This window comes from Neltuma alba, unplaced genomic scaffold, assembly GCF_004799145.2.
Source record: "Neltuma alba isolate B1F8T4 unplaced genomic scaffold, ASM479914v2 tig00010382_pilon, whole genome shotgun sequence".
NCBI lineage: Eukaryota > Viridiplantae > Streptophyta > Magnoliopsida > Fabales > Fabaceae > Neltuma > Neltuma alba.
Window position 1 is genome coordinate 265,044 of NW_021635286.1, and position 72,089 is coordinate 337,132.

Sequence of the window (72,089 nt, forward strand, 5' to 3'; positions counted from 1 at the left end):
CATAATTTAGCAGCATAGCTTAGTCACATCATGGCATTAATAGCACATACACACATACACATCAAGACATAAGAAAGGTAAGTTTGCTAACTTGTATCCTTAAGCTTTCTTCTTGCTCTTCAACTTGCTCCCTTTTGCTTCCAACCATAGAGGTTTCTTGCTCAACCTTTTCTATTCATCTTCCTCAATATCTCATGACCCTAAATGCATTAACACATCATTTCCATTCATTTATTAGAGTCATGGTAATCAACAACATCAACACTTTATTTTCTTTGAGCTATATTAGCTTCTAACTTTTGAGCTTGATTTCCAACCTTCCCAAAATTAATTCTACATACTATTCCCACATAATTTTACATGTAGAATCCACTTCCAAGCTCAAAATAATCAAAATCAAACTCCTCTCTACTCAACTTGATCTAGCCGAACATAAGGTCTTAGGGCTCAACATTCCACTTGCAATTCTAATGCTTCCAAATTTGTTTTCTCACCTTTACCCCACACAATTTTTCATTTTAAACACATTGGAAGCATCAAAATCATCAAAATCCAATCCTAGCCCTAAGAACCAGTCCTGGCTGAAATATTACTCAAGTTACACAGTCATGATATTCGACCAATTTCAGCATAAAACCACTTGATTCGTGTTCCTTTTAAGGCTTTGAACATTATTCTAACATCAATTTCATCTTCCCCTATTCTTAACAATTTCGTGCAGCATGTCCCCCTAGAGTTTGAAGCTCCCAAAAATCATTAAAATCCATAACCAAGCTCAAGAACAACAAGGATAGTGAAAACTACATCAAAAACCATGAACATACCTTGTTATTGAGCTTGATCTTGCATAGGACCACTTGGCATTTCTTTCTCCCTCTTCTTTCTCTCTCTAGAAACCATTTTCCCAGAGCTTTCCCAAGGTTTCCATGAGGTTGGACGAAAATGAGGGAGGGGAGGGGGTATTTATAGAAAACAAGACTAAATCTGGGCCGTTGATCTTAAAAATGTGTGGCTTGATCTGTATCGTCCATTTTCTCTTTTAATCTTATGGTGACAAGTGTCCTATGACATCATGCCTACAACATCTTGATGACATCATGCTTACATCATCAATCCACATGCTTTTAATCTAACCGTACATGTGTCTTGCGTCTGACCGTACGCGTGTCTTGCATCCAGCCGTACACGTAATACCTTCTTTTTCCATTTAACCGTACACTTGTCTCTTCCATATTCCTTCATCATTAAGACATTAAAATAGAGAGGAAATTAATGTAAAATTCGTGCAAAATACCACCCTTAGGCATTTTCCCACCTATCTTGCCATTTTGCACCGTTTATGGTACTTTTTCGGGACCACTAGGACATTTTCTAGCACCATTTTCTCACCTCAAATAAATCCACATAGCATTATATAACATGCCCAAAGAGGGAGTGATGCTCTTCCCTTGTTCTTCCATTAAAATAATTAATCATATTTATTTCGGAGTGAACTTGACTGAATTCTTTCTACCGGTCTACGAGTCCGAGAATCTGTCTCCAGATACCAATACTATTTATTCATCATAGGAAATTCCTTTAATTTTTTTAAGTCAAAAGTCAACCTCTAGACCTTTGACTTTAACTTTCCCCAGATAATGTATAAATAGGCTTTAAATTCCATTAAAGCCAACCTCTTCGGTTTCTGAGGACGGAATTATTTTTAAAACCTGTGATAATTCCTGAAGTGTTTTCTCTCATTTTCTTCCAATTATCTGAGGCCTCCCTATACTTTAATAATTCATTTTTAATAATATCCAAAATCAGTCAAAACCCTGGGAATTTCACAAATTCCTTCCAGGGGCATTTTCGTCATTTTCAGCCTCATATAGGCCTCTGAACTTTATTCTTATTTTTCTAGAATTTTTCTAAAGTGTTCAGGCCTTAACCTACCATTTCTCATTTTTTGGGATTTTTCTGGATTTTCAGGCATAATTTCTATTTTTGCCCTTACCAGCCCAAAACTTTGTAAAATTACAATTTTACTCCTGGTTTGGCTTAACCTCAAAATTCACCTCATTGAGGCCTCCAACATAACTATTGGCCTACATTCATTTCTATTTATCATTCCTAGGCCTCGAGACTTCACTAGAGTCTCTAACTTTCTCTTTTCTCAGTCCTAGAAAACTTTCCCTTTGCGATTTAATCCCTAGGAATCCCTCTGTCCTTCCAGGGAATCTCTAAGACCTCTGCCAAAAAAGGTCTGGTAGCCTGCCCAATTCAAGCTAATTTCACTACTTCTAGGCCCAAAGCTCAGGATGTGACAAATTGGGCCATAAACTGAATGCCATTTAATTTCAGAGATTTTACATGAATGACAATGAAATTCTTTCATTGCCTCAGATTTCAGAGTTGCTTCGCCAAAAATCTCACAATTTTGCATAATCCTTATAAGAATGAAATTCTCTCATTATCTCAAATATGATGTGGCTCAACAAAAAATCTCACAACTTTACATAAGGCTTCTAGAGTGGTGAATAGCTTTGGGTAATTCCACCAATTAGGCCATAAACTGAATGCCATCTTATTTCAAAGATTTCACGTAGCTAAGAATCAAATTCTCTCATTGCCTCTGAATATGGAATGGCTTCACCAAAAATCTCACGATTTGTCATAAGGCTTCTAGAGTAGTGAATGGCTTTGGGTAATTCCACAAATTAGGCCATGAACTGAAACCCATTTTATTTAAGAGATTTCTCACGGATGAGAATAAAATTATCTTATTGCCATGGAATTGGGCATCGCTTCACAAAAAAACTCACGATTACACATAAGGATTACAGAATGGTGAATTGCTTTTGAAAATTCCACCAATTGGGCCATCAATTAATGTCATTCTGTTTAAGAGATTTCGCGTGCATGGGAATGAAATTCTCCCATTGCCTCTGGATAAGGCGTGGTGATAAGTCTCATTATTTGCATATATTTCCAGTCCTAAACTTATGCTTTTGCCAATTATAATTGCATATTTTGGGTATAATTAGCTTTCATTGTGTAAAAGAGTTGGTAAAAGGAATTGTGAGGTTTTATAGTGTTTTTGCATGTTTTTATATGATTTTATATGTATGTACTTTTGATCCCTGTTTGGTGTGAATTTCAGGGAGTTCCACTAGCATTTTCACCATTCTGTCTGAGGCACCACGGCATGTCACCTCATGCGCCGCGGCGGATTTGCCAAAGGACTCTCTGGGATAGGCGCCACGGCGGATGTTCAAAGGAGCCATATCGGATTCAGTTTAATGGGAAGTTCAGAGTCATTAATCCAAACGACACCGTATTGGTAAGGTACCGCGGCGGATAAGTGAAGGCGCCGCAGCGGATAATACATATCAGCAATTTAAACCAGAAACGCTCGAATGGAGCTGGAGGAGGAAGTGGATGAGCCAGATCTTGGAGCTCCATCCTGAAAGGCGCGGATCCTAACCAGATTTAGTGCGTTAAATTACAAAGGAGGATGATTCATTCAGGAGGGATCGATCTTCTTCTTCTTCTTGAGAGAACTTCTCCGTCTCATCCATTTCTTCATCTCACCATCATCTCATCTTCTTCCTTCGAGTGTCTGCCATGGCTGAATCTGGATTAGAGCTCGGTGGAGCCTTCTTCTCTTCCATGCGCAGCTAATCTTCCACCTTCCTAAGAGGTGCAATCGGACCGGAGCCTTTATGCTGACAGGGGAGTCTATCTACGTCTCTGATTCATAATTGATATACGATTGTATTTTAATTGTGATTCTTGACTAGATTAGGATTGTTCTCTTTAGGATATATTGTAAACGGATTGGTCTTGTTATGAATCTGACAGTGTATTCCTTGATACAGAGTAGATTTGATTGCATTGTTGAATCTAGTTTGATTCGGTTTTGTAGTTGAGTTGATTAATACATGATAGCTATCGGTTGATGTTACCTTGAGAATTTTCAGTTCATTCATTTATAATCTGATGCTCGCATTCTTCTGACCACAATCGACTCCATTCCTTATCAGGCTAGGAAGGTTAGGTTGCCACTCTTAGGAAGATTTCATCTCTGTATTTTTGATCAAACCTCTGTCTATGCCATCTACATCTTCAATAACCAGAAAATCAACATAAAAAGTAGAATAAATAGTTAAATCAATTAGATATAATCAGATCACTTCCACTATTAATAATTTGGGAAGGCATTTAATTAACAAAAATCCTGAACAACAAGCCTCCTTGTGAATTGACCTAGGGTTGAGCCACTGCACTTCTAAGCTTAATTCTAGTATTTTTGAGAGCCCCTAACGGCAAGGCTTCATCAAATGGTGCCGTTGCCGGGGAGGCACAGTTGCTTAAGGTTTTAGTTGGTTAAGTGTCAGTTTAACTTGTTTTACAGTGTTTAATGTGTCTTGAATTCTAGCCTTTAGATTGTCCTACTTCTGATTCTTGTGATTACATTTTATAGTTTTTTATATTTTTGATTTGTGAGTACTCTTGTCCCAAAAATTCATCTGGATCATGTTTTAATCTTTGTATTTTAGTGTTCTTGTATTTCTGCATGTGATTCAGAGTGTTTTTTACTAGTTTTTGAGCTTTCTGTCCAAAGCGCCACAGCATATTTCACAATCCGCCACAGCACATTGTCCATTCTTGCGTTTTGTAGCTCTCTGTCTCAGAGGCCGCAGTGCCTGAGTCTATCTCATGTTTTCTTGATTAATTTTGTTTGTTTTGATTGGTTTTAGTACTTTTTGTTTAATTGAGTGATGGATTACAGTTGGAAGGATGAAAGATTTAATTCCTATTATTCTAAACCTAATGATGATTTTCCATATTATGCCCCAATGTATAGGAATTCTCAAGAGGAATATAGGTGTGCACCGAGCTATTCTTATTTGCAGCATGGAAATTTGTACCCAGCATCTCAAAGACCATTGTGTTGCTATTGCAATTCACCCTGGCATAATAGATGGAAATGTCCTAGTAAGAATCTTCATGGAAATCATGATTGGATGAATCAGCCCTACTATGAGTCAAGTCATCAAAATTCTAGATTGAGGGAGGAAGTTCATCAAACCCCTATTCAAGCTCATTTGCAGGATATTGAGTCACCGAAGAAAGATAAATTGGCCCAATTATTTGAAAGGTTGGAAGCCATTGCTGCTAGAATAGATGCTAATATAGAAGGATTATCATCTAATGTGTCTTATGGAAATGACAAGTCAGCAAGATATGAAGACTACTCCCCAGTTAATTTTGAGAATGCTCCTTCTTAGAGTCAAGCCAACTTTGAGGCTACCACATATTATGGAAGCACTATGACTCTATGCTCAAAGACTACCTCCAGTGCATCCACACAAGCTAAGGTGGTAGAAAAAGTTAGGTTTCAAGCTCCTAAAGAATCTTCCCTTCCTATAGCCTCCCAACAACCTGATGAACCAATTTGTGAGCTTCACACCAGTGGAATTAAATCTCTTCTTTCAATTCAAAACCATGGTGATCACATACATGCTTTGAGGGAAGCAAGTAATCAATTGGAGGTGAGACATGAAAGAGTACTCAATGATGCTATGAAGTATAGGAAATTAAAAGAGAAATTAGAAGAGTTGAATGAAATTGCTGAATTGTCAAACAGACTCATAATGCATATATTTTGGGAGAAATCAAATGGTGAAGAGGGTGAACCATGGTTTAAAGCTTAATATTTGGATGATGAGCAAGAAATTCAAGCTACTGTTACAACTGTAACTAAATCAGAAAGTGAGACATCCTCTCAAGAATCCGAAGGTACTTTAGAACAAGAACTGAGTAGTCTAGCATCTCAGAGTGGAGACTTTGATACTCCATCACTGCAATGCTGTGATAACTTTGGTGAAGATTTTGGAAGTGAAATACACCCGTGAAGTGATACACATGTTACATCACAAATTGACAATGTGGGTAATCATAGTGCTTTAATTACTGCTACTGATTGTGATAAGCTTGAGACTGAAGTAGCTAAGGAAGAAATTCCTAAGCAGTCAAAGAGGATCAAGATATTTGGCTTTAAAACGAGGAGAAGAAGGCATAGACTTAAGAGGTTAAAGCAAAAGCCGCTGCATGTCATGCCAACAATCCAAGAAATTGAAGAGGAAGAGCAAACCCTATCTCTTAAGGTTACTCCTGTTTCTATTCCTTATTCTTGTGAAACTATGGTTGATGATATTCCTTGTGTTATTGATATTAATGAAAATACTTTAGAGCCTAATGTAACTGAACCCAATCCTCTTGAGCATGAAGATGATGTTTCTCTTGTTTCTTGTCAAGCTTTGAATGAAAATATTTCAAGTTACTTGTGTGTTGGACAGTATGACAAGCATGAATATGTTGAGAGTGGTGAACCTTCTTTGAGCCTGAATTTAGGAAATCAATGTCATGATGTTAATGAACATGTTGATTGTTCGATTCCTATTTCTTCTGGTGTGGAAGTGGATAATATTGATCTGTGTAGTGCTAATGAAGGTTTTGATTCCCTGATTGATGGACTTTCATTTGTACAAGAGTCATTGAATAAATTGGAATTTTCTAATAAAATTGAATTTGATGATGAATTCACCCCGATCTCTTCTTTCCACCCTCCTTCTTGTTTTTGTGCATGTGAAGGTGACGTGTCATGCCTCATTTGTAAGGAAATTGATTGCTGGCTTTCCATTTCACATGACTTTGATTCTTCATTTAATTCAATTAATGACTTTAATGCACATGTTACACTTGACAAAAGTCTTGAGGAAGGTATTTTACTTGATGTGGCAGGCATAGAGGATTTGGAAGGAGCTGAACCATGCATTGCAGCTGTGAAGGAAGATGAAATGCAAAATGAAATTGAAACAATATTGCTGAAAAATGTTAAAAATATAGAGGAGATTGACAGCATTGCTATCACTACTATTGATCCCTCTAATTCTGCATTTTCTGATTCTTTCCATGATGATTTAATAAGAGAGGATATTGACCACATCACTACTACTACTGCTATTTACTCCTTTAATTTTGCATTCTCTGATGATTTTCAAGATGATTTGATAAAAGATGATGGTAATTTTGATTTGTCTAGGATACTCGATCATAGGAAAGTGAAAGGGGAACTTGAGAAATAATCTTGATCTATCAAAATTTCCTTTTGCTTCCTCTAATGTCTATGATTGTTTGCATGAGCTTAAATATCCATAAATTCTACATTGTATTGTTTCTATACTCAGTATTAGAAATCCAATTCAATGGCTCTTACATCCCACATTGTCATGTGATCTTCCACCTGATATTGAGGGTTTGGAAATTCATAGTCCTAAATTGTATGATAATAAGCATACCACATTTAGACTTATGTATGACTCTAATTTTGAAATGGATCACCATGGATGTGCACATGTTTTTGACAACATAGGCACTAACAGAGGATTTGTACAGAACCAGATTTTCATTGTTATATATGCTCATTGTTTTTCACTTGAGATACTCTCATGTGATTTAGCACCAGATTTATGTCTTTTTGGTCATGAACATATAGCAAATTCTCATCTTTGTGCATCCTCTTATGCAAGTACCTATTCAGTGAATTTCATTGATTGTTTTGATAAGTCTAATCATGCTTCTTTGTTGAAGGAACCATATATTATGAATCCTATGCCTATTGACCCAGAACTACCACCTAAGGTACTGGAGATGAAAAATATCTTGGAAACTCATATGTTCATCATTAGAGATACTACCTTCTTATTCAAGAGCTTGAAGCACTTTAAACTACACGGTTGTGCCTTTCCTTCCTTTACTATCTTGAATTGCTTGTTACATCATATGTTGGACTACTTGTTTAGAATAAGTGTGGGGGAGGGGACTAACCCAGTAGAAAAAAAATAGTAGTGGACTGTTCAGAATAAGCTCTCTCTGTCTTGGTAATGCCATTTCTTGTCTCTCGCTCCAGTTTTGATCTACCTTGTTGATATCTTTAGTCTGTTTGCATTGAGGGCAATGCAAGAATTAAGTATGGGGGAGTGATTGCTATGTATGTCTTTTGTAAAACCTTAGTTTTCAAAAACTTTTTAAAGGTTTAAGCTTGTTTCAAGGGTTTAATGTTGCATCTATGATTAATTTTGATTTGGAAATTGATATCATGAAGTGAAATTTTCTAATGCATTGAGATTAAGCATGATGTGTTCTTTAGTCTAAGTGAATAAATAGGGAAGACAAAGCCTAGTTGGAAAGATTCTTTAGGCCTTTATATTTATTTCTGGTGTGTGCATTCACTTATTTCTTATGCTCTCTAGAACTTGTCTTAATTCTTAATCAAGAGCACATGTAACATTTGTATCTTTTGAACATGATTGAGGCATCCATTCAAATTAACTACTTAGACCAAATGGCCAACCCTTACATGATTTACCCTTTGCTACCCATTTGAGCCTTTTAGTTGAATTTTTCATTCATTTCACTCTCATTTATAAAACCCCTTTCCTACAAGGATGCATATTTCATTTCATTAATTCCTTTTAGAATTTACTAGTATTATGATGGATTCAATTGATGGATTGATATGAGGAAGTGCATACTTGAGCATGGGTGCAAAAAAAAGAAAAGAAAAAGAAACAAAGAAAAAAAAGAAGAGATGCGAAATGAAAAAGAGGAAAAAAAAAAGAGAATAGAAAAGTTGAGAAGAAATGAAAAAGCAAGGAAGGAAAAGAAAGTGGGAATAAAAGCACCTTTACAGCTTTAGAATTCAAGATCAAGAAATCAAACCTTAAATTGAACATTACTAATGCTATTGAATTCTACACATTGATTTGCATATTATCTCTTCCCTCATATGCATTCTTGTGCATTTCTTTTCCACCTTTACATTACAAGCCACAAAAGTCCTCTTGATCCTTAAGTACTTATGTATTTGAGTGGTGAAGAGGTAGAGCTATTACAAGCATATGGTAGAGCATTTGGACAAGTGAATTGAGTGAAAGAACCCTAAACACTTGTGAGCTGTGTGATACTATATTTCCCTTATGTGGCCTTCCATGTCTTATTCACTTGGATTAAATTGCATATCATTGTTTAGTTTCTTTGCATTAGAATATTCCATGGATTGGTATTAGTTGAAACGTCACTATTGGTTGCATTGCTACTTGAACTTTTGAACTTGCTTACTCCTTCTCCATCATCTTTCTCTTCAGCATTATGTTAGATTGAATTTTGCCCAGGAGTGCAAAAGCTAAGTGTGGGGGAGTTGATAAGTCTCATTATTTGCATATATTTCTAGTCCTAAACTTATGCTTTTGCCAATTATAATTGCATATTTTGGGTATAATTAGCTTTCATTGTGCAAAAGAGTTTGTGAAAGGAATTGTGAGGTTTTATAGTGTTTTTGCATATTTTTATATGATTTTATATGTGTCCTGTTTGGTGTGAATTTCAAGGAGTTCCACTAGCATTTTCACCATTCTGTCTGTGGCGCCACGGCATGTCACCTCATGCGCCACGGCGGATTTGCCAAAGGACTCTTTGGGATAGGCGCCATGGCGGATGTTCAAAGGAGCCACGATGGATTCAGTTTAACGGGAAGTTCAGAGTCACTAATCCAAATGACACCGTATTGGTAAGGCGTCACGGCGGATAGGCATGGAAATAGGCCAGGCTTTGGTGAAATAGGCCTGAGCCTATAATGATAATCTAAAACCTGAGCCTGAACCTAAGCCTGAATGTAGGCTTTTTTTAGGTTCAAGCCTGAGCCTTTCAAAGGCCTGATCAAGCCTGAAGCCTTTTTAAAGGCCTACTTGCGATGTAGGCCTCTAGAAAAACCTCATATTGTAGGCCTTAAAGTCCATAAGTAGGCTTTGTGTAACATTCTGAGTTTTATCGGGTTTTAATAACTTCTTTTGGTTGATTTTGAGGATAGATTAGTGATTTAATGTTGATTTTGGTGTTTGGGTTGGAATTGAGGTATGTTGGAGGAATAGGTGAACATACCCCTCTCAGGGTATGTTCGCCACAGTGAAGTTTTACTTCCCCGCGGCGAACCGGAAGTTCCAAGGGGGAGTGTCTTCTCGAGGAGGTTTGGCTGCGACGAAGTTGTTCAAGTGATCGAGGTTTCCCTCTCGGGAAGGTTTCGCCGCGGCGAAGGTAGGGGTATGCCACGACGAAGGTTTCTGGGCGAGCGAGAGTTTCCCTCGGGAAGCTTTCGCCGCGGCGAAGTCAGGTTTTCAAGCGAGTAATCCCTCTCGGCATTAGTTCGCCGCGGCGAAGGGTGCCGAATCTATATAATCGCGGGAGAGTCTGTTGGTGCGAAAATTAGAAAATCTGAAGGAGGAGAGAGAAGCTCTACTAGGGTTTTGGTGTTGTGGCTTGGGAAAGGCATTTCTAAGGATCCATTACCTCAAGTAAGTGATTTTAACCTCTAATCTACCTTCTTTCTTGGAATTTCTAAGGATTTATGGTGAAACCCTAGAGTTTTCTAGGTTGTTATGGAATTGAGGTTTTTGACCGATTGTTTTGAGTTTAATTGATTGCTTTGGGTTAGTCTAAGTATTTAATCGGTGTAGTTTCCTTGGATTTAAGGAACCTTGAGTTTTGAAGCTAGGGTTTATGGAAATGGGAGGTTTGTGATTGAGGATGATAATGTAGAGGTTGATTTTGAGTTTTGTGATTTGGGTTATGTTAAGGAGGGTTAAATTGGATGTTTAATCGGTTTAGAATATTGTTAAGACTTCAATTGTTCGATTGGGGTGATTGGGTGTTAAATTCCTATAGTGGGTCCTTGAGGTTTGAATCCTAAATTGATATTTGGAGAGGAATTAAGGTTTCAATGGATTTTTATGACCTTGGAGTGTTGCCTTGATAGTTATACCCTTTGAGTTGGGTAGAGTTTGGTTGGAGTTAGGAATTTTGTGTCCCCCAATTGTTGTTTTAGCCACATTATTAATTGAAAGCTAATACATGGTGGTTGTGTGTTTATGTGCTTGTGTAGACCGGTTGTGAGCCTTGTTGGTGCACAGGGCTGTGTTGTTGGTTTGTTTTTCCTTGCTCAGGCGAGAGGTAACCACTTTTCAATCCTTTGTACATACTTTTGTGGTATTTTGAGTTAATTTATGTTTTGTGCTCTGAGTAACAATTGTGTTCAAAGTGTATGTTGTATATTAAAAAGGAAAACCGTCTTGTGGGGTTTAAATTGATATTGAATGAATTTGGAACTTGTGAAAGATAGGCCACTGAAAGAAGTTAATTGTGAAGTGATTATTTACTCTTTGATTACGGTTTGAGCATGATGCATGAATTGGGAATTGGTGAGAGTTTTGGTTGTTACTACCACGTGGTAAGGCCTCCATTAATGCATGATGGTTGGCTCTTTACGTCCCCCATAGTAAGGGATAGGCCTTTTGGCTCCTTACGTCCCCCATAGCGAGGGATAGGCCGGGTTCGGCTCTTGAAAATCCCCCAAAGTGAGGGATATGGTTGATGGAATTGCGTCATTGCACTTGCATTACTTGTTGTGGCTATCATTTATCATATTATTTGTGACCTGCCCCACCTGACGCCTCACGAGCATCTATTTAGTAGTACCTTGAATTGGAAAGATTGGTTACTGGGACGTTGTCTCACCCCATGGTTTACAATGTTTTCAGGTGAAGGTTCCAGGCGTGTGCCATCGAGAAGAGACGCAGAGGCTTGAGCTTGGTTAGCTTTAGGCCTCTGGCCCTTGTATATGTATGGCTAGTATATATTGCCACATTTAGGATCCCTTTTGAAATATTTTGATTACCCGGCCTTGTTGTAAACTGGAGAGAATGTTATCTCCTTATTTTGGTTGGTCAGAGGCTATTTCTAGTGTCTTAGGAAACTCTGATTTTATTTTGCTGGAAACTATTTGGATGGGCTAATGTGATGTCTGTTGTTACCCGGGCCGGAGGCTCGGAGGCCCAGTGAATGTTAATGAATGATTTCTAGTTGCATGCAACAAAGTCTAGGTTTGACTCTTGTTTGAATGTTAATTTCTAAAAATATGCAAAGTTCTTTCTACTATGGTAGTTCTTTTTAACAGCTTTCCTTTTCTACCATAGTAGTGATTTTATGACTAGTTTATAATGTTTTGAGGTTAAGGTTTTTACACTTTGAGCCTACTAAAACCAACATGTCTGTAGGCTTTTGTGAGGCTTTAAAGCCTACATATTTACAAATTGTATGTTTTAAATAGGCTTAAAGCCTGCTTAAAATCTATGTATAATTAAAATAAAATATGATTTTTGCTACAAACAAATAATACTATTAGAATTTAACATGGATAATACAATATATCAAAATATTATAAAAAATAGTAGCATAAGCATGAAACGAAATTGCATAACACAATAATAGCAATATTAAGATCTCATCTAGTGCTTAAAACCTACACATAATTAAAATAAAACCTAATTTCTAATATAAAAAATCATCCCATTGGAATTCAATACTAATAACACAATGTATCAAAATATTATAAGATAACAGTATGACCATGAAATGAAAATTAAACAAATAACATCAGCATCAAGGTCTCAGTATAATATCCTCTTGTTCAAATGGTTCCTGCATAATAAACAAATTAATTTAAATTAAAAAGTTAGTACAACACAAATACAAATAAATTATGTAACATTATATTCATACCTATAATTTTCTTTTCAACCCATATTTGTGACAAAGCCAGTCCCCTCCACATAAAAGAATTTCAATAGATTCTTCATTCAATCTAGCACGATATTCATCAATCACTCTTCCCCCAGCACTAAATACGGACTCAAATGCCACAGTTGAGATAGGGACAGCTAATATATCTGATGCCATCTTAGATAAAACTTTAAATTTTGTACTATTGTTCTTCCACCACTCTAAGGCACAAAATGATGAAGAATCAGAAGAAGGAATGTAAGGATCATCAGCAAGATAAGTTTCCAACTCTGATTTTGTAGGAGGAACTGAATGCCTCTGACGAATCATGTTCAACATTCGTTGCATTCCTTTATCTTTTTGTTGTACAGTAGTATCTGTCAAGGCAGTGCCATCAATATTCACTTCACCAGATGTAGAAGATGACTCTTCTCTACACAATTCCATATACTCAAGATATAATTCCTCTAATGCCTTTTTTACTTTTTCCACATTCTGTGTAGCCTCACTTTCTGGTTTATATATTAGGGGGAAACTTATTTCAATAGCATCAAATTTGATTTTTGGGTCTAAAATACTTGCAATAGCCATCAACAAATTGCATTCACCCCAATACTTATCAAATTTTTCTTTCATAGGTATTGGAGTCATAACCTAGAAATATTTTTTTTCCTCTAAGATCTCTCTAAAAGCTTCAAATAGAACTTAGAATCACTTTATTTCAATTTTCTTAGAATTAGTTATAATTTTTCAAATTGGTCAAAATTTTCGGGTTATGTGAATAGTAACCCGAGAAGAAATGTTTTGAAATTTGAAATTTACCAACTTAAAGACTTAATGAATGGTTCCATTTGCTTTTATTTGTCATAAAAAGGGGTTTAAAATCAAGGTGTTACAACTTGTAACCTTCTCTCTATTAGCAAGTTAACAAGCTCATTGCTCTACTCATTTTTTGTATACTCATTGTATTTTTCAAGATCTTTGCTTGGGGAAAATGATTGGCATAGCTAAGGAGTATGGAGTATGACAGACTCTGCTTATGTAACATGAAATTTACCTTGCATTTTAATGCTACAGTTGATGTTCTTTGCTATTGGGATTCTTTGGAATCTCACTCTATTATATTTGAGTAATAGCCATTTAGGAGATAGAAGCCCCAAGGGAATGGGCAAGGAGATGGCTTTAGTTTGAAGATCATGGATATGTGCTGACATTTTGAAACTTTGTTATTTATAATATGTAATTATAAAGGCTTGACTCTTGGATTATTATATACTGCACACTATAGTTAAAGTATGATTTTTAAGTTGATTAGTATGGTAGTTAATGGTTTTGAGATGATTAAATGCTATGGTGCAAGATTTGGCTTTGAATGGTTGAAGTATGACCTAATTGCACCTAAAGTTTGAGCTGCGAAATTTTGAGCAATTGGACGAGATGGAGCCTGAAAATTGATAGTTTAATATCTCTCATTTTTATTTAAAAGAATGGTAATTCATTAAATTTGAAATTTTTACAAAAAGTTATGCCCATCCAGAGTTACGCATAAATTCTGAAAAATTGAAAAATTGACCAAATGAATAGTGCACATTTGCGTGGAAACTGGGCTCACAAGAAGTGGAGTCATAACCTAGAAATATTTTTCCCTTAAATATCTCTCTAGAAGCTTCAAATAGAACTTGGAACCACTTCATTTTGATGTTTTTAGAATTAATTATGATTTTTCAAATTTGGTCAAAATTTTAGGGTTTGTGAATAGTAACCCAAGAATAAGTGTTTTGAAATTTGAAATTTACCAACTTAAAGACTTAATGAATAATTCCATTTGCTTCTATTTGTCATAAAAAGGGCTTTGAAATTAAGGTCTATTTGTCGAGCATAATTCTGGGGTCAAATGCCTATTTTAACTGGTCTAAAAGACATTTTTTTTAGTAGTGATTAATTTTATATATCACATATAAATCATCATCATCACCACCACATATATGTGCAAATTTATTCAAACATGCAAAAGTTCATATTTTACATATGAGACAAAAATATATATGTTTTCAACTTGCATTCTAAACAACGTATCACATATGCATTAAAATGCACATATATAGCAGATGTGCTCTAAACATATTTATAGCATGTATAAAATATATACATATAAAAGATCATTACATATCACATATATAAATACAAAGATATGTAACTTAGGTGCAGTTAAGCGAATTATGTATACATCATTCAAAAATTATCATTTGAACAAAACTCATGCTTTATATCACATATAAAACATTTATAATATATACCATAAAACATATCTCATATACAACATGAGCAAAATTCAAGATAATGAATACGCAACAAAATTCAATTTAAGCAATCACACAACTTGGCTTTGTTACCAGTGTTGGGTTCTAGGCACATACTCACGGAATAAATTCAAAGAATTTTGCCAAAACCCACCCCCCCAAAAGAATCTATCAACCTTAACTTGAACAAGATAAAGGAGACTTGCCAAAATTAACTCGAGATCTGATCTCCAAGATTTCATTTGGTAATTCAGATCATAGGTGCTGCCTCCTCAAATGAAAACCCCTTGCAGGTATCCACATGAACAGGATCATGAACACAAACGGTGTGCTAGCACCTTTCCTCGAACCACAATTGATTCTGGTTCTTGCTGTCCATGAAGGTCAACGTATTTTTCTGTGTGTGACTGAAAAATCTCACAATTTTTCTCTCTCTCAATATGGTTTCTAATGGTCCTCACTCTCAAAGAAACTCTAGCATCACTACTAATTAGGCCAGCCTCTCTAGTTGCTAGGATAAACCCTTAATCAACTTAAATCTCATATTTCAAATTAAATAGTTGTAGGAAAATGGGCCAATCCACCCTTGGTGGATTGGACCCAAACCCATTAACTTTGGGGTTCTGTTGCAAATAATAGAACATCCAAGTCAGGAATTGCAATTTTTCCCTTTTTGTTTAAAATTGTAATTTGAGATAGGAGGGAACGATTATCGCCGAACGGTATATTGGGGGGGGGTTGGTTATTATCATTAGTAGAACAAGAAAAACAGAACCGAACCACTCCTCCTCCCTCCTATTCTCTCCTCTTCCTCCTCCAGAGTGTATTTGCTGTGAGACGACAAATCCAACTCCGTCACTGTGACCAGACCTCCGCGTGGCTATCTGTCATTGTTATACACTCCAGCTACGCCCGAATCCATCAATAGTAAATTGTATCTGAATTTTATATATTAAGTATATAATCACCACCATCAGAAAAGAGATATGATACTTGTCCTATATTAAAATATCTGATTCAAAATTATTTATATCATATACACATTAATTTTCATCAAAATCTTTTAATAGGATTTTATCATTCTGTATAATTTATGATATGCTATCTTCCATACGAAATCTTCCCAAGAGATCATATTCCAGAATAAATCTTCTAAAGATTTAGAATCCTAAATTAAAAACATAACATTATTATTTCTTTTAAATAATAATGAAATAACATTATTTCATCATAAATAATATTTCATTATTCTAATCCAAATTAGAATATCCTTCAGATTTTTCTCATTTTGAAAATAAGAAACTTCCTAAATCGAATGACAACAATTTATATTCATTAGATTTGAACGCTTTCTAATTTAATGAGTTTGGACATCTAAGTTCGTGTTTGCCCATTTTGTGTGCGATCTTGTAGGCTCATACAATGTTAATAGTGGGTTCAAAATACCTTTTGCCACCATAAGTTATAAGTGGCATCTAGCAAGACATTATGGCCACCTAAATCATACAAAAATTGGTGATCCAATATAAGCTGTCTTACAACCAGGTCAAAGTCTTTTTTGTCACACGATATCTAGATTGAGCATGAGACATGGAGACATCACTCTCATATTAGTCAATCATATTTTCTCAAACCTCGAGTAAATTGACAAGACAAATGAAACTCATTTCATTTGAACACGATAATGCATTTCTCAATCATACTCAGTGAGGAGCCTAGAGATTTCTATCACACAATGAGAGGGACAAATCCCATCTTAACCACTCATTTTCTTAAGAGTGACTTTTAATCACGTCAAAACTATGGTGATCTCAAGTACAAGGGCTCAATAACATGCTTATAAAGAGATACAAACCTAGTCCATGTAGTTATGTCATGATGGGTCGATCTATGATACCTTGGTCTCCAACAAGTATTTATGATTTTGATTTTTATCTCCATACATGATCATCAATCAAAATCATACTAGTTTTAATTTATTATTGTGGAAACAATAATAATTGACCAGAGACATTCAGAATAATTCTTTAACTATTCATGGATAATTATTATAAAGAAAACTTGCAAAAACAATATAATAAATAATTTAATAAATCTCCTTCTATTAAATTAAATGAAATGTCTACATCCAATTGATTGGCCTAGGACATAATCCCCAACACTTCTTCTTCTTCATCTTCTTATGACTCTCTTATCATACAGGAAATATTGTTGATGAGTAAAGAGAAATCTAAGCTAGATAAAGCCATGGATAAAATTAAATCCATAATAGGACAAATTGAAGACGAAAAGGATGCCCATGAAGGGGAAGTGCTTTAGCATCACCTCAATCTCTAATCCCTCCAAACTCTCTCACTTGGCTCCATCTATCGTTCAACCATTAACTTAAAAGAAGAAAGATAAGAAAGGAAAAAAACATACAAAAGAAGGGAAAGAAGACAATAGATGGAAATATGAGTGTAGAAAGAAAGGAAAGTAGGAACAAAGTATTTAGAAAAGATACTACCTTGATAGTACTTTAGGAAAGTAAGTACCTTGCAAAAAAAGAACTCAAATTAGGCAAATAGTATGAAAGATAAAGGAAAAGGAACAGGAAACAAAATAAAGAAAGAAAACATGAAGAGAGAAAATAGGAAAGTAGTATGAAAAGGAAAAAAAATCAAAATAGGAAATTAGATAAAAGAAAGGAAAGTAAGAGTCTTACTACCCAACTTAAAAATTTAGAACATTACTTGTGATTTGCAATGAAAGCTCTCTCAAATTAAAAAAAAAAAAACTTGCTTTCAATGTTACAATATTCAAAACCTGCAATTTTTTTGTAATTTTCAGATTTTTTTTTAAATTTTTTAACCTTTTTTCAACACAACAACAGTTTTTTTTCCTACTAAAAAAAAATAAACCAAATCAAATAAACACAAACAATGGGTGGAAGAAAAATGAAGAAATAAAAGTGGATGGAAAGAACAAGGAACGGAGACTAAGCGAGAAGATGGGAACAATGACTACGGAAGCAACAATATAAAAAGAACAAAATACAAAAGGATAGAAATTGAAATCTAGCAAATCAGGCTCTGATGCCACTTGATATGAGGATACGTAACGGATTAGCTAGAAACAAGTATAGGATGGAATGAGATCCTAAGAGAACCTGCTTCTTGTAACCCCAAACACAAGGAACAGACAGACGATCAAAGTATACTTTCAGAGTGTTCTCACAACCCTAGCTATAAAGACACACTCCCTTGATACTTTCAGAGGGTTCTCACAAGAATACGAGAATGCAATCAAAACTCACATAAAGAAAAATAAAATTCTCATATTATTCAAAATTTTCTCTCCTGAATAGAGTACATATGAAAACCTTAATTGATAACCTAAGCCCTAAAAGCCCATTGTAAGCTATTAAAGCCTAAAACCCTAACTAAATAAAATACATAAAAAATAGATACGAAAATACAATAGAATTAGAAAAATCAAAAGACTTTTTAGAATACTCTAACTTTCTAGTCAAGATAGAATAATCTAGATCATATACTACCTAGAAGGATCCCATTATTAATGGGAAGGATCTTACTTGACTATCTACTAATTAATGCAATACAAAATAGGTAAGTCTTTAGCCTTCAAGAACCAATGAATACAAATAGAAAACTATAAAATAGGAAACTACTAATTGATGTCATATAAGATCGCTCTTGATGTTTCTTGAATCTTCTTGGACCTTCCAAATGAATCTTCATAAATGCTATTCACGTTCATAAGCATATCCATTTAGGCTTGAATATGGTTGAATCATGTTCTGGAACTCCCATAGTCCATAACAGAATGCATTTGGGCCCAATATAAAAGATTAGAGCTTCAATGGACTGTTCCATGCGCATACAATTGTGTTGGACCTTCAATAACATGGGATTGGCTTCAAATGCTCCCTTTGGACTCTTAGAACGTGTTCTTGTCTTTCTCAAGATCCAAGTGTCACTACTCCAATAATTAACATGCCATGGTGGATTTCAGGGTGGCTTTACATATGTCACGTCAAGTTCCATATATGTCCATGTCATCCTCCATGTAAGCACTCTCGATCTAGAGATCCACTGAACACTTTGGATAGCTTGTTCGGCTTCAGGACCTCTGTGTGGAATGCCTCTTGGTATATCATGAAAATTCTTAATTTTTTAGGCACCCTCAATGAAGGCTTAATTTACTTATATTAGATGTTTTGAAAAAGGAATATTATATATCCTATCTCTAAAGTGAGTGGGTAAGCCTTGTTCAGGTCATTTCTAAAAAGAGTAGTATCACTAATGTGAAAAATGAGAATAATGAGTTAATACCTACTCGAGTGCAAAATTCATGGCGTGTTTTCAAAGATTCTAGGAAATTAAAAGAGGCCATTGGCTTACTCTTTATTGATCATATACTTGAACATTTAGCTGTAAAATCTCACTACTATTCTTTAGATGGATTTTCAAGATATTTTCATATTCTTGTAGCACTGGAGGACCAAAAAAAGACAAAATTCATGTGCTCCCTTAGCACATATGATTATAGAAGGATATCTTTTGGGCTATTCTCTAGGTGCATTTCAACATTGCATGATTTTCATTTTTTCTGATTTTCTTACTTGTGAAGAGTTGTCGTTTGAATATTCTTGTTTTGAGCAACAATTCACATGCTAATTTTAAGTATAGATATTAATTAAGTAGTTATGACTTATATGTTCACCTAGGATCTATATTTTGACTGAGTATGCTCTTTTTTTTTTTTAATCAACTCCTTTTATCTTTTTGGATCGAGATAGCCACACATCAATCTTTAACAAGCTCATCTTATTAGAAATGTTCTCCTTAGTCTCTTTTAAATTTTTGCTTCCTTCACTTTTTTGCTCACCTAATTTTAAAATCAACCTTCTCTTCTACTTATCTCTCTCTAATCACATAATTCAGCTTAAAAAGAATTCTATAGCCAAGCTTTGACTTTGCAAGAGACCAACCTAGGTAGGGTTAACTTTTATACCATATGGGGTTAATAATAGCAACTAATTTAAAGAGCTGGTAACAAGTGCAATCACGCCCATCTCTCAATTATCTTTGACATTTATAATGCATTTGTAGTGGTTGAGAATAAGAGGAAACAAAACAATCGTGATATGCATTAATGTAGTTTGGCTCTTTTTAATGTCATGTCTAAAAGAATAACATAAATTCATTGAGAAAGATGAAGGAATTGTAAGCTAATACATAATGAAGTTATACCAACTGATTTGCTACAATTGTATTAATAGAACAAAAAATAACACAAGTTGTAATTTAATACTAATTTTTCAGTGTATATCAATTTTATTTGATATTCTCAATGGCCGTACTAAAAAAGCTATTTATGCACGTATACTACTTACCTGTGTTAAAAAGTTGGGACTCGTAACAAAAGATCTTAATTGCAATTAGGGGAGAATTGTTCTCTTAAATATAATTAAGAAATAAAACAAAATTCAAAATATAGAACATAGAACAAATAATAATAATAATAATAATAATAATAAAAAATGTCTAAAACCTTAATTACTTCCCTCATTTGCCATGTGGCATAATAACAATGGCTTATGCCTTAGCAAATATGAAACTTCAATCACGTCACTTCATAAGAAGTGGTTGAATATCTCTCACAATAGTAGTAAATAAAGCAAATGACCAAAGGTTTTTTTAGAATAGTTTATAAGTAAATTTTCAATCGATTTATGGAATACGAGATAAATATATGAGAACAATTCTGTCTCAACTCATGTAAAACATACTTATAAGTAATTTTTAAAGCTATGCCAAACAGAATCAATACATCAAATGCATTATAGTGAAAATGACTAGAAGCCCTTGAGATCATGGGGAAAAAGAATACAAAATTTCTGCACTGAAATATAAAATTTCCAAGTAAAATACTTAAATAAGAAAAAATCAAAGATTAAATTTGGGAATCAAAGCATGTATTCAATTAATTTCCCAATCGTGATTGTTCATGAAACGTCTTTATAGATCATTTCTCTGTCTGCGTCCACTTCCTAACATACTTGCATTAACAAGTAAAACTCACGAACAAAAGTTGGGGTAGTAGCGGCACGTCCCTCTAGATCATACGTAAGAGATCCTGCACAACTTCCGTCATTGCTGGTCGGAACTCCGGTTCACGCTGTGGAATATAAAATTTGGAAGTTTTAGACTATTGGAAGGTAAGGTAAATTACATGCAGTAAAGCCTTGCAATTTTTCCCTTGTCTTTTTTTTTTTTTTTTGGGGGGGCGGGGTTAAAGGAGCAAATCTATGCACAAACTTTAACCTAATGTGCGCCAGACAAGACATCATAAATTTTTTTTCAAGTGCAAAAGTACCTATAAAGTTTCAAAAAAGTCAAACAAATGTTGACTGTTTAGAAAACATGTCAATCAAGAAAATGATGCAAAAACAAATATACCTATAAACTTTGACCTCATGTGCAAACATGTGCGCCAAAAAGGTGTAAAAATGCCAGTCCTAAACCCCAATGTGCGCCAAAGTCCAAAAACCCATTTATCAGGTAAGCACCTATGAATTTTCAAAATGATGCAAAAATGCCCCGGCCATTGAGAAAACATATCAGTCAAGAAAATGATGTAAAAACACATAAAATTCCCAAAATGGTGTGGGGATTGTTTGTTAAACAGTTGGCGTTGGTTGACTAAACAGTCGTAGTATTTTTACACCATTTTGAAAATTTCATATGTTATATCAACAAAGGAGAGAGAACCAGGAATTCATCCGACAAGAGAGCCAAGGTACACAGTCTATAAACCTCTACCTAGCCACGTCAATGTCACGAGATATTCCCTCTCTCCTGTAACTAACTCAATAGTCAGACTTGTTAATATACCATTTCTAGAAACAGATAAAACAACAGCAATAATCAGCAGAATAGTAAATATAAAATAACATATATCAATACTCACCGCCTAGCAAACAGAGCATATTTCTTTAAGTCAGAGGCAGATTTTACGCAAATTTTAACTACAACAACTGGTCTTTGTAGTAATCACAAGTTCAAGATAATATTCCATGAAAGGTCAGTAGAAGTGACACTTAATGTTGAATATACTCAGTCAAGTAGAGTGAAAAATGTATCAGATCAGCCATTTGACAATCGCAAAGTTGAAAGCAACATGCATCATCAGACCAACCAATTGTTATGCATTTTGGCAGCAAGTATGCAGTGGACTTGAGTCTTTCATTCAATAGAAAAAAGGATTTGGAGACTATAATAAATGATAACGCTTGTCCCTAGATTGTATAACACGAAATCAGACAACATATAATGCCCACAGCACCTTTCAAAGAGAGCATCCTAGCTTCTTTATTAATTTTTCTAAGTGGAAGAGCAGAGCAAGGTAGAAAAATACCTGTAGACATGAAGAAATGATGTCCGCAAAACGTGATAAGGACTTCATAGAATAAGCTCCATTTAAGGAGGGGTCAACCATTTTTGTTAATGCATCAATATCATGCAGTTGAGGAACTGCCCATCTGACCAGAAATTGCTCACCACGAGACCGTGACCTAAATCAATATGTATGGCATGTTACTTATGTCTAGTATTTTCAAGAAGCCAAGTTTTTGTGTAGTTGATTGATGGAAATGACTCCGACAACGGTATTATTTATTGAGAAAAGTAACAATCCACAGGGTATAACCTAATGGATAGCACCCAGAAGGAAACCTGTAGCCTAGTGCATTCGAGAGCACCACACTCCTCACAACACTCTAACCATATTCATCCCCCCTCAACGACCTCCCTGACAACAAATACCCTGCGTAACTAACTCCTAAATCTCTTTCCCACAATTAACCTCAACTACGCACCTAGCCCACTATCACATATTGGGCTTTTTCCCTACATATGTATACAACGGCCCGGGTTCAACAATACCCCCCCCCACAAAGCGAAGCCTTGTCCTCAAGGCGAAACTGAGGAAACTGGTGTTTAATGACATCATAATTTTCCCAAGTACTCTCTGTAGAGGGTAAATCTGCCCACTGAATAAGGAGTTCAATCTGGCCGTTAGTCAAAGTGCGATGCTTCAGAACAGCCGCTGGATACACTCGTAGCTCCATATCAGCAGTCAAGACCGACAGAAGTGGTTGTGAAGTGATACCGGTTGCCAGAGATTTCTTGAGGCAAGAAACATGGAAAACAGGGTGTAATCGAGCAGTGGTCGGCAGTTGCAGGCGATAAGCAGTCGCTCCTATCCTTTCCAGAACGGAGAAGGGGCCATAAAATCGTGGACTTAATTTTTCGTTAGGTCGTCGGGCTAGAGATTTATGGCGGTATGGTTGTAGCTTCACAAACACCTGATCTCCAACACTAAATTGTAGATCCCGGCGCTTTTTATCAGCTTGGACCTTCATGTACTGCTGTGAACGTTCCAGATTAGACTTGAGCTCAGCTAAAATGGAATTCCTAGTGCGTATCTGTTCATTGATCGCATCAACCGGGAGGATGGTTCTTGAAACTGATATAGGATAGGTGGGTCCTGTCCATACAATGCCTTAAACGGTGACATCCCAGTAGAGCGGTTATAAGTGGTATTGAACCAAAACTCAGCCCAACAGATCCAGTTAGACCAGGTCGATGGCTTACTAGCACAAAAGCACCGTAAGTAAGTCTCAAGACTCCGATTAACCACCTCTGTCTGGCCATCACTTTGAGGGTGATAACTAGAGCTAAATTTTAATGAAGTATCGGCAGCCTTGAATAATTCCTTCCAAAAATTGCTCAGGAAAAGCTGGTCCCGATCTGACACAATGGAGCGAGGAAAGCCATATAAACGCACTATCTCCTTAACAAATATATCAGCCACATCCCGAGCTGTGTATGGATGGAGCAGGGGAAGAAAGTGGGCGTACTTAGTAAAACGATCCACTACCACCAGTATGGTATCCACTCGCTGTGATTTGGGAAGGCCTGAGATAAAGTCCATAGATATGTCTGTCCAAACTCTATCTGGTATAGGGAGTGGTTACAGCAGACCTGCCGGACTGAGGGCCGAATATTTATTACGTTGGCACACCTCACAAGCCACCACATATTTTTGGATATCCCTACGCATGCCATCCCAATAGAAAAGGGTCGCTTCAACCGCTTGTATGTTCGTAAATATCCCGAGTGACCACCAATTGGCGAGTTGTGGAAGTCTTGCACCAGCGAAGGAATGCGAGTCGAAGATTTGGGAAGAACCAAGCGTCCATTAAAGAACAGGTGACCACCTTTGAGTGTATAACCCGCAGGAGCAGCTTGTCCAGTGACTAACAATTGAATAACGGCAGCGAGGGAAGAATCGTGGAGAACCTCATCGTCCAAGGAGGTAAAATCACTCGACTGTACAACCGAGATAGAATGCAATTCCGAAGAATCTCCCTTGCGTGATAGTGCATCAGCAACAGCATTGGTGGGACCCGGTTTATATTGAATTTGGAAATCAAAACCCAGTAATTTGGAAACCCAACTCTGTTGAGATTCATCCAAGATACGCTGATCCAATAAAAATTTGAGGGCTTTCTGATCGGTGCGGATGACAAAGGGACGGCCCACTAGATAATACCGCCATTTTCTCACTGCAAATACCATGGCCATCAACTCATGCTCATAAACTGAACATCGACGGTGCCGCGAGGATAAGGAGTGGCTATAATAAGCCAGAGGCCGGTCATCCTGTAGTAAAACAGCTCCTAACCCGGTCTCGGACGCATCTGTTTCCACCACAAATGGTTGAGAAAAATCAGGCAGGGATAGGACAGGGGTGGTGGTCATAGCTAATTTAAGTCGGTCAAAAGCATTCTGAGCCTCTGGTGTCCATTAAAACGCATTCTTCTTCAATAAGGCAGTCAGTGGCACGGCTATACTACCATAATGTCGAACAAAGCGTCGGTAGTAACCGGTGAGCCCCAAAAAACCCCGTAAACTCTTCAGTGTGGTCGGTACAGGCCATGACAACATGCTATCAATCTTAGAGGGATCAGCGTGGACACCCTTGCTGGATATAATGTGACCCAAATACTCCAGCTAAGACTGAGCAAAGGCGCATTTTTTCGTATTGATCACCAAGGAGTGCTGCTGCAGGATCTGGAAAGCAACTCTAAGGTGTTGCAAATGAGTTGTCCTGTCACTACTATAAACCAAGATGTCATCAAAAAAAGCAAGGACAAACTTCCGCAAATATTGTCTAAAAATGTCATTCATTAAGGATTGGAAGGTAGAGGGAGCATTTTTCAAACCGAAGGGCATGACCAGGAATTCATAATGGCCGTCATGCGTTCTGAAAGCTGTCTTCAACTCTTCCCCCTGCTTCATGCGAATCTGGTGATAACCGGATTTTAAGTCCAATTTGGAAAATATCTGGGCTCCTCCTAGCTCATCTAGCAGTTCTTCAATGGCTGGGATGGGAAACTTATCCTGGATGGTTATCTTATTTAAGGCCCTATAGTCCACACAGAAACGCCAACTACCATCCTTCTTTTTTACTAGCAGTACCGGGCTTGAAAAAGGACTCTTACTGGGGCGAATGATTCCAGCTGACAACATTTCTTGTACTAGCCGTTCAATTTCTGCCTTTTGATGGTGAGGGTATCGATAAGGTCTCACATTAGGCGGTAGGGCCCCTGGTTGTAAGTCAATGGTATGATCCACTGCCCGAGATGGTGGTAACCCATTCAGGGTTCTTTGCACTGCAGGGAACTCCCCCAACAACCTCTTAACATCCTCATCTGTCGGTGCCATTGAGATATCAGTCATCTTTAGTTCAGCAAATTCCACCCAAAAGACTTCCTCATCCCCTCTAGTTGACCGATAAAGGGAGTTGAACGATATGGGTGTTTTTTGTAGTGCCGGATTTCCTCTGAGACAGACCCACTCATCTCCCATGTCAATTTTCAGTGTTGATCGTTTCCAGCTCACTAATACTTCATCCAACGATGCCAACCAGTCAGCTCCCAAAATAATATCCGATCCACCAAGCTTAAACGGATACAAATGGTGAATGATATGGAGACCCTGAACCATGATCGAAACATCTCGGCATACTCCCCGCCCTTGTACATGGCGGGAATCCCCCACTTGCACAGTGAACGCGACACGTTGATTGAGGGGCAGAGACAGGGAGTTAACCAGATCCTAGTGGATAAAACTGAGTCGCTCCACAATCAATGAGGATAAGCACCTCCTTACCCAGAACTGTCCCCATGAGCTTTATAGTCTTTCCGCCAGTGAATCCCGCTTATGCATTCAAGGACAGAGACATCAGTTGGCCCTCTGTAGCAGCCACTTCACTTGGAGGTGACTCCAATCCTTCCGGAGGTTCGTGGTCAACCAGTGTTGGAGGAACGTTATCATTCTCGGCGTCTTCTGCCAATATCAATACCTGGAGTTGCTTCTTCTTGCAACGATGGCCGGGTTTGAACTTCTCGTCACATTTAAAACAGAGGCCGAGCTCTCGTCTTCTCTCAATCTCCGCGTCCGTAAACTTCTTCGGAACTATCTTACTTGTATAAGTCACTGGAATGGCTACCGATTTGGAAGACTCAGCAGCCTTGGGCTCCGAATTCGAACCAGCCGAATACGGAGAGGACGATTTGGGTGAGTCCGAAGGAGGAGAGGTCCGAGTAGGAGCCATTCGGCCGTCGCCCCCTTTTTCATCGGCCCAACTCCGCTGTGGCCCAATTCCTCGCGCATACGGTTGTTGGGTCATAACCCAGTTGCGCTCCTCCAGCCTTAACGCCATATCCATCAATTCGGCTAAGGAACTCAACTTCATCAAACGAAGGTCCGCCTTAATTTCTACTCGGAGTCCATTGAAGAATGCGGCAATTAGAACTTCATCGCCGCAATGATCTAGCGTCGCTGAAATCAACTCAAATCGCTCAATATAATCGGCTACCGAGCGAGTTTGCCGGAGCGCCATTAGCATCTCATAAGTGTTGCCATACTGTGAGGGATGAAATCGAAGGATCAGGTCTCGCTTAAGGTCCGGCCAGTTAGAAACCGATGAACGTGCTTCCTTCCACTGAAACCAATTTAAGGCTCGCCCCTCAAGACATAAAACTGCTGCATCCAGCTTGTCATTGTCTAACACCTTGTTGACCCTGAAGTAGCGTTCGATCTTAAAAATCCATCCCATAGGCTCCTCTCCTGAAAACAGGGGCATATCCAGTTTGCGAAATGCAGAATGTTCGGTGTCACCATTTCCGCTCTTGTCCTCGACGTCTATAATCTGAGTCCCCACATGGCTATTTTTTGATACGGTTGATTCTGGTGTGGACTGTTCCGCCATTCCTTGCCCCTTCTTCGATCGAAGCTCCGCTAGCACATCCTGGACCATCGATTTAAGAACCGCCATGTCGTCTGTAAGTTGCGTTACTCGTTCTTCATTCTGTGTCATACGAGTGTTCAAATCTTCCATCGTACGAGTATGAACCATGCCCCGTCGTCACCGCTCTGATACCTTTGATGGAAATGACTCCGACAACGGTATTATTTACTGAGAAAAGTAACAATCCACAGGGTATAACCTAATGGATAGCACCCAGAAGGAAACCTGTAGCCTAGTGCATTCGAGAGCACCACACTCCTCACAACACTCTAACCATATTCATCCCCCCTCAACGACCTCCCTGACAACAAATACCCTGCGTAACTAACTCCTAAATCTCTTTCCCACAATTACCCTCAGCGACGCACCTAGCCCACTATCACATATTGGGCTTTTTCCTTACATATGTATACAACGGCCTGGGTTCAACATTGATACAATAGAGGTACATAATAACTGACAACTAACCTGTCACAGGATTTTCGTCCAGTGAGGAGTTCTAGCATTACAACTCCAAAACTGAAGACATCACTCTGCTTTGTATAACTCCCAGTCTCAAATTCTGACGCACCATAACCATTCGCTGTTAGGAGGCGTCCTGACAACTGAGGGTAGACGCAACAGTGTTAGCCAGAAATTTAACAGAAGTAGAGGACAAGCCAGCAATTTTTGCAAATTATATTCAGTAGCTTGTTCTGAATAGTATCATCCCAGTAATGCATAAACAGTGTTACATTAAGGCCAAAAGTTTTTCTATGACATTATTATTAACCAACTCATTGGCAACATTAATGTGCACCTAGATAAGGGAAGTTCTAATAACCATAAAAACAAAAGGGAAAAGTTTAGGATAAAATGCCGTGGGCCTAATTCTTTGAGCACATCTCAGAGCATATATACACATCAAAGGGTTAATACAAAATAGCCACACTGTGGACCAACCTGTATGAGCTCTATTTTGAACATGTATTACTTTTTTTGTGGTTAACTGCTATTAAGAGGATTACCATCAGGAGCAATTTTCTTACAGTGCTAAATGCATAAATCCATTTTAACCCCACAAAAAAAAAAAAAAAGCATAAATCAATGCAACAAAGTTTAGAATAGGGGAAAACATAAAAGGGCAAAGCGAAATACCCAAGGGCATTTGTCCTATCAATGTTTCACTCAATAAGAAATCTAATGGGAAATAGTTAAAGGTCTTTAAGCAGTAGCGAAAAGGTAGATAACAACAGGAGGAAAAGTGGCAGAGTATCACGCGTGTAGGGAAAAGGCAGATAACAACCGTACAATAGGGAGGATATTTGAAATTTATCCCCAACATGAAGATTCTTTGGTACAAAAACCCCAATCTGTGGAACGCAATTTGCTGAAATTCATCTCATTGATTTTCATAACTGTCATTTCACAGTTTGACCAGAGAAAAAAAATTGATCCCCTGATTTTTTACTTCCACATCTATTCCATAATGTCCAAAAACTCCCAAAGTGTTCAACAACATTGGGAAGCATCCATTTACCATATGTTTCGTTCACAAACCCCAACTATAAATCATTTGACAATTTACAATTTAAAAAAAAAAAGAAAGAAAGAAAGCTTTTAAAGCCATGCCTGACCAGCAGATCCAGAAGATAGTAAAGGACCAAATCCACAATCAGAGACAAATACTTCAAGCTCAGTATTCAGTAGAACATTATTTGATTTTATATTTTGATGCACAATAGGTGGCTGGAAGCTCTCATGCAGATACCTGATTCATGGGGCAAAAAAAAAAAGAACTTCATCAATTCAAGGTTGTCCAGAAAATCATGAATGCCCAGCCTAATGTTGAGTCTGAAACATGACTACTATATTGGATTGAGAACCAAAGTTTCACTGAAAAAACACAACTTTCAAGTCATGTCATTAGGCCTTGGTCATTAGTGAAAGATGCAGAAGATATGTTTCAAACTTCCAAGGTAAGAAAAGGTTTACAGAGTTCCAGTGGTTAATAGAAATTAGCAAAACTTTTTCAAAGGAGGTCGCTAAACTCACTCTAAAGCCCTTGCAGCTCCAAGTGCCACCTGAATGCGTGCATTCCATGACAGTTTAGCATGGAGTTCATTATCTTCATGTAGTGCATCATGAAGAGTTCCAATGCTCAAGTAATTATACACAAGAAGTTGTTGACCATTCTCAGCACAGTAGCCCATAAGCTTCACAATGTTAGCATGTTGAATTTTGGAAATATTGGACACTAATTGAAGAAACTGTTCATGTCCTATAGAAGTAGCATCCAGTTTTCTGCAAGTGCAAAGTTGCTGCAAAGATTTATTTAGAAGACTTAGAGCCTCAGCCAATTAAGAATGTGAAACAAGGAGAAAAATAATATGTCAAGCAAGCAGGGAAAATGCTCATTTAACAATGTTTGGAAAATAATAATCTCCACAGAAAGTGAATAACTTTTGGAGGAGCCTTAACCTTCCAGAGAGCCTTCCACATTCCATCGCCTGCTTTATAAGAGCAAGCCGGGACCTCCTTAACAGTAGCCGACATCACCTCTCTGGCTACCTTATAACCCATCTTCACAGAGTAAATGCCATCCCTACACCCTATCCATACATACCTATCTTCATCTTCAATTATAGGGATTCGTACTCTGCCCATAAGCTCCTTATCTTCACTTGACAGCCATTGATCCACCTTGTCAAAGCACCATTTCCTCTCCACAATAATATCAGCAACCTTTATCTCCTTCATCTCATTAGTCAAAACCCTTTGCCTCAGCTTATAACCATCAGCATCAGGTAACCATTTGTCCTCAAACAGGCTCACTTTATCACCTTTATTTATTCTCCAAACCAACTTCTCTCCCAATAGTTGCCTACCATCCAGGATGCTTGACCAGCACCAAGAAGCTTTATTTCCTTTCTCAGCATGCATAAAGTCTTTATCATGGAAATAAAGACCCTTCAGAATCTTGCTCCACAAATCATCTTGATTCTAACAAAGCCTCCAAGCGGTTTTGGCCAGTAAAGCGTCATTAAACTTCATGAAGTCTCGGAACCCCATTCCTCCCTTCCCTTTTCTTTACACATATAATTCCAGGATTTCCAATGTATCCTTCCCTCTTCCTCCTTCTATCCCCACCAAAAACCAGCCACCAACTTATCAAATTCCATACACACCTTCTTAGGAAATTTAAAGCAGGACATAGGAAATACAGGAATTGAATTTGCCACTACCTTCACCATAATCTCCCTTCCTGCGAAAGTTAACAACTTTGCTTCCACCCCTGCACCTTCAAACACATCCTATTCTTCACAAACTTCAAGGCTTCTGACTTTGATTTGCCCCAAACCACTGGTAAACCCAGATATCTACCAGGATCAACTAAAGCTTTTATTCCCAGTAACTCGAAGGCCTCTTGCTTCACACGATCAACCGTATTTTTAGAAAAGAAAATGCAAGACTTATCTAGATTGATAGTTTGTCCAGAAGCTTGAGAATATACCTTCAAAATCTCCATAAGCCTTTTGCAATTATTTCCTCTGGCATTAATAAAGAAGAGTGAGTCGTCAGCGAAAAAACAATGAGATAGAATGGGGCAGTGTTTCGCGAGTTTTATCCCTTCCAGCAATCTCTTCTCCACATGCCATTGTATCATCAAGGAGAGTGCATCTGCTGCAATTATAAACAAGAAGAGGGATAAGGGATCTCCTTGACAAATTCCTCTCTTCATCTCAATTTCTGCAATTTTCTTCCCTCCTACTACAAGATTCAGCTGCACAAATTGCACACATTCCATAATCCAGTTAAGCCACTTCTCACTGAACCCCATCTTTCTCATAACCTCTTCAATGAATCTCCACTCCAATCTGCCATAAGCCTTATTCATATCTACTTTCACAGCCATTTCATACTTCCTACCTTTCTTCTTGTTTTTCAGGTAGTGGTATGCCTCGTGAGCTATAATAATATTGTCCTGAATCAACCTTCCTTCTATAAAGGCTCTCTGATTTTGCGATATGATCCTAGCCAACACAGGTTTCATTCTATTGGCTAAGATTTTAGAAATGATTTTGTAAGCAAAATTGCAAAGGCCTATCGGCCTAAACTGTCCCACGCTCTCAGCATTATCAACTTTCGGTATAAGCACCACATTTGTTTTATTCAAAGTTTCCAAACTCACATTATTATTGAAAAAATCAAAGACCATTTCAGTTACCTCCTTCTCTATAACTGACCAAGCAGAATGATAGAACATTCCAGAGAAGCCATCAGGGCCTGGTGCTTTTGCTCCACCCAATTGGAAGGCTGCTCGCTTGATTTCTTCTTTCGTAACTATCTTTTCAAGTCCTGCATTATCTTCCACTGTAACCAGCTTTTGTACAAAGCTTAACACCACTTCCAGATTCCTGCAACCATCTGAGGAAAACAGCTTCTTATAAAAAGCTAATAAAGGAATCATTAATCTCCTCTTCACTTTCCATCCATCTCCCACCTTCGCCTCTCAGCTTTACAACTTTGTTTCTTGCTCGTCTTTGAACAACACTAGAGTGGAAAAACCTAGTGTTTCTGTCTCCAGCATCCAGCCATTGTACCCTTGATCTTTGCCACCAATATAGTTCTTCCCTATTCCATGCCTCTTCGATTTGACTAATTAGTTCCTCCATTTCTTCTCTCTTGGCTACAGTATAATCCCTCTTCTACACTCTTCCAGTCTTGAAGTCAATCTTTCTACAGTTCTTCGAGCATTCGGGCAAAGTCTCTTCCCCAAGCAGAAAGAATTCTTTTACAGTTCTCAAGTCTACAAACCAGCTCCTCTACCTTGTTTCTTCCCCCCATAGTATTCTGCATCCATCCCTCCTTAACTGTAGTTAGATAATCCTCATGCTCTAACCATATGGCTTCAAACCTGAACATTTTTTGGCCCCTTTCATGCTTATATTCACAGTCAATAGCAAGCATATGATGATCTGAACCCAAAGGCTCTATATGCAACACCAGAGCTGACTGAAAAACCTCTCTAAATTCCACATTCCCATAGCTCTATCAATCCTCTCCTTCACATGAGCTTCACCCAGTCTTTGGTTGCACCAAAGTAAAGCGAGCACCAGAGTAGTTCAAATCCATTAGAGCACAATCTGACATCTTACTCTGGAAATTCATTATTCTTCTCGTATCAACCGGTCTGCTCCCATCTTTTCATATACTGAGGCCGTATCATTAAAGTCCCCCATACACAACCACGTACCCCGGATTCTGCTCGCTATACTCCTCATCTTCCTCCAAACCTCTAATTTTTCTTCAACTCTAGGCGCACCATAAACAAAAGTAACATAATTTAGCACCTTATGCACAGTAGAGTGCATACTCGTGTGGATAATATTTTTTGAATAGTGCCAAATATTTATTGTTATATCCTTCCTCCACTAAAGAGCTAGGCCACCACTCCTTCCTACCGATTCAACATACACATCTTCGTCCATCCTACATCTTTTCTTAATCCTTTTCATACCTGCTTCCATCATTCTGGTTTCCATTAGGAAGATGACTGAGGGATTTTTCTTCAAATTTTCCTCCCTCAGTTTTTTCACTGTCAAGGCCCTTCCCAAACCTTGACAGTTCCACACTAAGAAAATCATGGCCCCATGGTGGCTGTTTGAGGCCAGCCACCATCACCTTCAGCTTTACTTCCAAAAGCATCCCTCACATCTGCCCCAACTGTGTCAGTTCCCACAGAGTTCATATCAACTAGTTCCACTTCTTTATTACTTTTGAACTTATGCTTCATCCCCCCTTCCTTTCTTAATCTTCTTTTCAGAACCCTCACACTCCTCCTTTCTCCAGGCATATATTTCCTTCACTTTCTGATCTTTCTTTTCACCATACTCAGCAAAGATCAATTTTCTCCTTTTAAAACTTGCATTTTCCATCTCCTCCATCCTATTTCTCTTCAAATTAATCCTTTTGACCCTAAGAGCCACTTCTGAAATAGGAGATGCATTGTTATAGACAACAATTGCCTTAGAAAGATCATCTTTCCTTTTAGGGGACTCCGTATCTTCCTTCTGCACTTCCTTCCCTTCTCACATTCCAGAGTTACATTGTTATTCAACTTTTTGGCCTTGTCAGCTCTTTGAACAACACTAGAGTGGAAAAACCTAGTGTTTCTGTCTCCAGCATCCAGCCTTGTACCCTTGATCTTTGCCACCAATATTCTTCTTCCTTCTATCCATGCCTCTTCGATTTGACTAATTAGTTCCTCCATTTCTTCTCTCTTGGCTACAGTATAATCCCCTCTTCTACACTCTTCCAGTCTTGAAGTCAATCTTTCTACAGTTCTTCGAGCATTCGGGCAAAGTCTCTTCCCCCAAGCAGAAAGAATTCTTTTACAGTTCTCAAGTCTACAAACCAGCTCCTCTACCTTGTTTTTCTTCCCCCCATAGTATTCTGCATCCATCCCTCCTTAACTGTAGTTAGATAATCCTCATGCTCTAACCATATGGCTTCAAACCTGAACATTTTTTGGCCCCTTTCATGCTTATATTCACAGTCAATAGCAAGCATATGATGATCTGAACCCAAAGGCTCTATATGCAACACCAGAGCTGACTGAAAAACCTCTCTAAATTCCACATTCCCCATAGCTCTATCAATCCTCTCCTTCACATGAGCTTCACCCAGTCTTTGGTTGCACCAAGTAGAGCGAGCACCAGAGTAGTTCAAATCCATTAGAGCACAATCTGACATCATACTCTGGAAATTCATTATTCTTCTCGTATCAACCGGTCTGCTCCCATCTTTTCATATACTGAGGCCGTATCATTAAAGTCCCCCATACACAACCACGTACCCCGGATTCTGCTCGCTATACTCCTCATCTTCCTCCAAACCTCTAATTTTTCTTCAACTCTAGGCGCACCATAAACAAAAGTAACATAATTTAGCACCTTATGCACAGTAGAGTGCATACTCGTGTGGATAATATTTTTTGAATAGTGCCAAATATTTATTGTTATATCCTTCCTCCACTAAAGAGCTAGGCCACCACTCCTTCCTACCGATTCAACATACACATCTTCGTCCATCCTACATCTTTTCTTAATCCTTTTCATACCTGCTTCCATCATTCTGGTTTCCATTAGGAAGATGACTGAGGGATTTTTCTTCAAATTTTCCTCCCTCAGTTTTTTCACTGTCAAGGCCCTTCCCAAACCTTGACAGTTCCACACTAAGAAAATCATGGCCCCATGGTGGCTGTTTGAGGCCAGCCACCATCACCTTCAGCTTTACTTCCAAAAGCATCCCTCACATCTGCCCCAACTGTGTCAGTTCCCACAGAGTTCATATCAACTAGTTCCACTTCTTTATTACTTTTGAACTTATGCTTCATCCCCCCTTCCTTTCTTAATCTTCTTTTCAGAACCCTCACACTCCTCCTTTCTCCAGGCATATATTTCCCTTCACTTTCTTGATCTTTCTTTTCACCATACTCAGCAAAGATCAATTTTCTCCTTTTAAAACTTGCATTTTCCATCTCCTCCATCCTATTTCTCTTCAAATTAATCCTTTTGACCCTAAGAGCCACTTCTGAAATAGGAGATGCATTGTTATAGACAACAATTGCCTTAGAAAGATCATCTTTCCTTTTAGGGGACTCCGTATCTTCCTTCTGCACTTCCTTCCCTTTCTCACATTCCAGAGTTACATTGTTATTCAACTTTTTGGCCTTGTCATGCTCTGAATCATCATTTGGCTTTTCCTCCTTATCCCCAGCTTCCCCATCATCAATTCTTTCTCATCAATTTTGCTTCCAGATCCCTTCTTTGTTGTTTTCACCGAGATCAATTTTTTAAAAGAAGTTGCCTCATTACTCCTCATTTTAGTCCGCTCCTCTACATCCACCACCTCTTCCTGCAACAATTTAGTATACAAAACATCACATGCTTCAGTTTCCTCCCACCTTTCATTACAGCTCACAATTTACATTAGTTAGATATTAAAAATGCTTTCTTGCATGGTGATCTCCATGAAGAAGTTTATATAGAGCAACCACCAGGTTTTGTTGCTCAGGAGGAGCGTGGGAAAATATGTCGTCTTGAGAAATCCCTGTATGGTTTGATAGAGTCCTCGTGCATGGTTTGACAAGTTTAGTACCATTGTGCAAAAGTTTGGCTTGAACTAGAGCAAGTGCGATCATTCTGTGTTTTACCAAAAGACAGAGGCTGGCATGATTCTTCTAGCAGGGCATGTAGATGATATTGTGATTATAGGTAGTCATAGTTCGGGAATCACGTCCCTCAAGTCCTTTCTTAATTCTCACTTTCAAACGAAGGATCTAGGCCCTTTGAAATACTTTCTAGGCATTGCAGTCATAAGAAACAAGAAAGGCATACTCCTGACAAAAAAGAAGTACATCCTTGATTTGGTAAAAGAAATTGGAAAACAAGGAGCTGTACCAACTAGCTTTCCTATGATCCATAACCTACTTCTTGATACTGATGGGAGCATACCACTTGAGGATTCCCTTGATGATAAGAGAAAACTTGAGGCTGAGAAGAGTAAACCATTTGAGAGTCTCGAGAGATGCAAAAGATTGATTAGCAAGTTGAGCTATCTCACTGTGACTCGCCCAGACATCATTATCCAGTCAGTGAGCTTAGCCAGTTCATGGCATCTCCGACTGTCAGACAATGAGAAGCCTTGGAGCACATTTTACATTACCTGGAGGGATGTCCAGGTCATGGTATACTGTACAAAAATCACGGTTATACAAACATTGAGTCTTTTTGTGATGCAGATCATGGTGGATCAAAAGCCACGAGACGGTCTACTACAGAATACTGTGTTCTTAAGGGTGGAAATTTGGTGTCCTAGAGAAGCAAGAAACAAAATGTGGTATCTAGGTCAAGTGCAGAGGCAGAATACCGAGTTATGGCACAATCCGTATGTGAGGTAGTCTGGATACAGTAACTAGTCTCAAACCTACGTTACCCACAAAACTGTGGTGTGATAATAAGACCGCTCTACATATAGCCTCCAACTTTGTGTTTCATGAACGTACAAAGCATATTGAGATTGACTGTCACTTTGTCCAAAACAAGCTCAGAAAACTTTATCTCTACCGGGCATGTGAGGTCTAGTGAACAATTGGACGACCTGCTTACTAAAGCTCTGAATGGGACTCGGGTTGACTATCTTTATAACAAGCTGGGCATGATTAACATCTATGCTCCAACTTGAGGGGGAATGTAAAGATATAAAAGATATATAAATATTATGCAATCAGTATAGGATTTGATATAATATTATTTCCGCCATTAATGCATAGGCTCCTCTCTCTTGTATATATATATGCATAGTCTGATCATGAATAATACAAGAAATTATTTTACAATTCTCTCTAGAATTAACAGGCTCCAAGGATCATTTGTCATATTTTGGCCTTTTGTTTGTTGATCAGTAGATTGAAAATGATAATGTCCAAATGAAACAAGGGGTACCAAAAAACATGAACAAATATAAACATGTCTATTTACCAAAACCCCTCTTGAATACGAGAAGATGAAATAGCCAGAAGCAAAGATGATCAGTTACTATCAGGCCAAAAAAAAAAAAACAAGATGATCAGTTACTAAGTAAAAAGCTTAAGTGCAGGTTGAATCATGTCCACAAAATCCAAGTGGCCCCATTAGTTTTCTATTAGTTCAATATTAATTTATTATTTCAATATTTTGTTTCTATAAGATAGGAATATAAAATTAAATAATACATTTGGTTTTATCTAGATTGGATTTATTTTATCTAGATTGAAATTTTTTAAATTTTACAGTAATTTTCTATTCCTATATGTATGGACCTAGCATCAAATAAATTCTTGAAATTGAGAATTCAATTGCTCAGCTGATTTATTCTAAATTAACATGGTATCGGAGCCATGTTACTTTTGATGAAAAACTTCCTTACTTTCCCAAAATGCCCATTTAGGGGAAGCGTTCTACGATTGAATATCCATTTTATGATCCTTTTTCTGACCTTATGTCACAACATAAGCCTTCTCATATCCAAACCTCTTATTTCCAACCTCTTGCTAAGCCTGATCCTTCATCATCTAAACCAGAATCCATTGATAATGGTTCCAACAGTGAGATAAACATGAATACTGAATCTAAGGAAACAATTCAGACCAACTAGAATAATGTAGAAGCTCAACCAGACACTAGCATAGAGCTAAAACAACAACACGAGGAGACACGTACCTCACACCAATCATTCACTCCAGCCTCAAATCCAGTACATGATAACCTAAGTTGGCCCATTACATTAAGAAAAAAGGTAAGATCTTGCACTATTAAACATCCTATTAGTAATTTTATATCTTATGAGAAATTATCCCCTACCTTGAGAGCTTTTACTGCTAGAACTTCTGGTGATGATATTCCCAAAAATATACATGACGCATTGGAGATTCCTCAATGGAGAAAGGCTATTAATGAAGAAATGACTGCCTTGATCAAAAATAGCACTTGGGAATTAATTGAACTTCCTAAAAGACAACAATCGAATGCAGATGGGTTTGATAAAGAAATGAAATTCGGACAATTCGGTGAGTATAAGGCGAGGTTAGTTGCTAAAGGTTACACTCAACAATATGAAATAGACTATCAGGAGACATTTGCTCCAGTTACTAAGTTTAACACAATCAAAGTATTACTCTCTCTAGCTGCTAACCTTAATTGGCCCTTACACTAATGTGAGGGGATATGGCTTGATAGACTCTTTAAAGAGCTAAAGCTTCACGAGAAGGTCCAAGGAGGGTGTTCTATGATAACACCTCTACTATCAAACTTGTAAAGAATCATGTACGTTATGACAAGATGAAGCATGTTGAGATAGACTGATACTTCCTTAATGAAAACATAGAAGACAAGAGGGTTGAGGTAGCATACACTACTTCTAGCCAATAAGTTACTGACATCTTGACCAAATCGTTATCAATAGCAAAGTTTGATGATTTCACGAGCAAGTTGGGAATGATGAATATCTATTCTCTAGCTTGAGGGGGAGTGTTGAATAATGTCCAAAAAATCCAAGCCCATTAAGAGCCCATTAGTTTGTTGTTAGTTTAATATTAATTTATTATTTCAATATTTTGTTTCTATAAGATAGGTCTGGTTTTATCTAGATTAGATTTATTTTATCTAGATTAGATTTTTTTAAAATTCTGCAGTTATTTTCAATTCCTATATGTATGGACCCTAGCATCAAATAAATTCCTGAAGTTAAGAATTCAATTGCTCAGCCAATTTATTCTAAATTAACAAAAACAATAACGCACCAAAGATACCAGCCGATAACTCATTTCAAACTAGAGCATCATTCAATATTTTTAAAAAAAGGGGGCAGTTTAGTGCACAAGGCTCCCACCAGATGGGGTCCGGGAAGGAATAGATGTACGTAACCTTAGCGTACAAGAGGCAATTTCTAAGGTTTGAACCCGTGACCTCCAAATCACATGACAACAACCTTACCATTGCCCAGGCTCACCCTCTAAGCATCATTCAAAATATAAAATAAAAGATTTTTACCTTTCCATCAGGGAGCTCAGCCCGATAAATGACACCCAGTGTGCCTTCACCAATATAATTTTCTTGGGAAAAACTATTTGTATACTGCTGAAGCGATGCAATAGTATAAACATGCAATGAACTAGTCATAACATGTCTTTCAGTAACTTTGGTAGGCATAACTGGCTTGGTTAGGTCCTCTTCGCCAAGATTGATGGGAAGGTTAGATGGTGGTGGCTGCAATGTTGCAAGTTTGGAACTTGCTGATACTCTGTTCATATATATTTCCTGTTCATTCTGAACATCTGGAGTCATATTTGTTCTTCTATTTTGTTCGCCATATCCAAGAGATCTTATTGGTTTCAAAGATGCTTCAAGAGAAATTGCCAGGAGAGTTAGAGAAGTTAATTCACAATAGCCCAAAAAAAACAAAAAAAAAAAAAAAAAAAAGAAGCCTCACATGAGATTAGTTATAGTTACCTTTCTCCAAAGGGTCACTGTATTGATGTTTATGCAACGACACTGGGCCCAAACCCACATCACTTTTTTGAGCATTTTTGTTTTCCGGCCTTTTCTTAAAGCACCACAATATAAAAAGACAGACCCCTAGTGCAATAAACACCAAGAACCCAGCAATGACAATCCAAATAACATTCTTAGATACAAAATACTTCCTAGCACTTGCAGGTATCGCTGCAACCAAGGTAAATGGACTATTTGCCACATTCCAAGATGCTTCAGCAGGTGATGGGACCATAGCAAGAGGACCTGGGGCTGCAGCTGGAGGTGATCGGATGACAGTAGTATTAAATGGATTTCCATCTTTTCTGCAGGGGGAATGCTCTTAGAACTAGCTTGAAAGCAGGAAATAAACAATATGCTGCGCAAACCTATAAAAGAAGAATCTTAATACTAAATTTATATTGTAATTATTATAAGAATAATACTATAATAATAATTTTTCTCATGCAAACCAAAGTTTTAAGAAAATAAACCTTTTTTTTTTTGGGTGGGGCGGGGGGGCACAAAAAGGCTAACCTGAGATTTGGGATACTCAACAATTGTGGAGGAATTGGCCCAAAGAATAAATTGTTCTCTATATTCCTACAAAATAAAAATTGGTGCTCAACATTTCTTTGCTTTATATGCATTATAACAGGTTTAGATATTCAGTTATACATATGTATACAAATTTATATTTCTATTCATTAATGTCTGTAAATGGCATAGGGGTAGTAAGAAATTTACAAATCCTGAAGAGGAAGGTCTTGCAAAACATTAAGAAACCCAGAAAGTTCATTGTTCTGCAAATGTCTGCAAAAAACGTTAAAACAAAATCCTCAATTCCTCATTAAAAGGTTGGCAACTAGATTATAAAATTGACGAGAAAGTATACTCACAATGTTGAAAGCAATGACAAATTTCCCAGTGAGAGGGGTAGCTGACCACTCAACTTGTTAGCTGACAGGTCTCTGCAGTATCACATGACTTCTGTCAATGCAGGATAAAATAATGATAGAAATATTAAGGTGAATTAAAACCATTTTCTTACATGTTTATCAGGCCAGTAAGCTGCTGAAAAACATCAGGGATTTGTCCATCTAGAAGGTTATTACTTAATGACCTAATTGAAGGAACACAAGCCCATCAAAATGAACAGGCTATTTTCATTACGAATTATAACAAGCCCATATTGCATTATGGGAAGAAGATAATGAATTAACTCACAAATCTGACAATTGTGTTAGAGAGGAGAGGGCATCTGGAATACTTCCATTTAACTGGTTACTTGAAAGAGACCTAAAGGTAAAAAGGAATGAAAATTTACTTTAAGACATTCGGACAAATGAAGAGAGGGAAAAAATCACTCAACACAACTAACCAAATGGTCAATATACAAAGGAATAGAAGATAATGATGCTTACAAGTTCCTCAAAGTAAGGGGTAGTGTGGATGGAATAGGTCCTCCGATGTGGTTGTTGCTAAGATCTCTAGCAAAATATGGAAAATAAAGCGTCATGAGATATTGTTAGGGATCTGACCATTTCTATCAAAACAGATTGAAAAAAGAGACTCATGAAAAAGAAGAGCTATACAAGATAATGAAAGAAACAGTACTAATGAGTAGTTACTTTCAGTTACAAGTTAAAATACCCTAACTTGGGCCATGTTATGGAAAGTAAAGAAATAGATGAGAGAATGAGGAAAGAGAAATTAGGGAAACGGAGGAGATCAAGAGAAACTGATAACTTCAATCACATCACATTGCAAAACTAAGTTACGAAGAATAGTGGGTACTTATTTATAAGCAAAAGCCCTAATAAATATAAATCTAAATAGATATCCTAATATTATTTAAACATTCTCTAGATATCCTAATCTATCCAAATCCTACTAATATCATTAAATCCTATCTAAGTTCTACTAATATCATTTAAATCTTGTTTATGCTATTTATATCATATTTAAATGTTTTCTTATTTATAATTATGCACTCTAATATAAACACATAATAAAGCTGATGAACCCGTAACTATTGGTCCTGGGGTTGCCAATGATATACGTCTGCTAGAGAATATTAAACTTCACAGATGTTACAAATGACAAAGATATAATGAAGATATGGATTACACTTTCAGAAGACTAGCAAATAAGATGAACAAAAGGACTTAAATACTAACTACACAAATACACACCAAACTCAACCATACAGGACCAGAACCTCAAGAATATAACAGGTTAGCCAACTTTTGAGAGGTTGGTCGTCTCCACTAAGAACTGACCAAAATTCTTCTTTTTTCCCTCCTCAACTACTCTCCATTAATATCCAACTCAACAACTCTTTCATTGCTCCATCCTACCATCATTACTCCCTCCTTTTGCACACTCACTCATCTATTTTTTGGCATATAAACATTTGGGTCCTTCATTGTGCCACTAGCCCCACCTTTTTGGCCCTCTGTCACTTCCTTACGTCTCCTGTTGCACATTTTGGTGGCGACAATGGATTGAAACCTGTCAGATTCTCAATCCAGCCACTACATAGTACAGACCCAAAACAAGTTGACATTTAAAACATCCAAGTTCAATATGCATTCCCAGTATTATTATAATACAATATAAACATGCAAAGTTGTCTCTTGTGGATCGAGTCAAAACTGAAGGACTCCTCCAATCACCAGAGACTTAGGACTCATGGGAGCATGACACGCATATTTGTTGGTATTTCAGAGGCAAACAAGTAGGCCACAGCTAAAGGCAACTTAAGCTCATTCAAAATTATTTGTAGCTTAGATTAACGAATTTAGTTAGTCTAAAGACAATAGATGCTACAACGTGGATTGTGGAATCAATAACTACAGGCTGATTACGTACGTGTACTGTTATCTTGGAAATCGATACTTACATCTCAATGATGGAAGGAAAATTTAAATTACTGCCCAGCTCTCCACCCAAGTTCATGCCTCTGAGACTTCTGTTAATGGAAATGCAATGATTAAGTCTAGAGCCAATTCTATCAATCAAACAACGTAGAAACATAAATGAAAGACTTTATATAATAAATCAAATTTCTCAATAATTTGAAATCCAACAGAAGCAAGGATACCTGTGCTAGTCCCCAAAAAAACAAAACAAAACAAAACAAACAAAAAAAAACAGAATATAAGATTAACCACCGGGTATTTAAGGGCGATACGGTAAACATACAATTGAGTTATGTTGGAGAAGACACAAGCCACGCCTTGCCACAATTCTGCACACGGATCTCCCCCAGTGGTTTTCCAACCTTGAAGAGGCGGTGAGCCCAGAGCAACATATAAACTATTAATTGCTGCAACTGTAACAATAGCACATCATTTAAAAAAAAAGATACTTTCATTAAATTCTGCGTTAAACAAAAGAACATGCCATGATGTTTAACCAGGTGACATTTCCCAGTAAGTTTATGCTCATTCACATGTAAAAGTTCCAGACTGTCCGAGAAAGCATTGAAAATTTTACCGCCACCATGATGACTCTATCTTAAATATGAATTTTGAGGAAAAAATAATAATAAAGGAGCAGCTTCAAAAATAAGACCAAATGGGCTAAAGAAGACAAAGAAGGAGCAGGTACCGTACCGTCAAGTAAGTCGGTATCTCCAGTACAAAAGGTTCCTGTAAAAGCTATCATCAACAAGACAAAGATTCGAACATGCAAGCCCATATTCGTATAGACCACTCTTTCAAATAAATCGACTTCCAAGGACCACCAGCTTTTCCAACTGGGGACGTCTTCTGAGGATACTACGAAAAGCCTCTAAGCTGACAGTGAAGATACTCAAACTCATTTAAAATTGAACAAATAGAGCAACACACAGGAATGGAACATTCACAAAACTCTGAAATTTCGAGAAAATAAACAAGGCCTTCGCAGAATGCAGCGAAATAGTGGAAGGAATGAACAGCAGGAAAGTGCCCGAAAAATGGCTTGCCTGGAGTCAAAAATGGAAGAGACGGCGAAGGAGAGAAAAGGTCACAAGAGATTGTTGCGACGACGAAGAAGGAGAAAGGGAGACACAATGCGCGAGCGAGAAGCCCTAGTGATGATTGCAGAGCTTCGTCCCGAGCACACACAGCCTCTGGGAAGCAGAGGGGTCAAGCCTGTGCTCATTTCAAAAGTACGAGCCATGGAAAGTGTTCAACGTTAGTTTCATTTAAGGCCTGTTTGGATGACATTGTAAACCATGGTTTGGAAGCTCAAATCATGGTTTGCCTAAAATGTCATCCAAACAGGCTGAAAATTGCAAACCGTGGTTTAAGATAAAACCATGGTTTTATCAGAAGCTAATAATTGTCGCTTGTAGTAAAAAATTTGGAACAACTCATCAGGTGGCAATAGTCATTCCAAAAACACCCTCTTCCTTCTCTTCTTCGCTGGCCGACACTCCTTCATGAACGATCAGAGTGATTATTCTCTCCATTCAGCTTGAAGCTCGGCTCTTCGCCCCTTGATCATCAGCTCGTCTCTTCGCCCCTTCATCATCAAGTCGCGTCTTTGCCCGTTCTTCATCGCCAGCTCGCCTCTTCGCCGTCGCTGCTCTGAAATTCTACACCGGTGAGATCGCCCTGGCCTCGCGAAAACAGGGGCTGGTCGTGTGTTTCTCGGCTCGCCAAAACCAGATCAAGCGTTGGGTAGTCCGATCCATCCATCCTCTGTCTCCAATCTTCGTTCTTCAGTTCGCTCGGTGAGGTCGGCTTGTCTAGTTCGGTTGGTCAGATCTTGTACTCAGGTTAGCTCTCTCTGGTGATATTAAAAATTTTGTTCACTCATGTATTTCCTCCATTCATCGATCTATCAGCTTCCTGCTTATGGTTCTGGTTCGGTCCCTCCTCTGTCTTCGATCTGTCATCCCGTTGCAAGTCATATGAATTTTTTTAGAACCGTGCCTATTAGTATGTTGACTGTGATATGTTGATTTGGAATGATTTGGCTGTATATCCTCTTCGAATTGCAAGCTTCCTCTCGGTTCCATTTTTCAACTTGCTCAACCAGGTTTTTGTTGTTCGAAGGAATGATATCATTATTGCTTAGTTTGGTAAATTGCTTCTGATTTTATGAAACGAAGAGGGAACAGATTCTGGTAATCAATGTCTGGTTTTGGAGGCAGGGGACGTATATGGATGAGAAAGTCTGGCAATTGAATTCTACTGGTTATATAAATTCAATGCAAGTTGTTTTTCCTGTTGTTGCTTGGCGTGGGATCCTTTTTTCTGTCCAGATTTCCCCCGGAGAAGAAGCCTGTGAAGTCGAGACTTTGGTTTTTTTTTTGCCGTGGATAGTACTTGTGATTAAGTAAATTCATTAATATTATTTGTTAAGAGTTGATCTGATTTGGGATGAGATAAGAATTGTGTTGTCCTGTACTGTTGTATTAAGGATTTTGATAAATTTATGGCCAACTTTTGAGAGTGAGGAAAAATGAAATCACAACTGAAATCCATGTATATATATTGAAGGAAGTGATTTGTATTTTGGTCAGAGGTTTATGTTGCTAGTTTTTTTTATTTTCGGTTGACAAATCTGATAAGGATATAATTTTTAAAAAATATTATGAAAGGCTTGTGCAACATGTTATTTTTTAAAAACAATAATGTGCTTTATAATATTATTGCGTTCATCATGAACATTTGTATTCATTACACAGTTGAACGAATTTTTTTCAAATATATTCGTAATACACAGTCATTCAAAGGTTAAGTACAAGATGATTTATAGTGCATGATAGTTCAAATATGGTTATTCTTATTATTTTGGCCTCCAATCGTCTTTCTACAATAGTTAAGAAAAAAAAAGTATATTTAATTAACATGTTATTTTGGACGTTTTAAAAGTTTTAGTATTTTGAAGTAAAAACAGATAATGAAGTTTAGAAAGGAGGGGGTGTATTTTTTCTAGCCATGTAAAATTAGAATTTTCTTGTGTTTGTTAATTTTTGTCACGCATGGTTTGGTAGGAAGGAATTGAGATTTAAAATGTGGTCAATTTTTCACCTATTGCAGTAGACAATATGATTTTTGTTATTTCATATGATTTTGGGTTGATTAACTTGTGATGACTGAAGAGCTGTAATTGTGCTATAGCATAATGGGTAAGGATACGGTGAAAGCTTCCTGGGATCTAAGAACCACTAAAGTGTTTCTTGACTTATGCATTGAACTTGTGCAACAAGGGGAAAGAAAAAGTACTAGCTTAACAAAGAAAGCTTGGGATATTCTTGGTGATAAGTTTACTGCCAACATTGGGAGAGTGTATGAAAAATCTCAATTTAAGAATAAATATGATTCCCTACAAAAGGAGTGGCAGACATGGGATAGGCTGCTTCGCGAGATAGGATTGGGATGGGATACTGAAAGGAATACTATCAGTGCAACTGATGATTGGTGGGAGAGGAAAATAAGGGTAATTATTGAACCTTTTGATCTTACATTTTCTCTGCCTGTTAATGTTTTGTGCATATTTACTGTTTTTTTTTTGAATATTTTATGATATTATTGGTGTCTAATGTGCAGGAAGTTCCAAACTACAAAAAATTTAGAGAAAGAGGACTTTAATTTAGGGATCAATTAACTCAACTGTTCGAGAGTATGGCTGCAACTGGACCACAAGCATGGGCACCTTCTTCCATGACACTTCCAAGTGAAGGAACACCGAATGAAGATTTGGAAGAAGGGTCCGAAGATAGCGATGAAATTTTAGGTGCACCAACTGGTATAAGTAGGGAATTTAACACAGTGAACTTCAATGATAATAGTGGAGGTAGTGGAGGCAACACTGAATTGAGGCAGGATAACAGTGGTGGGGGTACAAGCAGAGGTAGGAGTCGACCTAGTAGCTCACTGGGGGTCAGAAGAAAGAGTGAAGTCAAGAAGAAACACATATCTCCCTCTATGAAAATAGCGGATGCACTTAGCAAGATTGCTGAAACAAATATTTCTGAGGCCGAACGTGGAAATGAGGTCATTTCATGAGTGGAAGCTAGAAGGTTGGAAGAAGAAGCTAGAAGGTTGGAAGAAGAAGCGCGTGCTTATGAGATTTCAATTAGGGGAGTCCTGTCTCACCTGAAATCAGTTCCTGAAGTTGTCAGTGATCCTGATTTCTTTAGACGGTGCACACAACTCCTTATGGAACGGCCGGAGGCACGGGAAATGTATGCAGCTCTGAAGGATCAGAAGGAACAACTTCTGCCTATTTTGGAGTATTACACTAGGGATTTATGACTTGTTTATTATATTAGACAGTTCCATATGTGTATCGTTTTATGTTACTAGTGGGTTGTTATATGAATCAAACAACTCTGTAACTTTTATAAATGTTTCGTAATTTCTACGTAAGAATTCTAAATTTTATGTGTATGTGCACAGGATAAAACGAATATGGATGCTGAAATTAAATGTGTGGAAGAGCATGCTAAGGGACGAAAAAAAAGGGTTAACAAAGTTGCAGCATTGGTCGGTGCATACGCTACTTTGAACTTGTGTAAAGAGCCTCGACATACAAGTGCTTATACAGGCTGCTTATGGGTAAGGGATGTTTTAGATGGCAACTCCAGTCGTTGTTATAACATGTTTAGGATGGAACGGGATGTGTTCTTAAGTCTAGTGGAACAATTGCAACAACATGGTCTAAAAGAAACTAAAAATATAGGGATACATGAATCAGTTGCAATGTTTTTACATACCGTTGGCCATGTACTTAATAGCAGAATGCAACAAGAAAGATTTCAACATTCAGGGGAGACAATTAGCAGACATTTTCATAATGTCCTAATGGCATGCTGTAGACTTGCCATGTCTAATATCAAACCAAAAGATCCAACATTCCGGCATGTTCATACAAAAATTCGGTTTGGTAAATACTGGCCTTTTTTTAAACATGCTATTGGAGCAATTGATGGCACACATGTTTCCTGCGTTGTCAGTGCAACAGATCAAACTAAATTTATCTCTAGAAAAGAAACAGTGTCACAAAATGTCATGGCAGTTTGTGATTGGGATATGTGTTTTACTTTTGTCTTCGCCGGATGGGAAGGTAGCGCACATGATGCTCGGATATTTGATCATGCCCTCACAACTCCTTCAATGAACTTTCCCCATCCACCTGAAGGTATTTTTTTATTTCCTACATTTTATTTATATTTAGCTTAACAATAGAAACATAATTTACAATAATTTCATTTTTTATATAGGAAAATATTATTTGGTGGATGCTGGATACCCAACACCAAATGGATATCTCGGCCCATGCAGACGGGAGCGTTACCATCTGCCTGATTTTCGAAGGACATCTGGGTTTGAAAATGACAATGAGGTCTTTAATTATTTCCATTCAAGTTTAAGGAGTACAATTGAAAGAACTTTCGGAGTTTGGAAAAAAAAGTTTGCAATCTTACAAAACATGTCATCCTATGATTATGAAACACAAGTTAAAATCGTTTGTGCAACGATGGCTATACATAATTTTATTAGAACGACATCTATTACTGATCCTGGATTCGTTCAGTTGGAAGAAGAAGGTGCTTATGCAGAAGAAGATGATGATGGGGTTGGATTTTCATGTATACATTCATCAATTCAATCTTCATCTTACATGGCTCAGGTTCGTGACAGCATAAGAGACGAACTTGTTAATTCAATACAAGGATAGTAGTCATGTCTTATTTATTTCCTTTTATCATAGATTGTAATATGTAGTTAAAAACAAAACCTATTACAAATGCTTTGTATCGATGCATCATCTTAATTATTATGAAACTTTTTTATTTATATTTCTTTTATTAATATTATACCTTATATTCTCAAGCTAATTATTACTTACTTTAATAATTAATAAATTGTTTTAAGACGTGTTTATTCTATTTTATCAAACAATATCATCCCATTTTATGTTTATAATCTTCATAAAAAATACATGATTTTCTGTTTGCAACAAAATAATTCATCTTCTCTAAAAATATTTTTACTCTTATATTTTATGAATATATATGTGGTGACAATTAATTAATTAATTGTATTAAACATTAGAGGTTATCATACATGTAAGTATGTTATTACAAAAAGTAGTTGTGAAAAAATGTTATGGGATTTCATGTTTAAAATCTTTAAAGAAAATTAATATTTTTCTGTTAGCAAAAAAAAATTCATTTTTCTATAAACATATTTAATATTATGTTTTATAAATATATATACACATATTAATTATGTATTAATTATATTATCTTATATATTATTAATTATGTTAGTAAAAAAATTTTCATTAACAATTTTATTTCTTCAAATCAAAATATATCATAAAATCTATCCCTTATATAATTATCATATTAACTTATACCCTTTTTGATAATTTTCACATGTAAAAAGTGCTTCTGGTAATAATTATCTAAACGCTCTCACTTCTCAGAATCACTTTTTCTCAGAATCTATTCTCCAAAATCACTTTTCCAAACCACGGTTTGGTTTCATCCAAACACACCCTTAAATCTTTTAAAAGGGAGTCAATCACGCAAGAAAAAAATACCCCTCTCATTCCCCATTCTTAATATAAGAACTAATTATTAAATTAATTTTAATCTTAAATATAAAACATATTTTTTATATTTATTAATTTTTTTAAATTATTCTTTTGAATACTCTCTCAACCATAATCAAATAAAAGAGGGAGGGAGATATTAAGAAAGATAATTATGGTATTTTAGAAAAAACATGTCATATTTTTTATAATTAACTAACTTACCTAACTTTCTTAACCTAATCAAATTAGTTAAATATGTCTTATATTAAGGATCGAAGAAATATTAAACAAATTAGACAATACCTACTTCAATTTTTTTATATTTATTAAGTTAAATTTTTTAAAGAGAACTAATTTGAAGGTACTTGTAATTGCATCTAGTTTTGAATTAGATCCCTAAAATATTTTTTTTCCCTTTTTATTAGGCCTTGTTAGTTTCCATAATTAGATCTATTAATCCTTTATCATTGAAACTATTAAATTTGAATTAACAATATTAGAAATTTTCACGTGGAAAACATTTGCCAGCCTTAAAAACAATTTTTTTTAGAGAGAATTACAATCAAATTCCTAAGAAGAGAAATACTACCTCCGGTCCTTAATATAAGTGCTAGTTGACTAATTTGAATAGATTAAGAAAGTTTTTTAAGTTAGTTATTTGTAATAATTAAGTGTTGTCTTCCCTACAACAGCTTTACTAATTATAATTATTAGTTATAATTACTATTTGATGGAATATTAAATATGTACAAATACTACAATAATTACTTTGTAAAAAATGGATAAATATGAAAGACAAAGTGAATTGGGGTCTCATATTTAGAACCAAATTGAAAGTCAACCAAGCTCTTATATTAAGACTCGGAGTTAGTAATTACTAAAAAGTTCTAATAACAACTTGAACAACCTGTATTGATAAATTCTAGAGTGAAGAATGACAATTTCTAGAACTTATTTTGTAATTTTTTTTCTTTCTTATGATGTCATTGTAATTCTCCCATTTTTTACCCAAATCCGATCTACCTCTAGGGTTCCATGAACTAAGAATTTCTCTTGGAGATGCAAGAGAGAGAGACAGCAATAGGAGTCCACGACGTACAAGAATCTAGGTCAGGTCATGATGTTGATAGTAGATTCCAAAACCACAATAGGCAATAACAATGATGAGTTTATGAGAGTCATAAATTGTGAAGGTCGTCTGGGTCCATATGAGAGGCTTGCCTCTTGGACATTACCGATTCCTCCTCTCATCTGTCTCTTCCCTCCCTTTTCAACTTGAAGCTTCCCTCCCTCTCTCCTTTAAAGCTTCTCTCCCTTCAAAATTCAATTTTTTTCTAAATTCCTAGCCGCTCTCGTTTTTCTGCGGCCACTATCAAGCGGAAATAATAAGAATAGAAATTCTACATTAAGTCAACTTAAATAATACAATTTTTATTGAGTAGTGAAATGTCCACACAAAATACATCAGATCAGCCACTTAAATAGGCCTACAAAATACAGAAAACTAAATGGGCTTAAAACAACAGTGAGGCCCGAGCCCAATACACCTAAAGCCCCAAAATGATTACAATGAATACATCTAATACTCCGCCTCAAGTTTGGGGCTGAAACAAGTCAGAAGCTCCTAACTTGCCTAGCAATCTCAGTTGCGTTTCTTTTCCCACTACCTTAGTTAATATGTCTGCTTCCTGATTAGCATATTTCACATGCTGTAATTTTACCAACCCATCTGCCACCTTTTCCCTCACAAAATGACAATCAATTTCTATATGCTTAGTGCGCTCATGAAATACAGGGTTGGTGGCAATATAGATAGCTGATTTGCTATCACAAAACACACTAATTGGATCTTGTATAATAATTCCCAGATTTGATAACAATCCCCTAACCCAAACAACTTCAGATACTGCTATACCTAAAGCTCGATATTCAGCTTCTGCTGAAGATCTGGAGACAGTAGCCTGCTTTTTGGTTTTCCAGACAATGAGGGAGTCTCCTAGCTTGAGGAGATACCCCGTGACCGACCTCCTCATGGTCTCACACGACCCCCAATCCGAATCATAAAAACACTTCAGCTCCATGTCTCCACTTGAGCTCAACTGAATCCTAAGACCAGGAGATTGCTTCAAATATCTTAACACTCCTAAGGCTACTGCCCAATGAGACTTCATAGGCTGCTGCATAAACTGACTCAAAACCTACACAAGAAAAGAAATATCAGGCTTAGTCATTGTCAAATAAATCAACTTGCCAATCAGTCTCCTATACTTCCCTGGTTCTTGTAGCAGATCCTCTTTTCGATGTTCTTTGCTTCAAATGCCACTAATCTCAGGTGCTGTGGCATTGGCAGTGTGAGTGGCTTACATCCACTCATTCCTATCTCTGCAAGAAGATCCAGAACATATTTCCTTTGGGAGAGCATAATACCCTCTTCAGACCTAATAACTTCTATCCCTAGAAAATATTTCATGATTCCTAAATCTTTAATTTTAAAATGACTGTGTAGAAAACATTTTACTTGTTCAATTCGTTGTTCATTATTTCCAGTTATCAACAAATCATCCATGTAAACCAAAATGATTACAAAACCATCATCATAGTGTTTAGTGTACAAAGAATAATCATATCTACTTTGTAGGAAACCTCCTTTAAGCAAAGACAAAGATAATTTTTGATTCCATTGCCTTGAAGCTTGTTTAAGTCCATATAAAGACCTCTTAAGTTTACAAACCATGTTATTTCCTTGCTCTTCAAAACCTTGAGGAATGGTCATAAACACTTCTTCACTAAGATCTCCTTGTAAAAAGGCATTATTCACATCCATTTGATACAAAGACCAACCATTTACAGCAGCCAATTTAAGAACAACCCTGACAGTCACCATTTTCACTACTGGAGAAAAGGTTTCATTATAATCAATCCCTTCTACTTGATTATACCCTTTAGCTACCAACCTAGCCTTATACTTATCAATAGAACCATCAGGTTTATACTTTATTTTATATACCCCTTTGCAACCAATTGGTTCTTATTCTTAGGCAAAGGAACTATATCCTATGTTTTATTCTCTTCTAAAGCTTGAATTTCATTTTTCATAGCATTAATCCAATTATGATCCTTGATAGCTTCATTCTAATGAGTAGGTTTAAAAACACTATCAATGGAACACAGAAAGCACATATGAGATGGAGAAACGTTATCATAAGAAATTTAATTCTCAATGGGATATTTATAGCTAGATTTAATATTCTGCCTTAAGCTTAACTGGTCTAAAGCTAACTGTGTGAGATTACATATATAATCTTTAGCCCATATAGGAGGTCTTCTTTCTCTATTGGGTCTAGTTATAGGATGAGTAATATCCCTACTAGAATTAGGTAAATCTGCCTCGTTTCCTGTTACAAGTGGTTCATTTTCTTTGGATGATCGATGCTGTAAAGATATATCATTAAATTCATCAAAGAAGAACATCCGTTTTACTTCATTAGATACTCCCCCTTTATCAATGCCATTAACATTTTTGAAAGGAAAAATGTGTTTAACAAATTTAACATGCCTGCTCACAAACAATTTGTTATCTTTCAAATTTAACAGAATAAATCCCTTTTGATTAGGAGGATAACCTAGAAAAACACATGGCAGTGATCTGGGTTTAAACTTGTCAGTAACAACCAAATCTATAGCATAACACAGACAACTAAAGACCTTGGGTTCACTATAATCAACAGCATAACCATGAACTATCATCTCATAAGGAGTTCGAAATTTCAGTATTCTGCTAGGAGTTCTATTAACAATATAAGTAGCAGTTTTAACACACTCTCCCCAAAATCTAATAGGTAGACCAGACTGAATTATTAACCCTTTGGAAATCTGCATCAAAGTTCTATGTTTTCTCTCTACTATTCCATTCTGCTTAGGAGTGTAGGGACATGTGGTCTCATGAACTATACCTTTAGTTTTAAAATAATTGCTCAAATCATGGGTAACAAATTCACTTCCATCATCACTTCTTATTCTTTTGACATTTGTGTTAAATTGAGTCAGAACATAGGTAAGAAAAGTTTTAATGTGATAAACAGTCTCAGATTTATTTTTCATAAGATAAGTCCACGTAGCTCTAGAAAAATCATCTACAATAGTAAGAAAATAATGAAATATTGAATGTGTAGGAACCTTATAAGGTCCCCAAACATCCATATGAAGCAAATCAAAACACTTTGCAGTTTTAATACAGCTAGAAGGAAAGGGTAATTTGGTCTGTTTAGACTGAAAACAGGTATAACAAGTTTTATTCACTGCTATAGATTTGTTTTTCACTATGTCCAGATGTTTGATTACATTCAAAAGGGCATGCCCCATTCTTTCATGTAATAACCACAGATCAACATTCTTATCAGAATTACAATTATGAATTGAGTTCATGCACGCATGATCCTTTTCCAGGCTCAACAAGTACAAACCATGATCTATTCTACCAATCCCCCTCATCTTCCCATCCAGAAGGCCCTGTAGGATGCATTTATCAGGGTAAAACGATACAATACACATAGTTTCCCTTGTTATTTGTGAGACATATATCAAATTAAATTTGAGCTCAACAGCATACAGGATCCCTTTTAATTCTATTCCATTAGGAAACCTAACATCTCCTATGTGAGTCACAGAAAATCTATCCCCATTAGGAATCTTGATAGTTTTAATAGGCCCATTATAAGGTTCATACTTATCTAACAGTCCTAAATTGCTAACCATATGAGTAGTGGCTCCAGAATCAATAACCCATTTACTATGATATGAATTAGAAGTAGAAAGATTATTCAAACCTGTACCAGTAAGCGCGTGGGCATTAGTTTCTGAATCTTTCCTCAGCATTTCCAACAGTCGCTCATACTGTTCCAAAGTAAAACTTAGAGACACGACACTAGACATATTTGCAAGTGCCTCTGCTTCTCGATGGCTAGTACCTGGATTCCCTTTGGTTTCTTGACTCTGTTTTCCTCGGTTCCCTTTAAGTCTAAAGGGAATCCCACTATTTCCTAACATCTATCCTTTGTGTGACCCTTCTTATGGCAGTGGTCACATTCAGGTAGGGAGTACCTCTCCCTCTACCTCTTCCTCTACCTCTCCCCTTTGCAGTTATGGCCAGACCTTCATTGGGCACGATCTTTTCCAAATTCGCAATATTTCTCTGGGCTTCGTCTTCCAGAATCATTGTGTAGGCCAGGTTAACCGTAGGAAGAGGCTGCATAAGGAGTATCTGACTCCTTGCACTGGTATATGTTTCGTTCAATCCCATCAAAAATTGCAATAATTTCTGTCTCTGGCTCGCCTTGTGATATGCTTGGGAAGCAGAACACTTACACGTCGGGATAGCCATCAGGTTCCCTTGTTCTTCCCATAGCTCTTTTAACTGAGAATAGTAACCGGATATGGAAAGCTCACCTTGTCGAAGAGAATGAATTTCATGGTGTAAGTAGAAAATCCGTGACCCTGAAATTTTATCAAATCGTTCCTTCAGGTCATCCCAAGCCGATGATGCTTCTTGAAAATAAACTAGACTATGGGCGAGGTCCTTAGAAACAGAGCTCAGTATCCACGACAACACGACGGCATTACACCTTTCCCAATGATCGTGAAGTTTGGAGTCTTGATTCGTCTTCTTGCACGAGTCGTCGATGAAGCCAATTTTATTTTTTCCTCGAAGAGCAATCAGCACAGCTTTGCTCCAAACAGTATAATTCTCACTCCCTATCAAGATTAAGCCGATAATGGATGTTCCTTAAGTATCTGAAGGATGCAGGAACAGGGGACTCGTGAAATCAATTGTCGTAGTCGCAAGATTCTTTTCTTCCCCCATGATGCTGGTCGCGATCTCTGATCGGTACGATTCTTGATCGGTGAGGGTTGGGTGTGCGAGGGTTTCTTGATTTCTCAAGCAGAAACAGAGGGCACTGGAAACTTGGTAGAAGGCAATCCACTTCACTTCTTAGGTTTCCGCGCGTTCGTAGGTGGGCTTTATGTGATGGGCTCAAAGATATCGTTAATGGACTTGGACCAACTGCAACTCTGATGCCATGAAAACATTCAGAGAACGTGGACTGTTGAATAATACAATTTTTATTGAATAGTGAAATGTCCATACAAAATACATAAGATCAACCACTTAAATAGGCTTACAAAATACAAAAAACTAAATGGGCTTAAAACAACAGTGAGGCCTGAGCCCAATACACCTAAAGCCCCAAAATGATTACAATGAATACATCTAATAATATACACTCTGTGATGTGATTACCATGGGCTATACAATTTCTGCACATTCATCAAGCTAGTGCGTGTTGAAACTTAGGGTTGTTTATTGAAAAATGGGCAGCACGCGATTCAATTCCTCCTTCTCTTCTATTGATTTGTTTTTCATAGAAGTTATGCCAATTGCGAGTAATCAGTTGGGACTTGAGATTGCATATTGTTATCTCTCTTTTTCCTCCATCTCCAAGAGAAATTCTCAGTTCATGGAACGCTCGGGCGCATCAGCTCTAGGTGAAAAAATTGTTTTTAAGGCTGTTAAAATGTTTTCCATTTATAGATCTTAGTTATCAAAATAATCCAAGTGTTCACCATATCAGCACCCTCTAACAGAATTTCTAACACTATTAGTTTAAATTTAACAGTTTTAATAACAAAAGACTAATTGATCTGTGAAAACTTAAAGGACCTAATAAACAAGAAAAAAAATTTATGGACCTAAATCAAAACTAAGTAAAACTATAAGGACCTCCAAATTAGTTTTCCCAATTTTTTAATTAAAAATTACCATGATTCTTTTTTTTTAATATTAACATTTAATAATATTTAATTATTGATTCATATGAAATAAAAAAGACACATGACCATGATTGAAGAACTTGATAGAATCGATATAAGAAACTTGATCTTGATTTTTTCATAAACAAATAATAATTAAGGATAGAACTTTATTTAAAAAATTTCTGGGAAAATTCTTGAAGATAGTTTAATTTTGAAAACCTAAAAAGGTCACATGAATTTAAGAAATTTCATATTAAATTGAAACTTTAAAATATTAGTAAATTTACAAGACAAAATGACCCAAAAAAGGCAGTTAACACTTGCAAATGACAGAATGAGGGACAATCTGGGTAGGAATTAGGAAACTGTAGAGAAATGGCAAAAATACCTTTGTGTCAAATTTGGAAAAAAAAAATAGAGCAAAGTCCCATTTGTCTCTCACCCTTCCTCCCATTTTCTCTCAACTTTCATCATATATGTACTCTAACATTTTCAGCATGAGGTGAGTTATCGTGAGGAGTGATGAGAGAAGAGAAGACATCACGTGAGAAGGTTTCATTTTCAAAGGGAGATGAGCAAAGGCTGCTAGAAGGAATGGAAGGCTATGATAGATAACAAAAAAAGGCTCTGGGAAGGGCATAGGCACTGCCTGAGGAAGAGAACTACTATCGTAATGTGCACATGTCATTTATAGGGTGTTTGGATAGAAACCAAACCATGGTTTCAGAAGTGCTTTTATGGTTTACGAAGTAAATATGTGGAGGAATTTGCCTCGTTTTGTGGAAAAGTCCTTCTGAAACCATGGGTTTGGAGGTTGCCAAACACCCCCTTAATGTATGAAAAGTAGTTATTGTCATGGTCATGCTAATTTTTTATTAAAGGCCAATTGGAAGTTGTTGTTCCCTCTTAAATAGTTGATAAATGTAATTTGTTCAAGTTTCAGGTGCCATGTAAATTTTTGTATTTGGTAATTGTAAAATACAATAGGAAGTTGTTATTGCTAGCTCGATTTTAGGCATTTGATGAAGACAATAGTTGTTCCCAAAATACCAAGTGTGTTGGAAATTGTGCCCTAGGGGCCAATCATTATGTTATGAACATTGTTGATTTATGAATTTATTAATTACGTTATCATATTATTTGCATGTTTACTGTGATGACTATCCTTGGATAACTCATGATTTATCCTAAATGTCCCTGGTCGGTCATCTATGTAGGAGCAGAGATGAAATAAGACCAGTATGACTTTAAAGATATATAGAGATATAAATTAAAGTCATAGGCACATGTAAGAGTACAAGGTGTTGGACCAACCCGCTATGAGAGAGCTGCATGGGTTAAGTCATAAGCTTCTCTCATATACAAAACATGTCACTGTGCCCTTTGACCTGAGATCATCATGGATTCCTACATGAGAAACGCTCAGCTTTGACCTAGTCAAAAGTCACTTTTGACCGAGTGATCATAAAGACTATGTTCAGGCTTAGTGGTTTTTCATGCGGAGGAATGTGAATGGTCAAGATGGAATTTGTCCCTCACATTCATAGAGAGATATTACTGGGCCCCTCGATGAGTGAGTTTGAGAAAAGTATGGCCATACTATAATGGAAAGGTAGTTCCATTTCTATACTCAGACTACTCAGGGATCGAGAAAGTAACGGTCATGAATAGGAGGATGACATTCTCTATGCCTCATCCATGACCAAAATGTCGTGTGACAAAAAGGGACATGATATGGTTGTATGAAAGGTTACATCGTTCAATGATCCTCATATGATTTGGGTAGTCGTGATGTCTTGCTAGAGACCGCTTACGACTTGTGAGTCATTATAGTTAATGGTCCACTGTCAACTTCATATGGGCCTACAGGGTCGCACACAAAATAGCCCAACACGAGTTATGATGTCCAGATTCATTGAATCTAAGATATGTCCATATTCAATGAATAATGTAGGGTGGACGTGTATATATATATAAATTCGTATATATATACATATTATATAAATATAAGAGATATTAATTGTTAGATTTAATTTATAAGGATAAATTAGATCTATGTAAATTAATTCCGGGGAAAATCCCAGAAAAAGCCCTTGGAATATACCAAATCCCAGATTGGGTCCTTAAATTTCGAAAATGACAGAATGGGTCATTGACCCAATCTGTCATTTGTGAAATTCAGGCGAATTGACATTTTTGCCCCTGACCAAAAGTGAGTAGTTATTCTCTAAACAAATCTAGGTAACGCTTACACTGTCTAGTGATTACAAGATTCGTTGTAGTTAATAATAAGGTATCTGACAATAATAAGATACCTGACTACGAAAAAATGAGTAGTTATTCTCTACACAAATCTAGGTAATGCTTACATTGTTCTAGTGATTACAGAATTAGTTGTAGTTAATAATAAGACACCTGACTATGAAAAAGTGAGTAGTTATTCGCTACACGAATCTAGGTAACACCTAAACTCTTATAGTGATTCCTTGAATCATTGTAGTGAATGAATAAATGAGGGCAAAATTGTCAATTCGCCTTAATTTCACAAATGACAGATTGGGTCAATGACCCATTCTGTCATTTTCGAAATTTAAAGACCCAATCTGGCATTTTCCATATTCCAAGGACCTTTTTTGGGATTTTCCCTTAATTCCGTCATATCTTTATTTTGAATTAAATAAATAGGTGAATTAAATCTGTGAGACGGATTTAATATAAACCGTATTTATTTAATTGTTCTCTTATCTGGTTAGGCAATATTTGATATTGTATTAATTTCGGAATTAATTTAGGATTAATTTCGAAATTAAATATCATTCATAATACCTATAGCATCCTATATATTTGATATTAGGAGCTAGGGTTTTGGGTGAGAGAGTGAAAAACACTTGCAGATAAGAGACGGCCAAAAAATAGAGGAGGACGGATTCTTTGAAAAACCCTAGACGGACAAAGAGGCGCTAGCACGTCGTTCGTGACTGGAGAGCTATTCGTGTGGATATCGGTAGAGGAAGCCGACCAGAGTTGTCGACTTCGAACGATAAAGGAGGCGAGCAGAGGCATCCTGAATGGCAGAATCACCGAGCCACCAAGAAATCGAACATAGAAGGTAATGCTTCTTACTACTTGACTTAAACACGATCGGTAGCTCCGGGCAAGGGATTGAAATTTTTAAATTTTATTTTCCGTTGCACGTTTTTCAATTCCCTTCAAAGTGTTGATGTTTTAAAAAGTAATTTGTTAATTTATATTCAAAAATTGCCAAAATATGTTTCATCTTGTTATTTCCACCTTATTTTTTAGGCAGTTGGTGGAGACAATAATTTTAACACCTTAACAACTCACTGTACGTAGCATCGATAGATTGAAAATCTATGCATAACCATGATTTGAAAGGAAACTAGTTTATAATCAAGAGTTGTATCATGGTTATAAAAGGACCTTACTTATCTTATTAGCACAACGATGTTAGAAAAGGACTCAACCCCCTAACATGGTTATATAGGAGCTCCCAAGTACCTGATTAACACAGTTTATAAAGGAATAATAATCTATCATAAAAGTAAATGAACAAAATCGAGATTTGCTTATTCATGGTACTTATACTGTGACTCCACGTGTGGATCACACAAGGGAAGAGGTTTAGAAAACAATGAAGGAGAAAGAGAAGAGATAACCCAATACCAGACCCTACACTATATGAACCCGACAGTGGAAGGGTAATGGAGCTAACAGGGAGGAGGAGGCAACAGTGTGAGCTGTGTCTAACAGTGAAACAAGTTTCAACGTATGAGGAATATAACATCTCAAATTTTGGGCCTAGAAGTGCAAGAAATAGCCTAAGATGTAAAGGCTACTGGATCCTATTTGGCAAGAGTTTCAGGAGTTCCCTAGAAGGTCGAGAGGATTCTCAAGGACTAAATCATAAAGAAAAAGTTTCTTTAGGACTGAGAAATGAGAAAGATAGAGACTCCGATGAAATCTCAGGGGCCTAGTATGACAATTAAGGATGAAAAAGGGTTAGAGGTTATGCTAGGAATCTTAGTGGAAGGACTCCTAAGGCTAGACTCGAGTAGAGACCTAATTATAATTTGAAAAGTTTCGGGCTGGAAAAGGTAAAAATGGAAATTATGCCCGAAAATTTCAGGTGAATCCCAGAAAATGGGAAATGATATTTAAAGGCCTTTGTAAGAAGTAAAATGATGAAAATACCCCTGAGATGACTTTAATAGAATTTCTAAGATTATGGCTTATTTTGAGATATACAATCAGATTTAATTATTTGAGCAATGAAAAAAACCTCAGAAAAGTAAGTAAAAATAGGGATTCATGAGTTAAGAGTAATGAACAAAAAACCAGACTAGACACTGAACCAGTCTAGATAGTGGGTCAAGGGTCAATGGATCAGATCGGGGTCAAACCGGTCATATTAAAATAATATAATTTAATCGGCAATAACAAAATAAAAATAACATTCATCAATAATAACCATTCAACAGAATACAAGAAACAACCAAAGTGGTTTAAACATTTAATTGTACCAAACTAACATTAACAAATATATATCTTCATCACCATGGAAAATCAAAATCATCATTAAATTCATTGGCAAGGCCGGGAACTGAGACATCAATAGTTGGAAGAGGAAAAGTAGAAGGAATAGCAACATCATCTTGCAAAGGTGGAGGTTCAACAATATCCATGTCATCACCACCACCTAAATAAGACAATAATAAAATGTCAATTAACTGTAAACCAATATTAAAATAAAAGTATTTATAACTTCTAAGACAATAATACCTTCATTATCCCTCCCAAGAGTTGTCAAATTTGCAATGTCTTCATTATTGAAAACACTTTCAAGTGTTGCCACATCTCTATCATCAAATTCTGGAATAGGATCTTCTTCAGTCATCTAAAAGTCCACCATGTCAATGTTTTCATAGTTAATAGGATCACAGCTTGCCTTCTGCTTCTTCAATGTACTCCTTTAATGACGAATAAAATTTCAATTAGATGTAAATCCATATCAAAACAAAAGCATTCATAACTTATAAAATTACCTATGCTTCAATCACAAGTTATAGTTTGTGAAAACTAAATCATTTAGCCTTTTGTGCTCTAATCTATTTCTTCTTTTTGTACGAATGCGTTCAAATAAACTCTAATTCTTTTCATAGCCAGAAGAAGTTTGACTAAGAATACGCATTGCAACACGTTGCAATTCTGGCACTGAACATCCATAATATGTCCACCATTCATCTAAATCATGAAAATTTGAAATATAGAATTAGTGAATAACCATGAATATACCATTAACTATTAAGTAAAAACACTTACAAGGGTCAAGTTTTTGTGCTACTTTTTGACATGATGGTCTACTGAAAGATTCCTTGGCTTCACAATAAGTAGTTACTTGTTTCATTACCAAGAAGCCATCAACCTCTTCGTCTGAGTAAGACTCCACCACATCAATTAAAGCCATCACTAACTTTGACTTGATAGGGCAGTCTGGACCATATGTGATTGTAGGGTTCAACAAATATGATGATGCATGAAGATTGGTCTTCAAATGCTTGCCCCATTGAGTTTGAATGATTGTTGTGTAGTGCCTATACAGGTCCTTGTTCTTCTTAAACATCTCCTTAATTGCCATTTTCTCCCTTCCCATGCCTTCATAAACATAAGACAATTAGGGCTTCTCATCTGAATCAACAATTCTCAATAATTTTATGAGAGAAGATACAATCTTCACAACTTGATAACAATCATTCCAAAACTGATTGTCCAATATGATTGCACTAAACAAATTTTCTGCTTCAGTCCTTGATAATTTGTGGTCCACAAAGTGTTTATCAACAATTAAAGCTTGCAAGTCATTCTTAAACCTTTGTACTCCTGGACAAAGGCAATACAAAACCAAGTCAAGAGAATAACATTGATACAAATGGGAACCGCTATGAATTCAAAGTAAGAAAGCAGTAGTGCCATTAACCCAACTCTTCGAACAAGCAATCATAGTGATCCAAGTTAATAAGGAGGGATTAAAGTAGAGTACAATCAATGCAGCGGGAATGAGCAAAAGAGAAAACACTCAAGATATAAACTGTTTCACTCTACTCACCACGTTGGGGTAATTCTCTCTCAAATCCACTTAATCAACCACTTAAGCATAAGCTTGTTAAAATCCTACCTCTCCACTCTTAATGCATGAATGCAATGATCAAGAGGACTTTTGAGGTTATGGTGAATGGAAAAAGCTAAATGGAATGACATGAAGTGAAAAGCTACAAAGTGATAAAGCACCAAGCATGATCAAAAAGGGCTTCCAACTAACATTTACTTTCTCTTGAAGCACAACTTTGTTCTTCAAACCACCAATGGACTGCCTTATTTCAAAACTTCGTTCTTTTGGTATCATTTTATTTTTATCTTTCTTTCTTTGGCTTTTCTCAACATTTTCTTCTATTTCATTTGCCTTTTTCTATTTCTTCTATTTCTTTTCTTTTCTTTTCTTCCTTTTTTTTTAATGGCAATTCCAAACCCAAGAAGACAAAGTTCAACAAATCATGAATGTAATAGTAAGATGTTGTTGAATACTTGGACATGCAATGCATGCTTTGGCACTTCAGAAAAGGTGAAGGCTTAAATGGCTAGCAATGATGAAATTGTGAGGGTTTGTGTTTGGGATGTAGGGGTTTAGAAAAGAATGCCTCTATCATGCTCATCAAATCAATGCAACTAAGTCTTGAAAAAGGACTAAAACAAGTTCTAGAAAGTAGAAGACGTAAGTGGATACAACTCACTATGAATGGAAATTAGGCTCAAAGAATCTTCCAACAAGGCTAAATCTCAAATGCTCATACACAAAGATTAATTGTACTCCAGATTAATCACAATGCATTAACTCAATCAATATAAAAGCAAGCTTGAAGAATTGTGAACAATGAAACTAAAACAATCAACTTTAAACAAATAGCAATTCTCATGAGTATCAATACAAGTTCATATACATTTACCAAAGTCCAAGAATACACAAATTCAAGTGTAAGTTACTTGAAGTAAAATTTTCAAAAATTTTAACTCAAAAATCTTCAAATTATGTTCAAAAATCAATCAAAATTTTGAAAATTTTTAGAAAACCAGATTTTTCATTAAGCACAGAAAAACACAACACAATTATTGAATATCAATCCCTCCCCCACACTTGAACAAAGCATTGTCCTCAATTCTTGACCAAGTAGACAATTAAACACAAAGGAAGAAAGGAAAAAGACAAGAACATAAAGGGGAAAATTATTAAAATAAAAAACTACAAGCTAAAACTAGACTACTTTTTCCTACTGGTAAGCTCCTTCCCTCACACTTATCTCACTAACTCATGCAACAATCAAATCAATCAAAACAAAGCAAAACATGGTAAATAAGATAGGTAAAGGAAAGAAGCAACCTGAGGTGTCATGGAGGCTGATAGCTCTCCTTAAAGAAACGAAGGCGCTCCTTTTTGACTTGGAAGAACCGGCCTTCAGCATCCTTTATCACAACCTTCCTACGCTGGCATGTTGACTGAACTTCAAAAGGTCCAATCCATTTGGCCCTTTTCTCAGCCTTTGGAGTCTGATAAGTGGACAGCAGACCCCATACCTCAGTACCAGCTTTAATCTTCGCAGCCTCCTCAGGAGTTGATAGGAAAGGGTCTTCATAGACTAGATCAATGACCTTGTAGTTGTCAATGGAGAGAGGAGGGAAAGTGGTAGAAGGTATCTTAATTTTCTTCTTATCCTTAAAACAGAGCTTGAGAGATGTAGGCTCTCTGCTCTTTTCCTCAGAATCCACTTTCTTTCTATCAGTGGGACCAGCCACCATCTCTTGATAGGTTGTCTCAGTTGAGGGTGTAGAGATGGTAGGGTGGATAACAACTGGAACTGTAACAGGTCCATGCACAGCATTCAGGGCACGCAGCTCCCTAAAAAGGTTGAAATATTTCTTTTCCTTAGAAGTCTTTTCAGCTCTACTAACACCTGTAACATCATCAAAAACAAAGCCTTTCTCGAGCTCATGAGGGTTAGTAGAAGACTTCACAAATGCAACATCAGTAATAACATAATCATATGGAGTGGAAAGGGTGTAATCTAACTGATGAACAGCAGAACAGTCCACGTCACTACCATTTAAAAGGGAAGGGGAAGCAGAATCAAAAATAGGGGATGAAACATGCATCTCATTAACACTATCAAGCTTATCTATGAACAACCCATCAATAACATTAACATCACACATAGAATAGTCTTCATGCGGTTGTTTCATTTGTTCATACATATTAAAATATGCAAATTTATCCCCAACAGACATAGTGATAGAACCCTTTTGCATGTCAATATTGGTATTAGAAGTTCGAAGAAAGGGTCTACCCAAAATCAGAGTTCCATCCCCACCTTGTTCATTAGGCATATCCAAAACATAGAAGTCAGCAGGGATAACTAAATCTTTCACCTTCACAAGAATATCCTCTAAGAAGCCATGTGGATACCTCACAGTCCTATCAGCTAACTGAAGCATCATGGTGGTAGGTTTGAGGCTTTTGATTTGTAAAGACTCATACATTGATTTAGGCATAACATTAATTGCAGCACCTAAATCAAGTAAAGCTTTAGGAATGGTTGTCCTACCCACAGTACAATGTATAGTAAAGGAACCGGGATCTTGACACTTAATTGGGAGTTGTGGTTTAAACAAGGCAGACACACTTGAGGGTAATTGAACTCTTTCATTAGGTTTAAACTTCCTCTTATTTGTGCACAACTCTTTCAAAAATTTAGCATACTTAGGGATCTTCTTAATCAGTTCAAGCAAGGGTATATTAACTTCAACTTTTCTAAATGTCTCAAGCAACTCATTATCTTGTTTTTCATTAGCAATTTTCATGCTCTTTAAGTAAGAGTGAGGAAAAGGGAGTTCATTGAGATTTACCTCCTTACCCTTATTGCTTAAGGTTACATGAGTGCTTGGCTCTGGTTGCTTCTTGCTCTCCTTGCTTTCGTGCTCTTTAGTGGACTCCTTTTTGAGTAGCTTCATTTCTTTAGAGCTTTCAGACCTCTTGGGTGGATTTTCAACCTCAATCTCTTCATCCACCTCTTCATCATCACTTAAGTCTTGAATAGGTCCAACTTTCTTTCCACTTCGTAGACATATGGCATTCACAGACTTAGGATTAATGACAGTGTTGGAAGGCATAGTTCCTGAATTCTTAGCTTGTTGGTCACTTATATTATTAGATAATTGAGTGACATAAGAACTGAGGTTGTTGGCCCTGGTTTCCATTTGCTCCATCTTACTTTCAATAGAGGCAAATCTTGCTTCAGATCTAACTTCATTCTTTGAGATATTATCATTCATCACTTGAATGCCTTTGAGAATTTGACCAAGCTTATCATCATCTCTAGAATATTGCTCTTGAGGAACCATGGCTCTAGAAGTACTCCCCTTGAAGTTATTATTGTTGTCCCCATTGCTCCATCTGAAATTTGGATTAGCCTTCCATCCTTCATTGTAGGTGTTAGAGTAGGGATTCCATTTTGGATCATGGTTTGGTCTCCCTTGAAAGACAGCAGACACCTCTTCAGGAGTGTTAGGGCATAAGCTGCTGACATGCATAATAGATCCACAAGTGTCACAGCTTGGAGCAACTAAAGCTTTAGAAGTGGAAGAAGTCCTTTGAACACTCAAATTCTTCAATTCAGCAGTGACTAAAGAGAGGTGAGATGTGATCTTGGATTCGAGAGAATCCACCTTGGTTTCCAAAGAATTTATTCTCTTAGCATGTGCAGTTGAGAGTCCTAGTTCTTGCACAGCTCTTGCATCTCTAGGCCTATATTGTTGGTGATTCAAGGCCATCTTTTTAATCAAGTCCCATGCCTCTTGAGCAGTTGAGTCAATTAAAGATCCTCCTGATGCAGCATCTAGCATACCCTTCTCTTGATTTCTTAATCTATCATAAAAATACTGCACCAGTTGTTCCTCCGGTATCTGATGGTACGGGCATCTTGAAAGAAGATCTTGAAATCTATTCCAGTAGTCATACAGTGACTCATCATAGTCTTGTTTGGATGAATAGATCTCTTTTCTCATTGATGAAGTACGAGAAGCCGGAAAGTATTTCTCTAAAAATGCTTTCCTTAAGTTCCCCCAACTGTGATAAGCATCTGCCACATGTCTTGGAAGACTCATATACCATTCTCTAGCTTTTCCTTCCAACGATAAATGAAAGACCTTCCATAAGACTTGGTCTAGTGATGCTCCCACAGGCTTCATGCTCTGGCAAATCATTGACAAAGATTGCAAGTGAAGGTAGGGATCTTCTCCTGTCAAACCATGAAATTTAGGAAGTGAGTTAATGAGCAAACCTTTAATCTCAAAATTCACATCAAAATTAGGGCAAGCAGCAGTAAAAGGATCATAATTCACATCAGATGTTGTGGCTTCTCTTATGGTTCTTCTCCTAGGGTTCCCATTATTTTCTCCCACTCTCTCTTGTTCACCATTTCCTCCATTGCCTCCATTCCTTACTTGGTTGGCATTGGGGTTAGGATGAGGTTGGTTTTGTGGTAAATCAGCCATTATCTCTTGGTCAGTAGGTTCACTCTCACTACTGGATAGGCTAGATTCCACAGAAATATTCTCTTGCTCAATCACCAACTCACTTGTCCCTCCGACTCTTTTCTCTCTTCTTATCTCTGTGAGTCTTCTCTCAATCTCCGGGTTATAGGGCACAAGCTTGGTTTTTCGTGGCATGCAAAATAAGTATCATAAGAGAAAAAGTACCAAAATTGACTTGCAGCACACAAAGTCAAATAAAAGTATGCAATGTGATGAATGCAAGTGTATGGGGTGAGTATGAAAGTGTAATAATGAGTATGAGTATGTATGGGTGGGTATGAGTATGTATGCACAGATAAAGAAGCAAAGTGTAAGTTTTTAAAACTTCCAGAAATGTTGGCCGCGGCGAAAACAGGGGTTGGCCGCGGCGAAAGTTGGCAGAGAAGATCAGATGTCTGATTGCAGGGAGTTGGCCGCGGCGAAGACAGAGGTTGGCCGCGGCGAAAGTGTCCCGAGAGAAATCCTTCGGTTTTTCAAATAGTTGGCCGCGGCGAAAGAACAGGTTTGCCGCGGCGAAAATGTCCCGAGAGGATTTCCTCAGTAATTCGAAAAGTTGGCCGCGGCGAAAGAGAATGTTGGCCGCGGCGAAAGTTGATAGAATGCTTATCAGATACCGGACTTCACTGATGCAACATGGGAGATGCTGAAAATCAAGAAAATCAGTATATTTGTTTGTATTTCCAAAAATTTTGATGCTATGCAAGATGAAAACTTATACTATGAACAAATATGCAACTAAACTACCCTAAATGCCACCCAAAAAGATCAAAACCTCAAAAGTCAATCAAATAGCACAAGCTAACCTAGAGAACCAATTTCTTGGCTCCCCGGCAACGGCGCCACTTGAGAGAGAGCCTTTTTGTCGTTCGCCTTGGGGTTCTCAATCAAAAATTTATCCAAGCTATGCAGTAGTGCAAACTCGGGTCGTTCTCTTTTGGGAGCCTTAATTAGATGTCTAGGTTAGACTAACGCTATGCAGAGTAATGAAAAAGGGGGGTTTTTGGTGTTTTTAGCCATTAATGAAATGCCAAAACTAAATGCAATAAATTAAAATCTAAGTTACTATGTTTTTGGATTTTTCTAAGATAGTAGTAATGAAGTGAAGTTAATGATATGTAACCTCTTGAATATAGCTTTGAAGCAATCATAGTTCAAAATAATTTTGGGAGTAGAAATCACCAAGTTTTCTAAATGAAAAACCTTAAAGAACTCTTTAAGTCTAGGATCTTAATCAATGTCACTCATTTCATAAGATCCTATTAAGCTCACTTAGTGTGTGTATTAAGATTAATTAATGCACTTGGTTAAATGCAAGCCCAGATCAACTCAACAATTACACATTACCATGCAAGACAGAGAGTATCAAAAGAGTTGCATAGAAACATATATGTAACCACATATATTAAAGCTCAAATTCAACATTAACTAATCCAATACACAAAATGATCATCCAGAATTGATTACAACCATAATCAAAATAGTTCAGCCCAAATTTACAAATCCTAGACCTAGAAATTCATAAATAAAGAACTAGAACTTATAGATGAAGCTAACTCCCCTTTTAAGCTCTTGGAACTCATGCTTCTTCCACCATATTCAAGAGTTGAGAAGCTTAGCTCGTCATAACTCTTGAATCAACTCCAACTAGGTATTGTTCTTCAGCCATGGCAGCAGCAGATGGAAGAAATGGAAATGGGATTAGGGTTTCTGAGGTGGAAATGAGAGAAGAAGATGAAAGAGACGTAGGTGGAGGCTGAATTCCAAATAATCTCATCTCATCATACCCAAAATAGGGTTTCTAACCCGAAACTTGCATGCATGGGTCGGTTCTTGGGGTTGGGTAGGTCAAAATTTCCCGAAATGGTCGGATCTGAGATTTGCTGATTCGAGAGGTTCACCGCGGCGAAGAATAGGTTCGCCGCGGCGAAACATGGCAGAGAGCCTTGCTTCAACAGATGAGTTTCGCCGTGGCGAAGGAAGAAGTTTGCCGCGGCGAACTTAGGCAGAGGGTCCTTTCCTGCTTCTTTTGCCTTGAGTTCTTCAATTCTGGCCCCAATCTTTAGTGTCCTACAATGGAAAGCAACAAATTGAAGTATCAATTGTCCTAGAAATTAATTGAATACAATTAATAACCAATTATGACAATTTTACCCTCAAAAAGATATTAACTCAATGTAAAGACTCTTAATCTAAATTAAGCACAATTATCATTGAAAAGGGCCAGAAAATACCACAAAATCATGGATAAAGTAATGAAAAGATAATAATATCTTGAGCTCAATCACCATGCCTTCATAAACATAAGACAATTAAGGCTTCTCATCTGAATCAACAATTCTCAATAATTTTATGAGAGAAGATACAATCTTCACAACTTGATAACAATCATTCCAAAACTGATTGTCCAATATGATTGCACTAAACAAATTTTCTGCTTCAGTCCTTGATAATTTGTGGTCCACAAAGTGTTTATCAACAATTAAAGCTTGTAAGTCATTCTTGTGCATATATATGCTATGCAATGTAGTAAATATAGTAGCAAACCTTGTGGCACCAAGATGCACAATTTCTTCCCAAGTCGGTCTTTTTCTCAGCCACGATAAGAAAACCATGGGATTGTATGTAAATATAGTTATCTTTGATGCCTTTAATGCGAGGTTTGACAAATGAGGCATGCTTGAAAAGTCCTTTAATACGAGATTCAAACAATGAGCAGCACAAGGTAACCAATAAATACTTTTATACTTCTCTTTAATCAACCTACCACATGCTACATAGTTGGCTGCATTGTCAGTTACCACATGAATAATATTTTTAGGACCAATCCACTCAATGACTTTACAGAATAGTGTGAATAGAGTTTTGGTATCTTTGACTAGATCTGATGCATCAAAAGACTTCACAAATACCATACCATATGTAGAATACACTAAGAACTTTATCAAAGTACATTGTCTAACATCAGTCCATCCATCAGCCATGAGTGTGTAGTCATTGTTTTTCCATTTAGCTCGATGGCTATCAATGAGTAACTGACATTCTTTTCTCGAGTCACTTAATAAGTTGGTTTTAAAATCATAAGCACTAGGGGTTTTAAACCCAGACTCTATTGAAGCAATACCATCTACAGCTTTTTGAAATAAAGAGCAATCAAACGCCTTAAATGGAATGCAGTTCACAATAGCCCATTCAATAATCAACATTTTCATATTGTGCTTTGCTTCTTTAGTTGCTAATATACTCTTAATGCCCGGTTAGGAATCAGGAGTTATCCTAGGAGCAAAATAATTGCCTATGCTCCTAGAAGCTTTCCTCTTCCTCGCACTACTTATGACATTTGGTGATTCAATATGAGTTTCTTCGACTTCCTCTTTTATATTTTCAATAGTTTTCTTCTTTGATCCTTCTTTTAAAGACTCTGTCTGTAACACCTCCTTTATTATCCCATTATACATCAATTGGAACCATTATAACGCATTTCCCAACATTTTGATGGGAAATTTTCAATTTCAAAGCTTTCCTTTTTAATTTGTTCGTACACTGTTCATATGAATTTAGGTCAACTTTGAAAATTGATAACTAATTCTAGAAAAATTGAAATGAGGTGGTTCTAATTTTCACTCAAAGCTTGCTAAGATTTATGTAAGGAAAAAATATTCATTCGACTCAATTTCATCCAGAACAACACCAGAAAATTCGACAAAATGTACTGTTCATATGGTTAATTTTTGAATTTCCAGTATTTTAGCCCAACTTTGGAAGGGCATAACTCTTAGCACACAACTCCAAATTTGATGGTTTGCCACTTGATTTAAAGCTAAAAATGAGATCTATTTACCTGCAAAATATCAGGTCCAAGTTCTGTCATTTGCTTATTATTTTATGTGTCACAAGATTAGTCTCTTTTAGGGTATTTTTATCCCCTAATCCCCTTCTTCTTGATTCTTTCACATCCTTTTGACATTGCACCATTCAATATTTTAGCACTTGGGTATGTCATACAAATATAATTTACAACATATTATCATTCATAATTCATTACAAACTTGGCATAAAGTTCACTAAAACATTACATAACATAACATAGTGATATGATTTCCATAATGCTCTTCTATCTCAATACCAATTTCTTGCCTTGATCCATGGATGAGCCACTCCCTATTTGAGACATAATTTAACATAGGAGAAATGAGATTTCATAGAAATCTCAATAGCAATTGAACTATAATTATCATGTAAATCAAGCAAGTTACAATGTGACATGTTAATACCACATAAAATCATAGTTAATACCATCATAGGAAAGGAACACCAACACTTCCACAATAACATGATTCAATGCATTTGGCCAAAGCATAACCCAAAGCCATCCAATCAACAAAGATCACAACACAATTCCTCAATCTAAGCAAACAACATAATCACATTAAACAAGCAAGATAAACAATCAAATTATAATTCAATGCTACGTTTTATCACTTAGAAATTTTAGTCCCCTCAAGGTGTTATGTTTCTCCTTGATTCCTCCTCACCAAACCTATTAATTCAAGCATAAATACAAGCTATATTAATAGCTAAACAACTTGAACAAAACCCTTTAATTTTTCTTAACAATTTCCCCCCTTTTTTCTTGGATTTTTAACAAAATAGTTCCTCCTTTAGAATCAATGATCTCTTAGCTCAATCCTACACAATTTTTCATGAAGAATCCAAATATCCCATCAGTTTTTCAAAAATCAAATTCCTTCCCATGAAACTGGTTTGGCCAAATAGGGTATGTAATCTTCTAAAAATTTCATTTTTGATTCCGTTGATTTCAAATAGTTCCCAATAGTATACCCCTACACAAAAATATGTTTTAAACCCATTGGAATCATCAAATCAATGCAAAACAAATTTCTTCAGCAAGAACAGCCCTTGGCCGAAATGAACATATATAGCCTTAGGTTGATTTTCTTCCAAAAACCACTTTATACACCACTTAAACAAGCTTGTTCCATATCATATTTAAGGTTTCTATCCTTCCCTAATAGCCAAGCATGTCAACCAAATCTGTGCAGCATTTTCCCTTAATTTTTCATGCCAAAAACCCAACCAAAACTAGGTTAAAACTTATGGATAGAAAGGCTTGAGTATACCTTGATGTTTCCTTGCTATAAACTGAATGATTCCTTGCTCAAAACCCTCTCAAATTCAGTCTCCTCAAGTCTAGACACAAAGTGGCAGCACCTCCCCTTATTTTTCTAATTTTCCAATATTTTCTTGTATTTTAGGAGGGAGTATTTATAGAAAATTCAATCTGCCCCTCCCCCTCTCTTGCTGGCAAAAAATGTGACATATAATGGGGGGTATGTGGCAGCCATCAAAGCAAGAAAGGTTCAGATTTAACCATGCGTCCAATTCTAGAGTTTTCCAACATTTATCCCTTAATTTTACATTTTATTTAATTAAATATGGTGGGGTCTAGAAAATGCACGAATTAGGGCTTGGATTAGGCCTAATGTGGGCCCCATAAATGTTATAGGCTGGCCCAAAAAGATGGCCCACAATCCAAATCAAAATCCCAAACTAATTTGAAATTTTATCGGTTACTATTCACTAGTAACATTCCATAATTTTTTCATACCTCCAAAAATTCATTTCTCTCTATGATAATTCATATTTTAATATGAAAACATAA

General features: G+C 36.8%; 1 protein-coding gene across 4 annotated transcripts; it reads right to left on the reverse strand.

The window, feature by feature from the left end:
- Positions 1 to 20,798: 20,798 nt before the first annotated feature.
- On the reverse strand, positions 20,799 to 43,195 carry LOC114756286 (protein STRUBBELIG-RECEPTOR FAMILY 3). Of its 4 annotated transcripts, none has more exons than XM_028945207.1 (14): positions 43,015 to 43,195; positions 42,602 to 42,680; positions 42,300 to 42,368; positions 40,819 to 40,884; positions 40,622 to 40,693; positions 40,446 to 40,517; positions 40,294 to 40,365; positions 40,142 to 40,207; positions 39,932 to 39,997; positions 39,374 to 39,720; positions 38,915 to 39,264; positions 27,810 to 27,946; positions 22,380 to 22,536; positions 20,799 to 21,140 (listed from the first exon to the last, which is right to left on the reverse strand). In XM_028945207.1, exons 1-14 carry the CDS (start codon positions 43,097 to 43,099, stop codon positions 21,078 to 21,080), a joined length of 1,701 nt encoding a protein of 566 aa, XP_028801040.1. In that variant the 5' UTR covers positions 43,100 to 43,195; the 3' UTR covers positions 20,799 to 21,077. The 4 variants fall into 4 exon arrangements, with proteins under 4 accessions (XP_028801040.1, XP_028801039.1, XP_028801038.1 ...); XM_028945206.1 differs by having other exon boundaries at positions 42,602 to 42,725; XM_028945205.1 differs by having other exon boundaries at positions 42,602 to 42,731.
- Between the last annotated feature and the right edge of the window lie 28,894 nt (positions 43,196 to 72,089).

What these genes read in the sequence shown, in the direction of transcription:
- LOC114756286 (XM_028945205.1), bottom strand. Translation starts at nt 43,099, where the DNA reads ATGGGCTTGCATGTTCGAATCTTTGTCTTGTTGATGATAGCTTTTACA. An exon ending in CCCCTTACTTTGAGGAACTT is followed by an intron (nt 40,694 to 40,818) that starts GTAAGCATCATT and finishes TTTTACCTTTAG; the next exon opens with GTCTCTTTCAAGTAACCAGT. An exon ending in CAGTGACCCTTTGGAGAAAG is followed by an intron (nt 39,265 to 39,373) that starts GTAACTATAACT and finishes TTTCTCTTGAAG; the next exon opens with CATCTTTGAAACCAATAAGA.